Source organism: Leptodactylus fuscus, chromosome 3 (assembly GCF_031893055.1).
Source record: "Leptodactylus fuscus isolate aLepFus1 chromosome 3, aLepFus1.hap2, whole genome shotgun sequence".
In the NCBI taxonomy this organism is placed as follows: domain Eukaryota; kingdom Metazoa; phylum Chordata; class Amphibia; order Anura; family Leptodactylidae; genus Leptodactylus; species Leptodactylus fuscus.
In genome coordinates, this window is record NC_134267.1 from 31,577,517 (window position 1) to 31,649,605 (window position 72,089).

Consider the following 72,089-nt stretch of genomic DNA (forward strand, 5'->3'; position numbering starts at 1 on the left):
TTCCCTGCAGTGTATCTCTGCAAGTCAGTACTAGAAAAAAAAAATAAATTGTGTGCTTTTTGCTGTGGCTCACCTAAAGATTTCTCTGTAGCCTTTTACAATGCATTGCATTGTTTAACTCATTCTTTCCCCATTCACTTAGCACTAGCCTGTGAAATAGCCCCATGCAAACAAGCACCCATCGACCAGTTTAATGGAGGCTCCGTCAATGTCTACATCGGAAGGCGTAAGAGCTTTATTCTTTTCTAAAGTTCCTAAATCAAGACCATCTCTATTGCCAAGTAAATCCCTCAACTCAAGTTTGGCTCCTGGTGACATCTTAAAATATTTGTGAAGTGTGTAAACATGTATGTCGTCATACTAAGCATCAGTCTGCACGTAAATGGTCAACGGCTCACCGTACAGCTTTTTGACAACAGGTATTAGACTGATAAATCTATTCCTCTGGATCATTGGTAACCCCCGGGATCTAACACTCTATATAAACCTACTAGTCTATCTACATTTAAAGGGGTTGTCCACTTTCTAATATGGATGCCCCATCCTTAGCAGGGTCGGAATGGCACAAAAATGACTTCGATTGTTTAAGCACTTAAAGAAGTAGTCAACCTAAAAGTCTTCACTTAGATGGAAATAAAATGCCCTGCTCAGTCTGTAAAGCAGAAAGAGTTGCCTTTTGGCACTGAGAATTAGGCTCACGGCACATTGGCCATATATAGTAGAAAAATGTTAGCCAAAGGAAAAATTTTGGACATTTCCAGTCCTTTTGCTCTCAGAGATGAGAAGTGTCTGGCATTGACATATTTCCCTCTTCCTAAAACAAATGCTTGTTGGGCTTGGCTGAGCCAAGTGTGCATGTGTCTGATAGATCGGGAGGAATAGTTGAAAGCCAAACAACTACTCAGCTGCCAGCTATGAAAGAACCATGGGAAGAATATGCAAATCTGTCTTCCATGATGTGATTAGGAAGTCAGCTGCTGCCTCAGTGTAGCAAACCAATAGAGGGCGCTCACTGGAAAGTGCAAGCCTGTCTTCCCTGATGTAGTTAGGAAGACAGAATTCCTGTGAAATAACCCAATAAAGGTTTGCTCCCTTTTGCATCATGCTCGATTTTCCAAGAGGCCTTTGTTTTGCAATGACGCTGGGATTATTACCAGGTATAGTCTCTCAATCAAGGACAGCCGTTTCGATGTACTTGCATCTCATCAGCTCGATGTAGATTCATGGTCACTCTAAGACTTTATTCACACAAGACGGAAAATCAGCCATTGGGGGGAATTCATCATTCTCTCTATGCCAAAAAACTGGAATGGGGGATGATATTGAGGTGCACATTTGGCCCTTTCTTCCCCCAAATGTGCTCCTCACACCTTGATACGTGCCTCACCCACAACATTCTACAGATGTAAGTAGTTGAGGGCGGGAATTGGGGCAGGCCAAGTCGAAGAGGCCATGGTCCTAGTAAGTTACCAAAACTCATGTCGGTTTCCTGGCCAGTAGATTTCCATTCTAGCACCAAAATCTCCAACCACTGTTTTTTCACAAAGCTCTCGGTCCCTGCACCAGTTGGCCTGTTTATTATTTAAGACTGGTGCATGATACGTCAGTCTTAATAAATTTGCTCCATTTATTTTAAAGGGGCTATATACCCATTCGATTTCTCTATGATCAATTTAACAGACCATGAAAAATAGAGAGTCCTATTTTTGCCATTTTGACGGCCATGTGCCCCAGATAGAAGTAAATGGGCCAGTTGTTAATGGCTGTCAATATGGATTTGCATCCAAGTGACGGCAGTTAAAAATGGATCAGAGAGTTGGGTTGGGAAAAACAAGATCAGTGACGTTCCTCCATTTTTTCATGGTCCCTTTAAAGCTCATGGCAGACAGATGTTAAAAACGGTCATGCACGCAAAATGTGTGATACACAGGTACAAAATGGCTGTGCAAAATGAACCGTTTCAACCATTATACATAGCTGTTTTTCACCATAGCCTCAGACTCACACATATTATGGCGGCTGATGAGTTACATAGTAGATGAAGATATACTAGATGACTCCATCAAGTCCAACTTATAACCTTACAGTACCCTACAGAGACCCTAAAGTTCCCTGTCTCAGCACATAGCCGTATTTCTAATGTCTTGCAATGAATGTGTATCCCATAGACAGATTTATGTACTTAATTCTATTGCTCAATAACCAGGGGACAATTTTGCCTGAACAGGTAAACGTTGCTGTTTAACGATGACAAATTATGAATAAATATTGTCTATGACTCACAATGCAGCTTTGATATGTTGGCTAACCCCGTCCTCACATCTACAAATATTCTTGTATCCACTTTCTAGAATTTCATACTATCAAAAGGAATGACCTGGATTACACTACAGTGAATGTATAGAACCGTTAACATTCTTGCAAGACTTCAATGGGACATGCCAAGTGTAATATAACTGTTGTATATACCGGGATAAGTTTATTTTATTGTAGTAATTCCAGCAATTCATGTTCTCCGAGTAAAGCTGATTTACACAAAAGGTTTTACGTTCCCAGGTAATCCATTGTTGGTGTTAATCTATTGCCTTGGTGCAATTATATTACTTTATTGGATTAAAAGCAGTGACAGATTGACCAGTTCACCGTCTTAAAGAGCCAAAATAACTGCTAGAAGGGAGTTGCATTGCTTAGCCATTGGGCTGAGGACCTATGTTGCAGAATCGCTGACATGACATGCATGAAGTTTAGGAGGGGCAAGGTTTATCACAGAGGGATTAGGTTTAGCTCCCATTCAGGCTAAGGGCCAGTTCACATGGAGTTAACGGCCGCGCATTCTGGCACGTATACACGTGTCAGTTTGTGAGCGCTCAAAATAGAATCACATTCATTTCAATGGGTCGTTATGGGCGTATAACGTGTTTAATTTTGCGCGCATAATTTTGCGGCCGCAAAAATTGAAATGAATGTGATTCTGTTTTGAGCGCTCACATTCTGACACGTGTATACATGCCAGAATGTGCTCCCGTTAACTCCGTGTGAACTGGCCCTAATGCAGTAATGGAGAGGCATTGAGTGTATAATAGGGGAGCTCCAGAGCATGAATTACACCAGGGAGATGAAAGGACTGCATGTGTGTGTTTTTCTGCTAGCGGAAAAAAATGAACCGTTGAAGTCAATGGGAAGCTTTTTGTCAGAGCTGAAATTCCACACCAAATTCCTCACCATTTTCCTCCATGTGAATTTACCTTAACATAGCATGTGGAGCTGTAATAGGAATATTGGATACTGCATTTATCTAAATAAATTGCACTCCTTGCCATATAACTGTGCCATATCATGTCAGATGTACTTTTTAGGGCCCTGGGAAAGATGAGTAGCATTCCAGACAATCTATTAGGGACTGCTGAGTACTAAATATGCCTAAGTAAACCCTGCTCCTTGCTCAGTAATTGTTCAACATGACAGACGTACAGGTCCTGAGAAAGCAGGGTACCATAGCAGTCAGTGCTATAATAAAGTTAACTGGTAAAGCAAAACCTACCGCTAAGTTATGAAACAGCTAGCAGAAAAAAGGAACCCATTGAATTCAATGGGAGGTTTTTTTTTCAGTGCTGAATCTGATGCGTATTACACACCAAATTCAGCGCCATTTTCCTCCGCGTGAATGCACCCTTATCAAGATTTCCCAGAACCCTGAGGCCATTGAGGCCAATCAGCGGCCTCGTGTGACTACTCAAAGAAACACTGGAGCAGCAGGACCGGACTGCACTGGAGGACACTGGCACAACGGGGACAGGTGAGTATGATCTTTTTTTATTTAAAAAAATGTATTTTTTGCCCGGACAACCTATTTAAGAAACCAGTTGTTATTCAGGTTAGCATTATTAAAACATGAACCCCAGACATTGAGCATGGTGTCATTGTTAATTCCAGGTGTGCTGTTTCAAATGTCTCAAAAACATCTGCTTTTTTGGGCTTTTAGCATACAATAGACACAAGGGTCTAACAAGAATGGCATCACAAACAAAAAAACATCAACTCAAACATTCCTGTGGCTGAAAGCAACATCTTCAAACAAAAAGAATTGACATGAACTGTGTAAGCAAGCTTGTGCACCACAACTAGACAAATTGCAAATCATTCCGAACAATAGGGTGCAGACAACCATGTCCAAAACCCATGACTCATTGTCCCTGTCACCGATTTAAGAGCAATTAAATAACTGCAAAAACAAAACGTTGCAGACCAAATGAAGATGCCAAAAAGTGAGAAGTATCACATACAACATGCTAATAGCATATATAGCCGAGCTTTTCAGCACAGGTTTTGTGCTGAAAAAGTGCTCCTCGGCTTATATTTGGGTCATTACGGTAATTTTCTCGTAGCATGCCAGGATAGCAGACCCCGCCCCCTCCCCCCGATGCTGTGGGCCCCGGCACCCGCCCCGGTGTCTGGACGCCAGGTCCGGTTGCCGGGTCTGTAAATGTAATGGCGCCACTCTGCAGAGCGGTCGCCATATAAACCGGCACCTCCGCTGTAATGCTTACAGCAGAGATGCTGAAGCTTATGCCTGCGATCTCTGATTGTAGGCATAAGCTTCGGCATCTCCGCTGTAAGCGTTACAGCGGAGGTGCCCTCCGGAGATGTCCTCTCCCCCTATATTAATAGGGAAAGTATTCCACCAACAGTGGGCCCCTGCAAGTGCTGGGGCCCTGGGCAATAGCCAAGTTTGCCCCCCCCCCCAACACTGGTCCTGCTTACCTCTCCCGGGCCGCCGATCATTATACTTGGGGGTCCAAAAAGACCCCCCCGAGTATAATGATAGCAGCGCTAGCAGCTGTCACCGGGCCCCTAATGTCTCGGGCCCTGTGGCAGCTGCTACCACTGCTACCACGGTAGTTACGCCACTGGATGTGGGTCTGACATAACAACATAAAGCCGTAACTCGGGCACAGTATAGTACGGACTCATGGAAGAGGTAAGTGGTGTACAGAATATTTTTCAACCAGGTTCACCTGTTTAGACTACTTCATTCTCTGCAGTAGGAGAATATTTTGAGAAGATCTTTGATAGGTTCCTGATTGGTCCAAAAAAATTGCTAGTGGCCATCTTACACTTATTTAGCCCACAAACTCCTTTACATATTGGGGCAGATTTATCAATACTGCCTAACTGTGCACTGTCTTAAACTACAAATCCTGTTAGTAGATTTAGACATATTTATGAATCTGTCGTACGGACTCTCATAAGTATGGAATGTTCCTAGAAGCTCCAACATTCTGACTCAACTACAATCTGAGAAAAAGTTTTGAGCTTCACCATAAGACAAATATTTTGCGCAAAACATATAGACAAAAATATTAGTTACATGTAGACAAATATTTGGTACAAGACATGTAGACAAAATCTGTAGGCAAAAAACTTTACTTGTAGGAGCAAATATTTGGCACATGCATCAAAGATCCTACAATTCTTGGCATAAAATAAGCAGTCACAAATCATCTCTCTACTATTGAGGAGACAAATATGTGGTGCACAAAGTAAATTGTCATAAATACATTACACCATTTTAAACTTGGTCTATTTTGCACAGAAAATCTGCGCCATATTTGTTCTTTTATGTTTCATAAATGTGTATTTCTCTGTTCTTTATGGTGCCAATATGTCATAAATGCTTGTGTTGTGGAACTGGTGATGGAGCAACAGAGAGAGTTCCCTCAAGCCGGGTTCACACGGGGTTCACACTGCACCGGCATCCAGTTGCGGCTAGTCTTCTTTTGGACCGGATTCAAGATCTGGTCCAACGGCCTATTATAAAACAAAAAAAAAAAGTTATTTTACTTACCAACCTCACAGCTGCTCCCGCTTCCGCCGCGTCTTCACCCGGCAGTAAGACATCTGCGTCTCAGCGTAGGCGGCGTACTGACGCAGAGGTCTAAACCAGCGCAGGAGAAGGCCGCTCGGGTTGTTTTAAGAGTGGACGCTCTCCTGCGTTAGTTTAATGAAAAAAAAAAGTTAAAAAAAAAAATGCCATGTGTAACATCTCTGCCTGTTCAGGTCACTGCACCACCCTCTGCTCGCATGCGGCGGTGCAGGAGGCGTGTGCAGTTTGGTTCTTGGCTTAAAGTTCTTGGTCACACTGTGTGAACACGGCTCTAGTTCTGTGATTGAATTTGCACCACACCCGTCTTCTGCCCTTGTTTGCCTTGTTCATTAAGTGTTAATTGGTGTGATTGACAGCCTGCCTTCTTGTCAACTCCAGGGGCGGGTTCTTCTTCCCCTATTTAATCTTGGCTCTTATTCACACCAGTGCTTGCTATTGCCTTGTGCATACTTGCTTCTTACTGTCCCTATTTCTGCTTGCATTCTTATCCTTGACCTTTGGCTTTCCTCTCTGACTATTCTTTGGACTCCGATTTGGCACTGCATCGCTCGACTGTTACTGACCCTTGGCTAGCTGATCTCTCTTTGTTGTTGTCCGTCTTGTCTGCGTTTTGTGTCTTACCTATACAGGAAGGGACTGTCTTCGTGGTTGCCGCCTTTTACGTAGGATAGGGCCTGGCAATAGGAAGGGAAAGTTGGGGGCTTCAGCTTAGGGCTCACTGTTTCTTGTGTCCCGTCCCAGGGTTCAACAGCTACTGGGGAATTGCTGTCCTAGCAATTCCCTAACACCATGGCTGCCGCCTCCTCTGGAGTGCCGCCTGAGGCTGTTGCCTCACCTCGCCTCATTAGAGGTGCGGCGCTGGGGCTGAGCTGGAATTCCAAACACAGTCACTGCACAGACGTATCACTCTTGTAGTTTTTGAGCCAAAACCAGGAGTGGAAAGGACAAGGACTTTTTATTTTCCATTCCATAAAAAGCTTAAAACTTTGGTTAAAAAAAAAAAGCAGCAAAATCTGCACCGAAAAATGCAGCCTTTCTGCAACATGTGTTATTAGCCTAAATCCATATATGCAAATGAGCCGTACATCCAGGGTGTGGTCACGTCTGCCTGATATACAAATATACTATAAAATACAATATAACTAATAAAATAACAGTTGACTGGAATTTTTGACAGCTCTATAACTTCATTTCAATGGGAAATTCTCTTTGATAATAACTGATATCAAACTCTGTGTTGCCAATACGCTGTGATCATGACTTCAGAGAAAAATGCAGCCAGCTTATACTTTAATCTTTCCATATTTCTTTATATTTCCTGACTGAATTTTTCCAGGCACAGAAATCAATAGGTTAGAACATTATTCATATGCTGGGTATAACTTCCACAGTCTGCAGTTTTATAGGTATGTAGGAAATGTATGTTAAAAACAGAAATCTTGATTTGTATTCCCTAGATCTCGCTAGATATTATAGACTGGGGTCAGAAGGACATTATGCTGTATGTAACAATACTTAGGCTTTGCGAAGGAACGTACCTATAATAACTTGCTGCACTGCTGGCAAAATAGGTTTCGTCCAGCAGGGGAACATGTTAGTTAAATGGTTTATAGAGGATTGAATAAAGAAGAGATACTCAGCGCACCAATTTCCCGACGTTACTATTCTGACACTTACAAGGTCCCATTTGGTTTCTGCTTTCTTGTCCTGTCATGTAATGACAGTTAGGCTGGATGCACACGGCCGAGGCGCAAAACGGCCATTTTTCATGGTCGTCTGGCACCTGTTTTCACAGATCTCCCATACATCCGTGTATGGAGCAATCCATGATAACGGCCAGAAATAGGCCATGACCTAGATTTTGATGGTCCATCAAAATGACACTCATGCAAATAGTTCCCATTCACTGACAGTGAAATTAGTTTCCACCATGTAATCCGCGCGGCTAGCCGTGATGGGATGCCAATACAGTGCATCGGCATTCCGTTGCGACATCCGCCTTCTAATTAGGCCGTGGGTCCCGTACCCCACTGGGTCCAGTCATGGTCACACTCCATGCAACCACGATCATTACGCTACTGTATCTATCTACTCACCTCTTCATGCGTTATAACTTGCAGTCTGCAGATTAGACAGCAGATTCAACCTGATGTGTTCCCTTTAATAAATAAGAGAGCTTAAAAAAAATGAAAAAATAAAAAAAAATCTTTGTAAGGAACATCCCTTTAAGACCTGGATCTCTGTGTGGCTTTTGACTGAGCACTTTATTTGAACAGCTAAGTAACCTGTCACTTGTTAAGTGCAGTTGTGACTTGTAAATTGTGACCTATATATAGCTGTCATCAGAATTGTAACGGACAAATAGTTTTCTCAAATATTTGTAAGTGTCCAGTTCAGTGTTGTAAGAAGATGGGACCCGGCAATGACAGAAAGGAGCCCACCACTCCAGAACGATATATCCTGCAGACGGTGTGCAGACACGAAGAGCAACCTGTACTTTGTCATAACAGACTTCCCATTAAGCCAGTGTATACAGACACATTGGCTATAATTTACCATCATGTGACCCCTCGCCCTGTCAGCACCATATGTATTGAATGCCGAGCACCATTTCAGGACTTGTTTGTGCTTGTTGTGTCACCAAAGCAACTGTGTGACACTTATATACTTTTGTGCCATTTACTATGCCTCATAAGTGTCCAAAAATATTTATGCAGTACCTGGATGTTACTGTAAGGAAACGGGATACTGCGGGGAAAAATAACACAAAAAGTAAAGATAAGATGTTATTTGTTAGAGTTTATTTGAGTCACACAATGAATGTTGTCTGTTTTAGTGTAGACTGAGAGACCCCCAAAATTGTTTTTACTACCCTATACGGACAAAAGTATTGGACATCTACGCATTATATTGTAGCTACATGAGCCTTTATGACATGTCATTCTAAATCCATGGGTATTAAAGTGGTTTTCCAGGGGTACTCAACTACTTTTCGTAAACGTCCACTGACCGGAGTCCGTCATCAGATGAAGGTCCAAGCTAGACAATAGCTAAACAGTTGAATGTCCATTCCTTACAGGTTGATTAGACGCGTCTGACAATAAGTTGCCCCCCAGGTATAGGAAAATTAGGAGAATGTTTCATATTAATTCAACTTTCCTTGATCAAATGGAGTAGAGGGGTCAATAACACTGGTGAAGGGATACTAATGTGTTATACTGTGTGGGGCACCAATATACTATACTGCACCAATACCACACTATACTGTGAAGGGGTCTAACGTGGCATTATGCTGTGTGGGTGGCATTAAGAAGCATTATAATATCTATATGGGGGCACTAAAGGGACATTAGTGCCCCCTACGCAGTATAATTCCCCATTAGTTGTACATTCATGTTATAATGAACTATTGGTGCCCCCTCACAGTATAACACTCCTTAGTGCCCACCCACGCCGCACACATACAGTATAAATCTCTATCACTGCACCCCGATGACTTTGATGTAAAAATACAAAGGTACACAAGCCTTGGCATTGCTTGAAATTACTGGGCTGCAAAGCAATGTCGGTACCCAGACCATCAAACCATCACATACGGTATCCTTTATTGTACTGCAGTTCTTTTATGTGGCAATGGGGCTTTTGGGACCCCTACAAACACCAGGATGGCTGCAACCTCAGCACCCCCTACACTTATAACACACCCAGCATGCAAGTTATTTAATAAGTGACTGAGTATCTCCTAAGGTCGGGAACATCACGTTTTATTTGGGAACACAAGCAAGGACTTGAGTGTACGTTATAGTATAAACACATATGTTATGTTTTTCTTTCGCTTTCCTGAGGCACCGAAAATTGTCCTCACTGAAAAAGTGATTTTCTTTTAACTATGCCCCAAGCATTCCTTTGTTATGAGTTACCATATTTATGTGAAAGTTACTTGCTATTAGTCAGCATGCTCGGAACGTGAGGATGAACCCACTGCCTCTGTTTATAATGCCATTTGGCCCAGGCACCATCTGCAAATCCTTTTTACAATCCCAAGGAGCAGGGGCCACATTCCCACTTCTTATTCATATTTCCGTTCCTATTAAGAACGCCCAGAGAACACTTACAGCGATGCTACTTAGAAACCATGTGGCAAAAATTACAAAAACCACAATGAGGCTCCTGTACACACGCTGCCCAGCTTGGACCTCAATGACCTTTCACACTGTCGTTTCCTACGGTTTATTTTTTTTGTACACTGATATGAAATGTGTTGCGACCCTGTGTCTGATGTTACGTTTTATGTACTGTAGGTATGCTGGCCTGTCATTTCTCATTTAGGCATTACAAGGAATCTTCCTTTTGGGAAACTTAATTTCAAACTGTCAAAAATCAGTTCCCTAAGACGTGAAAAATGTTCTTCCAATGGACAGAAAATTCTATAAGAAGAATATCATTAATGGACAGTGAAAGCATCAGGGCCACACGGAATATTAGCACATGCATTTACCTATTCTATTAAGAGTCAACTTGGGGAAGCTTTCCAGAAAATATTTGGGGACTACTTAAAAAAGTATCTCAAAATTCCCAACCAATTGTAGAGGAGAAATTCTTTATGGATATATGAGCAGTCTGTGGCTTTTCAATTCTGCCACCTAATTTCTTGAGCAGTACTTAAGAGGATTTCACCCTTACAATGCATATGATGAAATCCATGGTAAAATCCGTGGCGGAAGAATTCTAGTATGTGGTGACCTATCCTTGAAGGAGTTGTCCAGTTGCAGGCAAATATCGAGGGACAAATGTTAATATTTGTATAATGAAAAGTTGTACAATTTTCCAATATACTTTCTGTATCACTTCCTCACGATTTTCTAGATCTCTGCTTGCTGTCATTTACTTTATTTTCAATGGATGAAAATCATTCCATGGTCATGGACTGTACAGTCCCATGGTACCATGGACTGTACATCACATGACCATGGACTGTATATCACATGACCAAGGATTGTATATCACATGACCATGGATTGTACATCAAGTACAGTACAGACTAAAAGTTTGGACACACCTCCTCATTCAAAGAGTTTTCTGTATTTTCATGACTATGAAAACTGTAGATTCACAGTGAAGGCATCAAAACTATGAATTATCACATGTGGAATATGTATATTATAATATAATATATATGTATATATATTTAACAAAAAAGTGTGAAACAACTGAAAATCTGTCTTATATTCTAGGTTCTTTAAAGTAGCCACCTTTTGCTTTGATTCCTGCTTTGCACACTCTTGGCATTCTCTTGATGAGCTTCAAGAGGTAGTCACCGGAAATGGTTTTCACTTCACAGGTGCGCCCTGTTAGGTGTAATAAGTGGGATTTCTTGCCTTATAAATGGGGTTGGGACCATCAGTTGTGTTGTGCAGAAGTCAGGTGGATACACAGCTGATAGTCCTACTGAATAGACTGTTAGAATTTGTATTATGGCAAAAAAAAAAAAAAAGCAGCTAAGTAAAGAAAAACATGTGGCCATCATTACTTCAAGAAATGAAGGCTAGTCAGTCTGAAAAATTGGGAAAACATTGAAAGTGTCCACAAGTGCAGTTGCAAAAACCATCAAGCGCTACAAAGAAACTGGCTCACCTGAGGACTACCCCAGGAATGGAAGACCAAGAGTCACCTCTGCTGCGGAGGATAATTTCATCCGAATCACCAGCCTCAGAAATCGCAGGTTAACAGCAGCTCAGATTAGAGACCAGGTCAATGCCACACATAGTTCTAGCAGCAGACACATCTCTACAACAACAACTGTTAAGAGGAGACTTTGTGCAGCAGCCGGCCTTCATGGTAAAATAGCTGCTAGAAAACCACTGCTAAGGACAGGAGGCAACAAGCAGAAGAGGCTTGTTTGGGCTAAAGAACACAAGGAATGGACATTAGACCAGTGGAAATCTGTGTTTGGTCTGATAAGTCCAAATTTGAGATCTTTGGTTCCAACCACCATGTCTTTGTGTGAAGCAGAAAAGGTGAACGGATGGATCTACATGCCTGGTTCCCACCGTGAAGCATGGAGGAGGAGGTGTGATGGTGTGGGGGTGCCAAGCTGGTGACACTGTTTGGGATTTATACTGAACCAGCATGGCTACCACAGCATCTTGAAGCGGCATGCTATTCCATCTGGTTTGCGTTTAGTTGGACCATCATTTATTTTTCAACAGGACAATGACCTCAAACACCTCCAGGCTGTGTAAGGGCTATTTGACCAAGAAGGAGAGTGATGGGGTGCTACGCCAGATGACCTGGCCTCCACAGTCACCAGACCTGAACCCAATCGAGATGGTTTGGGGTGAGTGAAGGCAAAAGGGCCAACAAGTGTTAAGCATCTCTGGGAACTCCTTCAAGACTGTTGAAAGACCATTTCCAGTGACTACCTCTTGAAGCTCATCAAGAGAATGCCAAGAGTGTGCAAAGCAGGAATCAAAGCAAAAGGTGGCTACTTTGAAGAACCTAGAATATAAAACAGATTTTCAGTTGTTTCACACTTTTTTGTTAAGTATATAATTCCACATGTGATAATTCATAGTTTTGATGCCTTCAGTGTGAATCTACAATTGTCATAGTCATGAAAATACAGAAAACTCTTTTAATGAGAAGGTGTGGCCAAACTTTTGGTCTGTACTCTATATCACATGACAACTAATAGTTATCCACTAAAAGTAATCAGAATGAATCTCAACAAACAGAGATCTAGAAAACAATGAGGGGTTGATACAAAAGGGATAATGGAAAATTGTAGAATGTTTAATTAAAGCAAAAAACATTTGTCTCTCAATATTTTTATGAACCTGGACAACCCTTTTAAGCAATATCTGCAGATTAGGTAGGAGGAAGGTGACTTCTAGCATTCTGTACCAATTAATAACAGTACCCTATATGCACAGTTCAGTACAGAGTTTATTGGTTGGAAGCACAGCACCATACACCGTGCAGTGGTCATTCCTGGTAACTGCAGCTCAATCTCATCCACTTGCATGGGACTGAGCAGCAGTAACCAGGCATAGCCATGTACAGGGTATGATGTTGTGTACCTGGCTCTGGTGTGCAGTGGACTGTATTGGTGGTAGCAGGAGTATATACACAAATCCATTTACAATACATGCAATAAATACAGCGGACAAAAGACTGCCAGAAGAGTAGTGAAAGCAATGTATAAGGAAAAATATATCTTTGTACCGTATTAACCAGCGGATATGAACTATAAAGATTGAGAGTCTTAAGTAGTTGATACCTTTTTAATGGCTAACAAAAATGATGACAGATTGCAAGCTTTCCAGACTACTAGGTCTCTTCATCAGGCATGGTACGACAATTTCTGAAGGCATGCATATTTATACACAAAAAGGGGCACAGGAATAAAGTGTGACAGGTGATGGAAAGCAGTACACACACAAATAAATAAGTTAAAAAACAAATTATCAGTTCATAGGATGGTTCTCTGAGTTTTATGGTCCCTTTGATTGGTGATACGTTGCCTAGTTCTTATAGAAGGACAAAAATCCATGCAACTGTCTGCATGGAAATGTTCCTGTTGTAGTTGGAGGTGACAGAGGTCTCCTAATGATCATGTTCCTGAGGTTTGGTGGCTGTCTATAGCACAGGAGCGGGAGGTCTGGAAATATAGGTCGTCTTTTTGCAGTAGTGGATGTAGTTTGCGTGTGATACCTCAGCATCTCCAGGTGTGGGTTATACGTGATGGCCAGGGGCACCCGATTGTTTTCCTGTTTGGTATTGTATTTCAATAAATCCAATCTTGGTATTCTGGTGGCTCTAGCTATTTGGTCTTCAACTGTTCTTGGATGGTAACCTTGCCTCAAAAATGTATTTTTGAGGACACCAAGGTGTTTGACCATATCTACAGGGTCTGAACATATGCGATGGTATCTGATGGCCTGGCTGTAGACAATGGAGTTCTTTATGTGTTTAGGATGATAGCTATCCCATCTTAGGTAGGTAGGGCGGTCAATTGCCTTCCGATACAGCGATGTCTCAACTTTGTTGCTCTGTATCTTGATGACTGCATCCAGGAAGTTTATTTCACTGAAGGATTAATTGAGCGTCAGGTTGATGGTGGGATGGAACTGCTTGAAATGTTCATGGAAGGTTATCAGCTGTGTTTCAGACCCAGTCCAAAGGATTAGGATATCATCAATGAAGCGATAGTAGGCCAGAGGCCTGATGGTGCAGGTGGATAGGAAGTCACTCTCAAGCTTGGCCATGAAAAGATTAGCGTACTGTGGCGCCATTTTGCTCCCCATTGCTGTGCCCGTCTGCTGTAAATAGATGCAGTCACCAAAGGAAAAGTAAATGTGACAAAAGCAATGTGACATATTTCTATATTCAATGTCCTAACATACTCGGATACGAATAATTTGAGCTATTTTTTTCCTTAAAGGTTCTCTACCACCACCAAAACCTCCCAGGACCCCCAGTATCAACTGTTTGAATAGACTGTGAAACCTGTGTAAGCGCCGTGACCCCTTCTCTTTTTATATAGTATCATACATTTCATAGCTGCCATGTAATGTAACTACAGCCTCGTGCTATACACATTTATGTGAAAAGGCTGCAATTACATCACGTGTTCACTATAAACAGACAGCATATGATATAAACAGGCGCCACAGCCCCCTCATACAGCTGATCAGTGGGGAGTCACTTATCTCTTACTGATGATCTATTCTGAGGAGAGATCATCAATAAAAACGAGATGGAAAACTCCTTAAGGCCAGGCTGCACGTGGCGTGTATGCTGTGGTGTGATCACGCTGTAAACACCTCAGAATAAACGCAGCATTTTACAGTTCCTAAAAAGGATTCTAGAAAATCCCATCCACACATTGCGGAAAAATATGTGCAATGGACATGATGCGATTGCGAAAACCGTTGTGGTTTTGGAAATCGTAGCATGTCAATTATACCTATGGAAAGGCTGGCAGTTTACAAGTCTGTTAACTTGAAGGATAGGTTTTAACTAGGTGTCTGTAGATAGATAGATAGGTAGATAGATAGATAGATAGATAGATAGATAGATAGATAGATAGATAGATAGATAGATAGATAGATAGATACTGTAGATAGATAGATAGATAGATAGATAGATAGATAGATAGATAGATAGATAGATAGATAGATAGATAGGAGATAGATAGATAGATAGATAGATAGATAGATAGATAGATACTGTAGATACTGTAGATAGATAGATAGATAGATAGATAGATAGATAGATAGATAGATAGATAGATAGATAGATACTGTAGGTAGATAGATAGATAGATAGATAGATAGATAGATAGATAGATAGATAGGAGATAGATAATATAGATACTATAAAAATAAGATAGATCGATAGATACTGTAGATAGATAGATAGATAGATAGATAGATAGATAGATAGATAGATAGATAGATAGATAGATAGATAATATCCTCAGTCCATAGCAAGGCTCTTTATCTGTCAAGTTTCAGACACTTTAGTACATATAACAGAGCAGTAACCTGTGCTATTTCGTACTGTGATATTCAATGAAACTGATGTTTGTAACATGGCTGCTCATGAGTGATGGACACCTCTCCGTGGCCTCTGAACCTTCTGTCAAGAAATCTTCCTAACGGAATACTTAACCCATCGCAGTGTGAAATAAGCTTTACCTTTCAGTCAAGAATTAGAATTTACTAAGAGGTACATCGCACATACAAGGGCATATTCATTACAGGAGTCTTCTGGGACTTCCATGTTGCTGGCCTGTCCTCTGGATATGTCATCACTATGTGATTGGTGGGGGTGCAACTTTTTGGTGCCCATCTGGCGTGTGCCAAAGATTGTGTCTTTTCCCATGCTGTGAATGTGCCCTACACACTGTGCCCTGTCATGTCTAAGGAATGGTTTGCATTGTTGGGATTGTGATATTTACTGACATTGTATCGGTGATCAGAAGCTACAAAAATAACAGTAGTGTCAGATTTATTGCAACAAATGTGCCCTAAGGGCATGTTCACATGGCGAAAAATGCATTTCAGAAATATCTGACATGTATTTGTGCTGCGGAGAGACCTGCAGTTTGGAATTGCGGCGAGCTGACATACTGACTAGTCCTATTATACGGGACTACAACTGTGACCAGATAGGAGGGGGAAAACTTTCATCCCTGATTCCCATTTACATGGAGAGTTTCTGACGTGGATTTGGTCTCGAACACGCACCAAAATCCTTGACAAAAAAATCTCAGTGTAAACATATCCTTAAAGGGATCCTACCAAACACATTTTTTTGAATGATAGGATCCCTTTAATATTCCACTGTTGATTTTCCGCAGTGAATTTTGCAGTGGTCACAAACTTAGGCTACGTTCACACACATTGTACAAAACGCCCGTATCATAAATTTTTCACGGCCATTTCAGCGTTTTTAGCATGTGTTAAAAAAAAAAGAATCATCTTTTCCACTAATCCCTTATTATCAGCTGTTATTCAGCTATGTTCACATTTGCACTGGAGACTTCGTTGCAATTGCCGCAGCGGACGAATAAATCCTGCGCACACAGCGTTTTTGTCTACAGTAAAACAACGGACCTCATTATAGTCAATGGGGTCTGCTGGTCTGTAATCGCTAGTTTAGGAGTCCTCCTGTCCGTTGTTCTGGTCCCCCGATGGACAAGGATGGACAACATCATGTCTGCAATCCGTTTTTGCAGACATAGCTAATCTGCATCCCATGTGAACCCAGCCTGATATTGATAAAAGATAAAGAGGTTCTGCAGCAGCTGAGAGCCATTTCTCAGAGGCTCTGCAGCAGCGGAGAGCTATTTCTCAAAGAGGTTCTGCAGCAGCGGAGAGCCATTTCTCAAAGAGGTTCTGCAGCAGCTGAGAGACACTTCTCAAAGAGGTTCTGCAGCAGCTGAGAGCCATTTCTCAGAGGTTCTGCAGCAGCTGAGAGCCATTTCTCAGAGGTTCTGCAGCAACGGAGAGCCATTTCTCAAAGAGGTTCTGCAGCAGCGGAGAGCCATTTCTCAAAGAGGTTCTGCAGCAGAGCCATTTCTCAAAGAGGTTCTGCAGCAGCGGAGAGCCATTTCTCAAAGAGGTTCTGCAGCAGCGGAGAGCCATTTCTCAAAGAGGTTCTGCAGCAGCAGAGAGCCATTTCTCAAAGAGGTTCTGCAGCAGCTGAGAGCTATTTCTCAAAGAGATTCTGCAGCAGCGGAGAGCCATTTCTCCCCTCATCACCATGACACTACTGCAGACATGTGAGGCTTTCCTCTTGCCTTGTATCCGCCATCTAGGCGGCCTCGTCCCCCCGAGGAGAGGAGACGGGAGGTTGTTTGTAAACTATCCCTGACTGGGCTGAGGCAAACTCCACAGGGGAGAGGGAGAGGGGCGAATGGAGGGGGTGGGAGGGCAGGCTAATGACAGGGGGAGGGGGAACACACAACAACCCGACCACTGCACTATAAAGCCCATTTGACACGCTGGGCGCCTGTGTGCTCAGCCTGTAGTGGCCAGGAGTAGTAGCTGACCGGAGGGGGGCGCTGTGTGTGCCGCACAAGGAACTTTTTACGTGCGGCAGGTAGGAGAGCGCATGGAGTATGATGAGGAGTGGGATGGCTACCTAGAGCCCGGCCGGGGCTAGGTGACTGTCACATTGTACTAGTGCACCCAGCTGAACAGCGACCCCCGCACTGGAGACGGAGGATCGCGGTACTGCACACCTGTGCACACTTGGGGATACTGCATGTTGAATCTGGATCTCCGGCGGCTCCAACAAGTCCTGCCCGCTATTGATCCGCCTCCACCCCCGGCTTGGGGAGACCCTGACTCGCCTCCTCCCTCTGCTGTAGCTTTCCCTGGGGCTTTGTTCCTTCCTGTCCCGCAGTGGCTCCCAAGTGCTGCTGCTGCTGCTGCTGCGGTGCTGGCGGCGGCTCCTCCACCCAGCCGGCCCCCCTGGACCCGGAGAACGGGGGCACAGCTGGCCCCAGCGAGCGGGCACTGAAAGCTGGACGCATCAAGAGGATGGTGCGGCTGGCAGCGGAGTTACTCCTGCTGCTGGGACTTGTCCTGCTCACACTGCACATCACTGTGCTGAGAGGGAGTCCTGCCAGCCCTGCCAATGTCAGCAGCCAGGTGAGATGGAGCAGAGCTGGCTTTGTCATGTGCATGCTTGTGCAGGTACAATAATACCAGGGATGGAGCCACATTACTGCAATGGTAGCATTCATGTCATTGACTACTTGCTATTACTGTCCTTCTCTTCTAGTCTCTATAGTCTTATCAGTTACTCCATCACTACAACTCCTATCAGACTTCCAGACTGTCTTCTAATGCCACATACTAACCCTTGCGCCTAGGAGTCTGATCTACCAGGTTTTCCATGTAGATGTGTGATGTGTTCCTATACTGGTATATTGTGTAACCTTCTACTTATTACTTGTGTTCCCGTCACTTGTCCCAGACAGGGCGATGTCAGAAGAGTCGCCTCTGGTGACCGGTGGCATACACTTGGTGCACACTACCATGTACAAATGCCAACCTGAGCTGGGCAGACTTGGTTAGTTAAGTATATCTATCTCTGTTATCTATGCCAGGAATTGTAGAAGACCTAGCGGAGATCTTCTCTAAAGTCCCGTAGCAGAGCTGACTTTGTAGGTCTGGGCAATAGCCTATCTTTTGGAGGTTTTTATCTAGGTGCTGACTTGTGGTGACACTTTGTGATAGGACTAGGGGCATCAGTGCCAGGTATTGTCAAAGATCATTGCTAAAAGTTAACTGTTTGGTGGACCCAAGAACAACAAAGTGACATTTTATCTTATTAGATGATTAATAATTCAGGAACTGCAAGTTTACCAATACTATAAAGAATTGTCTGGGTGGATCTTGGCCAGGTAGCCAATGTACTGTCTCCAGACATTTGCACCTAACTCCTTGGGTCATGTTTTCCAGAAGAGAAGTCTGTGTAGGTTAAGGCTATATGGCTGAGTGCTTTGGCAGTGTGCTGGCTCACTGACCCGGTCTCCTATATCTATGTTATGTACTATCGTGGGTCTGTGTGAGGGCAAAACCCAGGACAGTGCTTATTCCAGTCCATTTAGAGATCCTTGCTTATTAAATGAGTCCATAAAGCGATGGCCGGCACACGAGGGTCATCCATGTACTGTCTGTGCCATTTTCTTATATGCACACGTCCATGTGCTTGTAGTCTTTGGCTGCGTTCACTTCTGTATAAGACATTCTGATTTTCTGTTCCATCATCGGAACATGGATACGAAAAGTAAGCTGGTGATGTCTCCGCTATATGACACACCAATGACATCAAAAACTTCCCATTTAATTATAATGGGATCCATCAGGTTTCTGCCATGCTGCCCGTCATTTTACCAGGTAAACTAGCTCAGTTGGCATTCTGGGATTTTTGATGGTATCTTCTATATATTCCATCAGGAGCCTCCAATGCAGAGGCGATCACAGCCTTATTGTATATATCTTTGTGACCTAAGGCTTGTCCTAATGTTCACAAAATCCATTCATATTTGTCATTGAATTACTAGACTTTATAGACCATGTACCAACAAGATCTTAAATCTTCTCAACAGAAATAGCCCGAGGGTAAGATTCACGCCTTGTATCCTGGTAAAGTCTGACACTTGAAGTTTCCATCAGATTCTTATGGTATTTCTTCCAGAACATGGTCCTGTTTTTCAATGTTCTCAAATATTTGCTAAAAATGGGATGTCATTACTGTAGAGATGTGGTGAGATGAGAATTATAATGCTGGCTCTAAGACCTATTAAAAATGTAGGTACCCAAGCACAGAAAGTTGGTGGTGTTTGGATCACTTTGAGTATTCTATATACTGTAGTCCCATCAGCTAGATATGGTCTGTAGTAAAGTATCTCCGACTGTGAAGTACATAGCTTTGTTACAATGTATCAGGTATGTTTATCTACCCCCTTCCCAGGATGGACACATATTGAAGCAATTGTAACAAGGAAGTTGAAAGGCACAGAGTAAAGTTCTGCTACCACGATGCGCTCATCTCTTACATTGTGCAATGTTAGTATTGGCTAAGAAAGTATATGCAGTATACCCTATACAAACCCTGATCTGTAATACTGTACCAGTGACTATAGATGTGCACCTGTACTCTAGTGCTTCTGGAATATCTCTATGTAGTGTTTGGGGACCCCTCTATTAAAGTAAACCTGCAGTATGCATAATGGATATCCACCTATGAACCTAAAATATTTCCAAACATTTGATCAGTTCAATGACTCCACTGAGCCCGATCTTCTTACTAATAACCACTTCAGAAGGTCTTGTAGAAGGACCTGTCCTTTCCTCTGACCACTTGGGTTTTCTACACCCCTGGACTGGAGGTGCTGCACTAAATTTTACTTAATTTTTATCTGCAGTTTTCCCCGACCTAAAAGTATTGGTGACGTTACTTTTGGCAACACTTGGAAATGTAGTTTCAAGTAAACGTTATGCTGCCCGATGATGATGATGATGATGATGGACAATCCAGGACAACTAACTTGACATTAACCTTCCAGCCGTATCTGAATAATGGTGGCATCTGTATTTTGGGAGGGGGGGTTGGATCCGCTACATAAAATTTGGAGGTGCTGTGAATCCTCCACTATCTGTATATTGAGCTTTGCCTGTGACTCCTGTCCTGTGACCACAGATTGCGATCTCACCCTGCTACTCCTACGCCAGTGTAATAAAAAGGTGGACTCGCTGATCCAGAGGGAGCTGAAACTAACTTGTAGTCGCAGAACAACTTGGTAACTTGAAGTTAGTTGCAGCACCACCTTGTTCGCTGTGTCTCAATTTACTTACATTATTGAAAGAGTCCCAGGGGGACATGGTTTGAACAGTGGAGGAGCCACAGGTTGTAGATCCCTGACTGCAGTTTTGCACCTTATTCTAGTAAAGGATTGGCTTGATCATGTACGTTACCAGTAGTGCACACATAACACATCTGTAGCATCAACATTGTTGCAGTCCTGTACAGGACAGTCCAATGTGACAAACTATCACGGAGCAGGATTAGGTACTACCTTAGCGCCATATATATTTAGGGCATTTGAACCTTACAAAATAAAGATGCAAATATGCAAAGTCCTCAGAACTTTGGGGGGGAATTGCGTTTAAGACTTTTTAAAGTGGTAATCGGGTGCAGAAAGATTATGGTTCAAGAACAGGTTGAGCGCCAAAGATGCTCCATATTTGCACCCACCTATATCAGAAAACTGCCGTATATATTAGTACACTCCCCCATTCTCTACAGAAATATGATAGATTCTTATAACTTTTACAGCCATTAGACTTTTCGTCACACCAAGATGACCTCAGGGTCCTGACCTTATGGAGTATTCCTTTAGTAGAGTAGACCAAATCACCATTAACAATGTCAACCCCCTCCTGAAACCTGATTGCTGCTCCTGGTATATACTGTATCTACCATGAAACACCCTGGAATTCCTAAAAACTTCAGCTTGAAAATCCTCCCCTTAGTCCTGAATGGTTTAGATTATCCTCCTCAAAGTAACAGGAATTGAAAGCTTCGGTGTAGTAATTCTATCTCCTTGAGCCCTTTCAAGTCCACTATTCTGGGTTAAGCAGAAGTAAGACTATAAATTGTAATAACAAATATTAGCGCGGCCATAGTTATCATGACTGTGTATACATAATATATCCCTAAATCAACTTTGAGTATCTTGTATACATATCAGATGCAGAATATACAGACATATCATTCATTGTGGAGTCTAATTCTCTACTGTGAACCATTTTCTGCCAAATATTTGGTATGATGTCTGCGGAGATGCCACCAGTACTGATGGGCAAAGTAGGTGTTTGATTTGGTTTCCTCTTCATTTTATGGATACTGAGAACTTCTGACTCTATCCAAAGACCCTCTATTCCAGAAAATAGGTTGAGATTACAGGTGAAACACGTTGACCTGTAAAATTTAGAAACTTTCCAATAGTTTTGATGTAGTTTTTGGCACAATCCATGCCAAGATGTGAAGAACTGATCCGTGGTACTGCTCTACTGTTGCTGTATCTCCCACAGCTATGGAAATATTGCGTCACATAGCTACCCTGTTTCTGTAACTGAATCTGAGCTACCCTGTTTTTGTACCTTCCATTCACCTCTATAAAAGTTACAGAAAACTGAATAGAACAGCGCGGCTCAGCTGTTACTGTAAGTCCTAGGACTGTAGTGGCGAACCTATGGCACACAAACCAGAGGTGGCACTCAGAGCACCCATCTGTAGAACAGATTGTACTGTGTGGGGGGCCACTGTGGAGCAGATTGTACTTGTGGGGGCCATTGTGGAGCAGATTGTACTGTGTGGGAGCCCTTCACTATTTATATCACACAGTATCTGTTTTATAGCAGACATGTGACATTAGTACAGACTGTAATAACCTTACTTGATCACTATAAACAGATCCTGCGTATATAGTGAACATAGTGTAACTCCGCGATTGTGGATCCACACAGTATTAGGGAGCCTTCACACGATGTAACGAGGCACTCTCTCTGATCGTAAAAACACGTTCAGAATGAGCGCGTAAAAAGCAGCTCCCATTGACTTGAATGGGAGCCGGCGTACGTGTGCTCCCCATTGAAATCAATGGGAGGCTTTTTTCCCTATGCTTTCAATGTATTACGCGCGTAATACTGATCGATAATATAAATCATTGATCTACACTGGTTTGTATCAACTTTTACAATGGCAATGCAAACTGTATGGGAGTCGGAGTGCTTTCTTCTGTGATTGTTCTACAGCCATACAGTTTGTCGATTGGGGGAGCAGTTCGATTGTGTCGATGGGGGGGAGATGAGTTGCTTGTAAACCCGTCCACATACAATTCAGTCAGCCAACAGAGGAGCAAACTTCATCTGTTGGCAGATCGCTGCCTTGTTTCCTAGGAGCAATGATCGATAGCAAGCTTTCTTGCGAACCATGTGAGAAGGGTCTGAGCTTACACAATGTATGAAGGGTCTGATATAACAGGTGATGAGATCGGCCAGAGTTGGTCACCACAGACTAGGCATGCTGCGGATACCATCAGCTTGTGAATTAGGCTTTTCTCACAGGGTGTATGTTGCACCAAAAATTGATAACTGTGTTGCATTTACGTGAAACGATGTGAACATGACCAAAGATCCTTGTTTCCATCAGATCACGAAGGTCTTTGAAATTTGCATTAAGTTCCTGTGTGGAACCTTAAAGGGATATTCCATATAATACATCTGTCCTGTTGATGGTATATGCAATGAATGTCTGTTCAGGGGCATGGAAAGGTGAAGAGGTGACTGATCACCTGTAGACTTCATTGAGGAGTGACACTCCATTGACTTAGTCTATTCCTTATTTTCATAGAACTTGCACAACCACTTCTCCAAAAGGAATGGAATTTTGGTTTCCCTTTTTTATATCTTTCAGCCATAAATTCATATCCTATAGATCTGACAAAAATGGCTTTTGTAGGAGAAACCCTTTTATTTCCCCATGTTGGTCATAGAAGCATGTGGATGGTTTTGTAAGGTCAGCTAATGGTTACGTTGGCAGTATATGCTTCATAGGGATACAATCATCTTCTTGAAGAGTCCAGCTATGAAACACTGGGGTGTATAGATACACATGGATGATACTAGACTATATGACGTGCTTTGTTTGGCAGCCCTTTAACCATGCCGAGATCAGTTGTATGATTGTGATTATCTTGGGCTAGATTCACACTGCCATATTTTTATCAATTGTTCTTATCTGTAATGGATCAGACCAATGAACTCAAACATTGCCTGCATCCATCATCCTTGACTATGTTAAACAAGACTGACGCTTCCTTCTATCTTGTCTAGTCTTCTGGGGAGAAGGTCTTGCACACAACAATGGAAACATTGGAGGTTCTCTATGCTCTCATTATCATGGAATCCTAACCTTCAAGGGAGACTGACACCAAAACAGCTGCTGTTGAACAGTCAGCTAGCCAGGGTTTGCCTGAATAAGATGCTGTTTTGTCCTGTCTGATGGGTTCCTCCATTGCTGAGATATTTTCTAATGGGTTGTTTGGTACCATTAGAGCGACCATGATGCTCTCATTGCACCAGTTATGCTTCAGCATCCAGTCCATCCATCACTCCCTTGTTGGCCAAAAGTATTGGCCCCCCTGCAATTCTGTCAGATAATACTCAGTTTCTTCCAGATAATGATTGCAAGCACAAATTCTTTGGTATTAATATCTTCATTTATTTTGCTTGCAATGAAAAACACAAAAGAGAATGAAAAAAAAAAAAAAAAGTCAAATCATTGATCATTTTACACAAAACTCCAAAAATGGGCTGGACAAAAGTATTGGCCCCCTCAGCCTAATACTTGGTAGCACAACCTTTAGACACAATAACTGCGCACAACCGCTTCCGGTAACCAGCAATGAGTTTCTTACAAGGCTCTGCTGGAATTTTAGACCATTCTTCTTTGGCAAACTGCTCCAGGTCCCCCCTGAGATGTGAAGGGGGCCTTCTCCAAACTGCCATCAAGAGATCTCTCCTCCCCCACAGGTGTTCTATGAGATTCAGGTCTGGACTCATTGCTGCCACTTTAGAAGTCTCCAGTGCTTTCTCTCAAACCATTTTCTAGTGCTGACCTGAAGTGTGTTTTGGGTCATTGTCCTGCTGGAAGACCCATGACCTCTGAGGGAGACCCAGCTTTCTCACACTGGGCCCTACATTATGCTGCACAATGTGTTGGTCGTCTTCAGACTTCATAATGCCATGCACACGGTCAAGCAGTCCAGTGCCAGAGGAAGCAAAGCAACCCCAAAACATCAGGGAACCTCCGCCATGTTTGACTGTAGGGACCGTGTTTTTTTTCTTTGAAGGCCTCTTTTTTTTCCCTGTAAACTCTATGTTGATGCCTTTTCCTACTTTTGTCTCATCTGACCAGAGAACATTCTTCCAAAATGTTTTTGGCTTTTTCAGGTAAGTTTTGGCAAACTCCAGCCTGGCTTTTTTATGTCTCTGGGTAAGAAGTGGGGTCTTCCTGGGTCTCCTACCATACAGTCCCTTCTCATTCAGAAACCGACGGATAGTACGGGGTGACACTGTTGTACCCTCGGACTGCAGGGCAGCTTGAACTTGTTTGGATGTTAGTCGAGGTTCTTTATCCACCATCCGCACAATCTTGCGTTGAAATCTCTTGTCAATTTTTCTTTTCCATTCACATCTAGGGAGGTTAGCCACAGTGCCATGGGCTTTAAACTTCTTGATGACACTGCGCACGGTAGACACAGGAATATTCAGGTCTTTGGAGGTGGACTTGTAGCCTTGAGATTGCTCATGCTTCCTCACAATTTTGCTTCTCAAGTCCTCACAGTTCTTTGGTCTTCTTTTCTCCATGAGTCAACTTTAATCCATTTCAACTGGCTGCAAGTGTGATTTAGTTATTGCTACCACCTGTTAGGTGCCTCAGGTTAATTACACAAATTAGAGGAGCATCACATGATTTTTCAAACAGTGCCAATACTTTTGTCCACCCCCTTTTTATGTTTACTGTGGAATTATATCCAATTTGGCTTTTTGACAATTCTTTTTGTGGTTTTCCATTGAAGACAAATTAAATGAAGATAATACCAAAGAATTTGTGATTGCAATCATTTTCTGGAAGAAAATTAGTATTATCTGACAGAATTGCAGGGGTGCTAATACTTTTGGCCAACACTGTAGGCACTGAGTGGGCAGCAGAGAAGTTTTTTAGGGGAACCCCAACTATGCTTATAGTTCAAAATAGACCATTCTAGTGATGGAATCCCTTGAAGGGGATTGATTGGGTAGGTAAAATAAGCGTTATGGCTTCCTAGATCTCCCTTTGCTTTCTATTATGCATCCTTCTCGAAACCCTTGAAATAACCATTCTGGTAATCACTGGCTATAGTGGTCATGCTCAGCCAGGCATTGACAGAGGTCACTACCATGACCAATGACTGAGTATGTCAAGATGGATCAGAGGTAATTGTATTTTGTGGGAAACCTCTTTGATAAGGATATCCTACAAAAGTATTCCTAGCCTATCCATTTGTTAAAGCTAACCTATCCTAAAGATCTAAAACTACAATGCTAAGTAAACTTGAACAAGGAACTACTGCCATTGAGTTGCATGTGGATTTGGAAACATGTTTGGCGTTCTTTAAGACCAGACATAGTCTGGGGATATACTGGAGGATTTTCCTTAAGTGATTTTGCCAGTAGCTTTGAACTTGACTTTGCTCCTGATAAATTGGAGAAGAGCAGTCACAGCTGGAGAAGTGATAAAGGAATGATGGCACTTCTAAAAAGAAAACCACTGACCATCCCCGAACAAAATCCTTCTGTTGAAAAGATCATTGATTTTCCCCTGACAATTTAAGTGAACATCTGTGCGGTATTGAAGTGGATTTCTTCTGAGGTAGCATGTGCCGTGGTGTGTGATATTTGAGATCACAATGCAGGGCCTTCTTTCTGCACCCTATAATGAATATAGCAGGTCTGTTGATATTTCATTATGCCGCGCTGTTGCGTTTCATCACTATTTAACGTGCATGTTCCAGGAATGACTGCTATGTCTCATCTCGGATGAATTTTATTTATGCTGAAAATTATTTAAAGGGTTTCGTCAACAGCCTCCATTCTTTCCTTTCTCCTTATGTCATAACAGGCAGCTCTGGAATTACAGCGATAAGGCGCTCTGCAAGTCTTTGCAAGACTGAAATATTATTTTTTTTAAAAAGAGGGAGAAAAAAGTCCTGTTGCAGTTAAAATTTTATTCTATGTTAAATTTATTAAAATTAGAATTTAGCAGCCATTCCTCTTAGACATCACGGGGTGGAAAAACAATCCACAATCGGGGGGTTACCAGAATAACACTTTGCATAGCAAGACGCAGGAAAAAGCAGCGGAATCGCATCCCCTTTTTTTTTTTTTTTTTCCCCCCCGCAGTGTTTTTCATTGTATTTTCACATAGTTTTCTTCTGCTGACTGTCTGTATTATGTATGTACAATTGTATCTGTCGTAGAAGAGCTCCATACATACAGTAGCCAGTGGAGCTTCAGTAGAATCCATCTCTTGCATATCCAAGTCAGACCTAGTTCACATCTGCATTTGGGGATACACTTGGGGACCTCCCAAGCAGAATACTGATGGCATTAAAAAGCGGTGAGCAATGAAGGCATACGGACCCCATAGACTATAATGGGGTCTGTGTTTTCCACGTGGTGTTCGCACGAGTCATGTAGACAGAAGCACCACTTTTCTCTCCACTTGATCCGTGCGGTGAAAACACACGGACCCCATTATAGTCTATGGGGTCCGTGTGCTATCATTGCTCACCACTTAATGCGTTCGGTATTCCGTTCGGGGGGTCCCCAGACGAAATACCGAACGCAGATGTGAACCAGGCCTAAGACCTAGTCAGCTTTCCATAGAAACTAAAATGGGGAAATGTTGTAGTATAAGAGTTGTATAAACGACTGGAATTACATTGATTTTTCCAATATAGACCTTGTCCTCAGACTTGCTTTGTCGCTGCATAGTGTTATTGGTCTATACGTTGTAAGAACTTTTTTGACCACAAGTATTTTAAAGTACAGATTTTCCGGTGCAATCGGTTTAACAAGTGTCAGGTGGTATTACTAGTACTGTAAATGCCTTGTGTCTATAAATATGGCATTTCCAGACCCCGACGTTTCCTTGTGCTAATTATAAAAGCAGGCCTTATTTGCGATCCATTATCACGGGCTGTGCAGCAGAATTAGATCATAGACTCATTCATTATACTATTCTATATACCTGTAGAGCAGTTCAAGTGTGGTGCTATTTGGATATTTATAGAGAAATTCCAAAAAATGTAAACCTCCAGTGGTAGCGATCAGTGAAGGCTTTTGGGTGGTTTATGATGGCTTGGCTACATGTTCCTGTCTCCAGGGAATGCCAGCCTTGTATTGTATAAAACTGCTTTTGGAACAAACTGATTTCTCCTTAAGGCTGGGACCCCACGTGGCCTATACTTCTGTGAGCTTTCTGTGCAAAGCACTGAAGGAAAAAACGTGATGCGTTGTTTTTTTTTTTTTGCTGGAGGACACCATGTGGGGCACCATGAGTCTGTCACGAAGGTGTAGCAAACTAAACTAGTAACACAGGTCAGGCTAATTCAACAACCTTTTCCTCATGAAAACTTGTGCATCCATTGCTGAGATATTAGTTTGGAGCACTGCGGGTAGCTCTGTTGCTCCAAACCGCTTTACTTCAGTGCTGTAATATGGCCTTCCTACCCATTTGAGGGACATGGCCAGGGAGCTATGCTGTGATTTCACCTGTCCCTTTGTTCTTGCTTTTACACTAGCAGTTTGGAGCAACATCGCCACACTCGGTGCTCCCGACTGCTCATTTACATACTGTGAAATAAAATAGTATTTTGGAAACTAAGGCACAAAATTTCAAAGGCGTTACATTCCGGTGATCCTGACTTTGTGTTGCCGGTTTAATACGCTGTCTCCTGATGACAGACCCACTGAGTAGTGGTCACCACATGTTAGATCCTGCTAAGGGATCGTTCACATCTGCGCCCGGTCTCCGTTCTGCAGGTTTCCGTTTCCTGCACAAAGCAGAGGCAGGATACAGAAACCTGCAGGACTCTTTCTCACCCATTCATTTGAATGGTTTTGAAAGCTGTCTGGCCATGAGCGGCGGTGAGCGTTTTATGCTCTCCGCTGCAAAACTTTTTTTTTTTTTTTTTTTTTTTTTTTTTTTAAATCAAGACACAGTCGGACATGCAGTACTCTGTGTCCGGTTTTTAAAAAAAAAAAAAAAAAAAAAGTTTCACGACGGAGAGTATAAAACGCTCAGGGCCGGACCCAGTCCATGGTTTCCATCTTCTTGCATGCAGAAGACGGAAACCACAGAACGGAGACCCGAACGCAGGTGTGAACCCAGCGTCAGGGATGTCTTTAACCAACCTGTACCTTGGCTGAGGATTTTATGAGAAAAAAAAGTCAAGACTCCTTAGGACTTGTGCCCATGGAAGTATCTGGTCTGATCATCGGCCAATATTGATAAGTCATCAGAATTGTCCCACCTAGACCTATACTGAGACAAGGTCATAAATGGCCAGTCTTGGACATCCTATGGAGATATCTTAATCTTCATCAATTTGGAGGAAATTTACGAAGACTAGTATTTCAGTCAATCTGTTTGGCACATCTTACTCTTGTGCACTTTAAGAGACATCCTTGCGTTCTCAAAGCAGATGTAGATATGCCACATCGTTGACTACAATTTTTGGTGACTAGATTTGGCCATGGAGGTTCTGCCTCTTCCATCTGCTAAAATACAAAAAGTTGCATGGCAGGGTGATCCTATTTTGATTTCTGTATAGATTCTTCTTGGAATAAGACCACCTACTCCTAATGTCAGAGCAGACTCCCTCGTAGAAGGTTCAGTAGATCTCTCTTAAACATCTCCTCATTCTGAGGTTTGGAGTCCAGTGGGTGGTCCAAAAAAAGATGGCTCTTTATCATGGCTCAGGACCACCCACTGGACTCCAAAGCTTACAGTAAGCAGGTGCACATAAAACCCAAGTAATGGTTTTCTATATAAGTATATCAATCTATAACTTGCGGCCTGACTTTTCAGTGTTGATCTGTGGGACATTTACTGGAGACCATGAGCAATGTCTTAAACTCCAACCTTACATGTTTTAGAAATTCTCATGATGATGCTTTGAATTGTAAAAATGTTCCACTAATCCCATCTTAAACCTGTGAGTATACCATGAAGAACACACTTTTGGGGTTTCTTGGCTTATCCAGGTGGTTTGAATTATTACAATTAATATATATTTTCTAGCTCTGTGCCAATGCATCCCGAAGCAGGTGCTGGCAGACCATAAAAAATATGGAAGATTATAAAATGCTCAAATGAGATTTATTAAAGTGCGATTAATTTTTATTTGTGGTAAAAATGTGCTTTTCAGCAAATGTACCAAAAACTGGCTAACTCCAATATTATATTTTATTTTTTTTTATTCTTTTGGCTAACCTAAATTTTTTATTTTTTTGTAAACTGCTTTTTATATATTTGCCACATATGATTCCCATATTGCTTAAGGATTGATCCATTCTTAAACAGACCCACCTTGATCTTGAGGCATTATTCTAAAGCTGGGCCTGCTTCAAATTTAAAGCTAAAACTTTGTATGTAACCGCGGCCCTTGTAGTGTTTCATTTGTTTGTATCTTGGATACCTTCCTGCCTTTTTTTTTTTTTTTTTTTTTGGGGGGGGGGAGGGTGTTTTATAGTATATACTTGTTATTTAAAGTATAACAAAAATTTCAAATAGGTTGGTGAGATTATGAACTAAATCGAGATTAATCGGGCATTTACCTCAATTATGATTAACCACATTTACTTAGGTCATGCCCCCTTTTACAGTATGCCTACATGTTAGGCAAACCTCACAAAATTTACTTTGTGAGGTTTGCCTGGGGGTTTTGTTCGAACCAAACCAAAACTGCTATTATACTCTGGGGTCTTTTACGACCCCAATGTATAAGAGGAGGCCCAGGAGAGGTGATCAAACCTAAAAAGAGTGTGCCTCACCTCTCCAGGGCTATGGCGTGCCTCCCTGCTTATTTCAGCGTTTCGGACTGACATCAGAGACCGTAGAGGCCTGTGATTGGGCTTAAGGGTCATGTGGTATCCTTACACATCTGACTCAAACACCGCAGTGTGATTGGGCATCAGTGGTCCCTGACAATGGGCAGAAGTGATGAGGAGAACAGGGAGTTGAGTAACATGTTTTGGGGCCTCTGATCACTAGACTAATAGTATACTAAAATTGTTCGGTCCAGCCCGAACTGCTCTACAAATATTATAAGCAAACCGAAATAATGACGTGAACAAAATCACATTGGTTATTCCAGGTGATGTTCGGTTTTGGTAATTTTTCGATTATCCAGTCCTACTTTCAAACAACTTTATTTTCTGGCAGTACTTTTGTATATAATTAACACATTTAACTCCTTTCTGTGAAATGCTGCACCGTTTTATTTCCCTTCTCTTTTTCTATTGAAAACTGGAATTTGTACTTTGCTTTCATTAGGTGTTTGTGTGTGTGCAGTCTCTTCTATAATGCAGGGAATCTGAGGCTGATGTCCCAGGCCTTTATAAAGTAGAAAAGTCATTTTGGTGTTGTGCGAAAGATGAGATTCAGCTTTCATACGACACAAAAATCACAATTCTGTCTGTGAAGTTTCCAGAGATCTCACAAGTTGTAAACCATATTGGGAACATCTGCTTATATCTATGCCAATTCTGACTATTTTTAACTGGACATTTCTCCAAAAAGTTTATAGGTAGAGCTGCGATCTCAGTGAAAATTTCATCTTTCATATGATGCCACTGTTCAAATTTTTATAAGCCTGAGATATCATAGTTTGACATGACCTCAGCCTCAGCTTCCCAGCATGATACAAAGTCGTATACCCACTGAAAGTAGTTCAGGTTATCTCTGCTACACCTGTATATAAACATCTGCCTAGTTGAAGCTTTCCTTCAGATTTGCTGTTTAGCTATTGGGAAATCTGTCTTTACATACTATAAAAAGAAGTTAGAAATGGAGGTCCTGTAAAGCTCTACTGGGGGTGATTCTGAAACCGGGTCACCCCTTTTAGAATGTGTTCTGCTTCTAGGGTCATCACCATAGACAGATTATCCCAAACTCTGCCATAAATGTATGTAAGTATGGTTAGCTCTTAAGCTGTGTGTGTGTGTGTGTATGTATGTGTGTGTGTGTGTGTGTGTGTGTGTATATATATATATATATATATATATATATAATGGAAATCGGCAGAGATTACCGATATCTGTGGACCATCATTCAAAAAATTAGTGATGGTTGATGAGACTTCTGTCTACCGACAACCTGATTGGCTCGACTGGAAAATGTTAGTTGTGGTCAGATAAAACCACATGTGTATGCTTGATTTGGCTAACCATTTGTTAATTTTCTCCAGCCTAACCCCTCGTTCACATCTGCGTTTTGTAATCCATTTCGGGGAGTCCCCAGGGGGCCCCCCCCAAATGGAAAACCAAACGCAATTGCAAGTGCTTTGCAGTAAAAGCACACGGATCCCCATAGACTATAATGGCGTCCCTGTGTTTGCCGCTAGATCTCCGCACAGAACAAGCAGACAGGAAAGTACTTCACAATCTACTTTCCTATCCGCATGATTCGTGCGGACAGCGTGCAGCAAGCGCATGGACCGCATTATAGTCTATGGGATCCTTATGCTGTCACTGCACAGTGCTTGCAAATGCATTCGCCATTCTGTTCGGGGGGGGGGGGGGGTGCTCATGCAGTGTTTTGTTTTTTTTTGGGGGGGGGGGGGAGAGATTTTATTTTTATTTTTTGTAACTTGCATTTCAATTCATCCAAAAGTTGATGCCTAATATTTTTATCTGAATAGTACAATGTTCTTACTTTTCTTTAGTTCTTTAGTTCAACTTCACTATTTGTGTGTTAAGATTAAGTGTATATTTACTATGTTGACATAGTTTCAAGAAGGTGAATTTCTCTTTTGCCACAATGGGGGGGGGGTGTATTTACTTTTTTTTTTTTTTTTTTTTACACCTTCCTCTTCTGTGAATATTCAAATTTATGGACCTCCCCATTAAGGACCTAAACACAGCATGCCTCTACCTTAGAAACCTCACCAGAAACAAGAGATGTGCGAAACCAGAAGGCTAAGACAGTAGTTATCTGATCTGAAGCTGAATCCACTTTATAAAATAAAAAAAAAAAATCTCCTCTCCAACACTTTGTGTAGGAGTTTGTTGGATCAAAGGTTTCTCAACAATATTCCCAATGCTCCCAGCATGATAGCAGATCTTGTATACAGAACCTGCTGTGTTAAGAATTGTATATACTTGCTATAACTCTTCTCCTTCACTTTCCACACCAGTGTTGTACTGCAGATCTTCTTCTTTCAACTATATTGAAAACCCACCACGTGTTAAATATCCAATGTACAGCCTCGTAGATTCTGGCTTCTACATAGGTTACATTATTATACTGATAATATTCTATTTTGGCTTCTAAAGGGTGATTTATGGAGAACCTCTTGAAAAGCCTATTCAGTGGTCCTGCGGGCTCTGCCCACGTACATGTTGGACGCTCCTTTTGAAAGCCAAGTTTTTATGCAGGATCTTACCGGGAGGTTACACCGGACAGACCTTTCTTTAGGATTTGATGAGTGTGACTGTCCTATTTAAAGGGAATGAAGTCAAGCAGTAAATTCACTGTTCACCCTTTTCACATTGACCGTCTCTCCCAGCATGGAGTCTTTGATCTTGTAACAATAGAACACTGACATGGTGTAAGATTAGGACCCTTGAGGAATAAAAAGTGAGCGCTTGCAGCAGCCCTTTTGTTAGGCTATAGCCATAGCTTCCATTCAGCACAATATCGCTCCACAATTACTTTTAATGTGTGTTACCCGTCAGAATCTTCTATGGACTTCGACGTAAAGTTCAGTATTTTGGAATCTACTGTAGATTGCATTGCTTAAAGGATTGTGCAATTTATTTTGCTTATAGAGCACCATCCTATTCTGTGTCAATTTTAGAGATTTTGTCAACCCTGTCCCATCTAGGGCTCACAATCTACATTCCTTATCTGTATGTGGAGTGTGGGAGGAAACCAGAGAACCCGGACGTCACCCACACAAACCTGGGGAGCAGATGTTGTCTTTGGCTAGATTCGGACCCAGGACTCCAACGCTACAGTGCTAACTCCTGAGCCACCATGCGGCCCTGACCAAGTTGTAAAATATTGGATGGAAGGAAACTTGATGAAACGACCAAATTGTGGGATAAATCCCCTGCCGCACCAGTCGTCCCTGCTGGTCTATGTTGATTTTTTTTTTTTTTAAGCAACTGAGACCTGGCGTAAAACCAAGTAACCTTTGCAGACAGTCATGTGGGTGTATGTCAGTGCTGGGGAAAAATGCAACCAAGACAGATGGGGAGCATCAAAGTGCTGGCAGGGAATTATCAGGTCAGACATAACACAAAATAACCCATACTCATTGCCCGCCATCAGATGATCACCATCTGCCCAAACACCTCTCCTTCTCACCCACCCAATTCCCTACTGTGCCACAATGGGACATTTTTGTGTTCCATATGGTCACTTAAATACATGAATATCTGACACTTACGGCAACCTGTATTGACCATTGTCCATTCTACTGAAAATCTGTTTCTACTTTGCAGTCTTTTTTCCACATTCTGGAAATATTAACGTTATCAATTTTACTCATGTGGAATAAATGTTTATGCTCGAAGAAACGCGCTTTGTACAAAATCTCGTATAGACATTTGGAACTACTTGAAACGCTTTCTAGAAAGACTCTTTGACTGCTGAAGTGCAGCCCCCTTTGACTTTTCCCACTAAAGGCCTATCCATTACTTCTCTTGGGACCGGTGTCTGAGATTCGCACTGTTCATATCTAGTGATCCTATAATACTTCCCCGTGATAATTGGGAGGAGGGTGTGGATGGAAAGCTGCTGGAATGTATAGGTCAAAATACGGGAACATGTTCAATAACAAAATCTTGAACTGCTAACCGAAATCTTTAGGAAATCCGATCGGGAACACTTGCATCACTCGATACCCCCAAAGATAGTTTGGTTGTTAACGGCTTAACCAGTGTTCCGTATATTAGCTAATCGAAGCTAAAACCCCTTCTAATAGAGGAAGACTTTAATATCCGTGGAGATTCAAAGAAATTCAGGCTTTATGTTTAATATAATGTGAAGATTTTCCTATATTTCTTTTGTTCTTTCAGCAAATTCTCTTGTCTATTCTTGGTCGAGTCCGTTTTCATAAATTCGGCAAAAATTTATCTTAAATTGGGCAAATGATTTTGCAAATATATCCCCAAAACAGGTGGTTCATGAAATTTTAGGGGAAAAATCCACATAAAAAAAAACAGAGTAATTCTATGTACATGGTAATAGTTATCTTGTACTGATACTATGTCTAGTAGTTCAAAGCTCCTTGCACAATTTTGTTGGAAACTGTCAACAAGCTTGTAGACAGACCCCTCTTTCATGTCGTTTCCTGGAACTCTTATCATTGATAACCTATCAGTGTTTGATCAGTGGAACTCTGACCTTGGGGACCCCAGACCATCGGCACCATGGAAGGATGTTCATCTAAGAAGCTGCATCTTTGGTGGCACATGGCGGTATTTCTTGGACTTAGTCAGAAAAAGCAACAAAAAAGTTCCTTAATTCCTAAAGGTTTTCTTTCCAGCCTGCAAAAAACTCCATGTGAACATACCCTTAGTGGGAAAACAAATATGCATATGCAAAGCAAGCCAAAAGGTTTCAGCGGCAGAGACTTGCTACTCACCTTCTCTAATGAAAGGTTCCGGTGGAATCCGTCCAAAGATCCAGAACTTTTTCGGATGGCTGTACTATAGCACAATTGTATTGGGTTTCTTTTTTGCAGTCGTGTTATCGGACAATAGGGGATTACAATAGAGGAGAATGCCAGCCATGGCTATGCTTATATCACTATCTGTAATGGTTACTTACCATAAGCCATGCTGCTCACTCAACTTACAAACTGTAGCAATGAGTCTAGGTGCTGTCCCATTGAATTCTATAGGGCAGCACAGCAGTCCCCACACTTGCCAGTACTGCAAATGAGCAGCATGGTGTCTTCGTACTGATCTGCACAGGTGCCTGATGCCAGCATATGTAATATTGATAGCTTATCCTAGGGATAGGCTATCAATTCTAAATAAACAGAACCCCTTTACTACTAGTGGGGGAAAGACTGTTCTGTACATGAGGACTGTTTGACTTATGATCTAGAGCAGGGCTACTCAAACTATGGCCCACGGGACATATGTGGCCCGTCGAGGACATTTATCCGGCCCGCCGCATGTGGCCCGCACGCCATTGCTTGGATTGCTCACTAACTGGGAATCCGATTCCCCGATAGTGAGCGGATCGCTGCTTTCAGTTATATGTGCAAATGCACATACAACTGAAAGCTGTCAGTGTAGGACTGCCGAGAATGACCTCTAGCCAGATGCAGGCGCAATGACGTCATTGCGCCAAGGAGGAGGACGCACAGCAGCTCTTCATGGGTAAGTATAATAGAGTTTGTGTGTGTGTGTGTGTGTGTGTTGTACTGAGGAGCATATAATACAGTAGGGTGGGTGTTCTGAGGATCGTATAATACTGTGGGGGGTGAGTGTACTGAGGAGCAGATAATACTGTGGGGGGTGAGTGTACTAAGGCACAGATAATACTGTGTGGGGCGGCGTACTGAGGAGCAGATAATACTGTGTGTGGGGGTGTACTGTGGAGCATATAATACTGTGGGAGGGCTGCTGTGGAGTGTATAATGCTGTAGGGGTCGCTACTGTGGAGCATATAATCGGAACGTTTTTTAAAACTATATTTCGGCCTTCCAGTGGTTTGAGGGACAGTGAACTGGCCCCGCATTCGAAAAGTTTGAGAACCCCTGATCTAGAGGAAAAGGGAATAAAGCAAAGCTCTATAGTAGCTGCCGAAGTATTTCATTTACATCTTGCCTCCTTAGGGGTTGTTGTGTAAAGTGATTGTTGGTTGTTTGGCTGCTGTAATGTGGCCATCACTTTCATCCGCTCGGCAGGGTGCACTGTACACTGCTGGCTCGGACATTCCTCTCATTCCTCGGTGTTGGTGCAAGGTTATTTAAACCCCTCATTTAAAGTGCAGGAATTGCCATCTGACAGGTCTGTGCTGTGATGTGTTTATTTGTCAGCACAGAGATGTATTTGTCCTGCGCCCTCACTACTTCTGCCCCCTCCATCCTAATGTCAAGGGATGTGAAAAAGAAGGGTATAGTGGTATAATAGGGAGTAATAAACCCGCTTCATATCATGTCTGCGATCTTACAGATTGCCCTGTTCACACGCAGGTTTCTGCTTTCCACATTCTGGCCTCCTTGTTATATCTGACTGCAGCAGGCAGATGTTCTGGACAGGAATTGTACAAATCCCATTGCCCGCATTGCTTGTATTTGATGGGTTTTCCTCTTTGACTTCCATAATAAACTGCCAGAATTCTGTAAGGTCCCTTTCACATCGTCTATGGAAGATTGTGTTGCAAAGGAAAGTAGAAACTCTTCCTAAGGAATTGGGGAGGGCTTCCCCTCTTCTTGTGCCTTACACAGAAGATATCAGATTCAAGGGAGTCATAGATTGTAAGCTCTTGCGAGCAGGGCCCTCAGTCCCATTGTGTGAAATGACTTTCTTTGTAATGTATCTTTCTGTCTGTATTTGAACCCTACAAATTGTACAGCGCTGCGGAATATGTTAGCGCTATATAAATAAAATTTATTATTATATAAGGGAGGGAATAATATCAACTTCATGATTCTGGTGCGCAGGATATCACATTGAGCATACATTGCCTTTTATTATGCCCTTTAATAACCTTGATTTTCACTTTGTGACTTCTCCTGCAGAATGGCGAGTCTTCTGAATCCAACTTTCCATTTTCCCATGGTGAAAGACAAGAATATCTAGAGGATCAGGCTACGCACAGGTCTCTTCCTAAACATCATCTTCTAACCAATGGACACTCCTCTTTACAAAGAGATGGACCAGGCTCATTCCTTTTGGATCTTCCAAACTTTCCGGACCTGTCCAAGGCTGACGTTGATGGCCAAAATCCAAACATTCAGGTAATGAGCAACTCTGATTTGGAAGTGGTAGAAGTTTAGTCCAAATATCCATCAGCTTTGTTATGATAAAGACGTCGACTTCATTGGACTCCCCGAACATCTGAAGCTATAGATAACCATTTTATAAAGGGTTTGGTCCTTGTAGACATATGCGGAAAAAAAAATGGTTGTACCCCTATATGGACGGAAACCTATTTTCTTGAGCTTTGTAGACCATAGGTAGGTAGTTGGATATTATTTGTATAATGTGACAAATATGTAATGCTGGGGTGGGGGATTCCTTGGATATGGCTAATACAATTGATGATTGTAAGGTATGTGTTGGCAGGATGATACACTGCTCGGCATGAGCTATATTCATTCGTGTTGTTAGGTCTCCGTCTTTCTGCTGACCTGGCGTTGTCATTTCACGAATACTAGACAGACTGCATGTTTACATGTGCTGACGTTCGTAGCAGATCATTTTGTGATCTGTATGGGATACTAGTTACAACAGCTGTCTTGAGTCTGTTGATGATGCAGAACATGCTGCAAAACGGTTAATACAAGGAGAAGCGTTGACGTAAGATTATTTCACTAAATATGGATCTGTCTCCTTTCTTATCTTTGCAATTGTATAAATGAGCAGCTGGAGATCCTGAATTTGGAACAGCTGTTGTGGGGTCAGAGAATAAAGAGCTAATGGATACGGCGCTAGCAAATCTATTCCATCCATTGGCAAGTCTTGGGTGTCTGTACAGTGGAACACTTTCGCCTTTCCTCGTTACAGCCAAATCATGACGTGGCTATACAATTAGAATTGATATGCCAAGCGTAATCCTTCTGCACGCCCCATTGTATCCATGGCTTATACCTAGTTAGGATTAATAGGCTTGTTGGCCATTTGTTTTCGCATCCAGATAAAAACGTTAGAACTCCACATGTAACGGTCAGGTAGATATGTGAATGTATAAAAGTGCATTCTGATTAGACACTGGGTCTTGCCACAGGAGGCCAGTGCTTCTCTCCCCCTTCCCATCCTGTCTACTATAAGGCTCTCCGAAGCTACTTTTGGGTAGTGTACGTCTTGGTGAGAGGTCACAGACTTCTAGACACGCCTCTACAATGCACTGGAAGGCATGTATGGTTGTTTCAGCTGTATGGGCCTATGTGTTAGTTGCCGGGAGTGGAGCAGTGGTTACATGAGGGCATGCCCACATGCGAACAGGCTACTGACAGCCCAGACTGCTCAGCAGTAGAGTATCATTTGCACCACCGATGAGCACAAACTGCTCCCGCAGTTTCCTTGTCCACCATTTGGACATGGGTGGCACTGTTACATACCACTGTCTCAGTTGCAACCATTTCCAGGCACTAACAAAAGGAAACTTTGGTGTCGCAGTGCCCATTATGTGTCCTCAGTCACAGTGCCATTCCTTTGCAGTGGTGTCCTAAACAAGAAACTTGGACTGCTAGTGAGTGGAACTGTACCAACTTTAACTGTGAATTCAGGTTCTGTTTTGGGTCCAACAATTGTTGTTAAAGTATGGAGGCCTAATAGTGAGCTCTTCAATCCTGCCTTTGCTATGGGACCAATATACTACTGGTGTGACAATCTGGTAAGCCATCACTGGCAACACGACCACCTGTAATAGTGATATGAAGGACATTAAAAGCTCAGTGACATGTTTCCTTTCATGGAAGGGCTTCCACCTAGCATTATAATGGCTGTCCACACACAAGTGGTTCCCAGAAATGTCCTACATATGACAACACTGCCTTGGCTTGCCCGCTCTCCATATTTATTGCGAATATATAGGATCATCTGCAACACGAGCTTAGGTAACCGATGTATGGATAGTAGGCCCAGCTGCAACATCTGTGGGCAAACGTGCCGGAGGATACCCTAAGGAACCTGTATACCTCCATGTAGAACAGCAATAGTGTTAGAGGGTGTACATAGTAAAAAAATCTATTTAATAATATAGACTGCAAAAAAGGTCATGAAGATACTTTTCAGATGCATGTAAAAAAAAAATATATATATATATATTTTTTTTAAGGTTCTCTAGACCACCCTGTAAATTAAACATACTGTATATACTAGAGTATAAGCCGACCCGGCTTATACTCGAGTATATACGGTAACTGGTATTATTGAGATATTCATGATAAATAGAAAATTAATGACTTGAAGAAACGTGACTGCTAGTTTATAAAATAGTGGCACCCGTTCAAGTTAAATAGTACGTGCATGCAATAGCAGACCCAGTCCACGGACAAGTGTGGTGTAATTTCTGAAAGAAAGTAATGATCTCATATAACCCCTTTGGAGTAGCATAGCGTTGTAGCTGCATTTATTAGTGTGCCCTTTCCAGTGGCTTTCTCCTCCCCTCTCTGTAGACAAATACAGTAGGGATGAGCGAATTTTTCAAAAATTTTGATTCTGCATCTTCACTGAGTTTTCTGATACAATTCGATCCGAATTAATTTGCAGCAAATCACATTAACCCCTTCCCAACATCTGTCCTAATAGTGTGGCGCTGCCTGGAAGGACTTCCCGCAAACCATGCAAAAGCATGTTGCGTACACAAACTGTATGTACAGTATGTAACTGCTGATACTGTCCTCTAATGCCCCTGGTTGGATCTGAGCTACGATCATGGGTGTTAACAGCTGATATGCCACGGTCAAGAAACTTTTTCGGGGTGGGGGGGGGGGTGTCACTGCTCCTATTCGGCAGCCTGGGGTCTGACTAGTGACCCCAGGTCTGCCCCACGCTGACCCTCGGCATACCTGGTTAATCCTGCCTTGAATGGAGACTATTAGCCAATCTCCTCAGACCCCAGAGTATAATAATGGGAGACTCTGGGGAAGTGATTAAAAAAAAAAAACACATACACTTGCCTCTTCTGGGTATCCGGCAGTCTGCAGTGTCCTACTCGTGGCTCTTCTTTCTTGTGACTAAGGTCCTGTACCCCAGATGTCACTGCTTGGTCTTCAGCTCCAGAATGGATGCTGAGCCCAGGACAGGAGAGTATCAGGTTTTGGGTTTTTTTTTTTTGTTTTTTTCTTTAATTACAACAGCACCCCCTGATCTCACTGTAGGGGATGCCGAGGGGGAAACATGTAGCATTGCGGAACCCCTTGGATGCCGTGGTCATGTTTGACTGCAGCATTCAAGAGGTTAAAAACCCCAATCAGAGCTGTGCAATTCGTTAACACGAAGTGTGAGGAAATCCCGGATACAATGTCAATCAAATATTTCCTGAAATTCGGATTGAATTCCACTTCGTGAACTTTGATTCCGTCATCTCTAATAAGCAACTCAGCTTGATATGTGGATAAGAAAGCATTTCCTGAAGATGTATTAAATCTTTCTTAAATTCAGAAATACTGTTTTATGAAAAAAAATAAATTATAAAACAATTTATTAAATACCACTATACATTGAGGCTCTATTGCATAAAGATCAGTGAACTCCAGTTTGACTACTGTAACCCAAGTAATGGGTCATGTTTTTGAAAAAAAAAATTAGGTTAAGTTTTGTTCAAATTTTTGAATCTTAATCTACATTAAACATTTGTATAGAACCTTAGAATTTCCAATTTTTACAACAAAAAAAAATGTTCCGGGCTAATCTTTTTGTAAACGTATAACCATTTACCACCCTCCTCCTTGCTAGTATTTTCTGGGGACTACTTAGAACTGGGTTGAAGACCAGACATGGTAAAAATTTTCAAGCCAGCTCTAAATACAGATGTTAACAATTTGACTGTCGTGTTTTGAGTGCAATTTCCTACCTTTAATAATGTAAACAGTTATTTCAGTAATGCCTGTAATTTCTTTAATCGGATCAGTTTATCTTGAATGGGAATGAAGTGGGTCATGTCTAAATGTCCTTTGAGCCGGTACAGAACGTGTTTGGAATTCAGAACTGTGACAACGTCTTTAGAGTATTGTACTGCAGGCTGGAAATCCCTCCAAATCCTTACATTGGACCATAAAGTCCTAGGTTGCAACATAGTAGTAGAGTTGTGTGGGTTAAAATATAAACTATAACATGACTAGCTAATAGAGATAGTGAGTAGTACTCGATCGAGTAGGTATTCGATCAAATACTATGGTATTCGAAATACTGGTACTCAATCGAGTACCACTCGCTGTTAGAATGTAAAAGTTCGATACAAAACCAGCATTGATTGGCCAAATGCTATACAGTCGGCCAATCAACGCTGGTTCTTCTCCTACCTTTAGAAGTCTTCTCCATGTAGCTTCCCCGTGGCGTCTTCCGGCTCTTCATTCACTCTGCCAGGCATCGGGCCTGGGCAGAGCCGACTGCGCATGTCCGCTTGTAGTGTGGGCATGCGCAGTCCGCTCTGCCCAGGCCCGATGCCTGGCAAAGTGAATGAACAGCCGGAAGACGCCGCGGGGACGCTGCAAGGAGAAGACTGCACGGAGGATCCAGCCTTACCCTCACTCGTGGACTTGGTAAGTATAATTTGATCGAATGTTGCCTACCCCTGAAACGAGCATTTTTCCCCCATAGAGTATAATAGGGTTCGATATTTGATTCGAGTAGTTGAATATTGCGGGGCTACTCGAAATGAATATCAAACCTCGAACATTTTACTGTTCGCTCATCTCTACTAGCTAACACGGTCGGGATATACTGTACTTTTGCTTTAGATCTTGCTTTAAAGCCACAATTGCTTGTCCATCCTTCGCTATGAGAAAAAACTTCAACATTATACGTCTTAAAGGATGAACAAAAAAGGGTATTTACACAGAACCCAAATGAAACCTTTCAAATTGGGATTCATGGATCAAGCCTAATTTTTTGGAAGTAAAGCAAAAAGAAAACAACGCTTTAAAGAGAATCTTTCACCACCACTGCCTAGTCCAGCTCTTTGCATCATTTAATACTCTACTGATTCCAGCACAGTTGAGAAAAAAAAAATTGTAGCCCCCTCCATTCCTGAGTAATAAGTGCTGTTAGTTTTGGTGCCTGATATTCCATTTTGGCTCTGTCAGGTGTCAGACAGGAGCAGACAAGGGATGTAATGCTGAGCTCTGACACTGTTTACTATTGAGTGAAGCCCACATACATTTTCCTGACTGTACAGATATTCTCACGTCGCATACTCTCCAGTCTTTACTGCTGTAAAATCTTCTTTCTTCCTGGTTTCTTGCATCATTTGGTGGGCGAGGTTTCACATGCAACCTGTCGTTTAACTCTGCCCCCAAATTAGTGTGTAGCTCCGCCCACCGCATAGTGTGATCCTGTGGGGTGGCTGAAGGGCCTGTGATGTCCTTAAACACTATATGCACAATATTGGACTATGAAGTACAGGCAGGAGCAATTCCATTCTGTGTTACATACAGAGACTGCCTGTCTCTTCCATAATGAACACAATTGAATTAGCTAGCCTGATAACTGGGAGAACAGAAGACGAGTTCAGAAATGAAAGCAGCTCCTCTCCCCTATCTGAGAGCAGGAAGTTGGGTCACGTGGTGCAGACACAGGAATAGTTAGAAACACAGGCTCGCTCCCTGCACTTAGCCCCTCCTCCCTCCCCCCTGAGAGCAGCAGATACATCACTTGACTTTTGAGCAGATAAGTCAACAATGAATTGAATAAAGTAAGATGGTGGACAAACAAAGCAGTTTTGCTGAAGCAGTGTATTTAGGAAAAGTCTTACATCCACATTAACAAGCAGTATAGATAGGATCCTTGTGATGGGACAACCCTTTTAAGGAGCACCAAGAGTAACAGCACTGCTTCCTCAGGAACGGTAGGGTCTAGAGAAAACCATTCCAACCGTGCTGGAATCCGTACAGTGACTCCTATTAACAAATGCTTGGAATTGGAGTCTTCAACCCTTGAATGAGATGAATTCTAATGAGTAACTATTCAAATACATCCTTGAAGAAAAAGAAAAAAAGTGGACTATCCACTACCAGACCTTTACATGGAATGAATTTTTGGATGAATTGTGAGGAATCAAAATTGCTCAAAACTATGCAGAAACAATTCTCCCATAAAGGCATAAAGAGCCTTCACTGTGCAATTTTTAAAAAGCAAAGGTATATATTACATGTTCGAAGGTAGCAATCCTAGAAGTTTCCATGTAATCCTTTAGACGGACCTTGTAACATGACCAGAGAGTAAGCCAAACCAAACATGACCATTTCAGGATGAGTGCCCTGCATTACTGCGAAGCGGAGTACTGCTTTGGTTGGGGGAGCGATGGGGTACGGCTTCTGTTTGGGGGAGACAGTGCAATGTAAGCTAAAGGTGATTTCTATTGGTCCAGAGAGATTAATAGAAATCTTCTGTTCATATGGGACAGTGGGTGTGTGGGCGCCCTGTTTTCATAATCTTTAGGAGACTATCAGATCGATCTCCTATCATGTGAATAAAGGAGAAGTTTTAATAATAGTAAAAACATTTAATGGCCTGTTAGAAATTACATAACAATGGATGATCTTCATATAAATGTGAAATAAAATTCTTGCAATTTGTCACTCTGGCCATTAAAATTAATAATTCAAAAAGGACTATGACTAAGGGACTCAACATCATGCCCTGAAACGCGTAAGCTGTGCGTCCTTTTTTCTTGTTCCTGGAGCATGTATATGTTTCTTTTTTATATTTAATGAAGTAAAAGTTACGTTTTAAATAATCTAATTGCCGGACGAAATCCTTTTTGAATTATTGCTGTTGACCCCCACAGTCGGGGGTCGTCCGTTGCAATTGTTGGACATGCATAGTCAGATGTAGCGGTTAGTTTTTGGAATTAAAATTAATAGACTGACATTTGCCAATTCTCTGTGTTTTCTTTTTTATCAGCAGTCACCTCACAGGATATCAATAGAAGATAACACCTCTATAGATAACCTCACACAATACCCAGTATTATATCCACTACTTATCTGATCCCCCTTTTGCTGAGCATGTCCAGAACACTTTCCTGTAGACCTCAGTGAGTCGTCTCCAGACTATTACTGCCTATGGTCATGCCTATGCTTCAAAGCAAATCACTAAATACTGTTAACATAGCAAATGAGAAACTCCCAAAAGATGGCCGCCCTCATTATCTTTGATAAAGAAATCTACAACCCAAAAAGATGGGAAAGTAATGTAATAGTGTGTTACAACATTACACATATAGTGGCCTTCTCTTGACCGTCCAATATTAATCCTAATGTACACTATATACCTATAGGGCCAACATATTCCCCAGTGCTCACAGCTGGCAAAATAACACACAAAATTCTTATGTATCGAGTAAACAATGTCTTAATAAGATTTATAGTGTGTGTGTGTGTGTGTGTGTGTGTGTGTGTTTTGTGTTTTTTTTTCCAAATATATACTTTTTATATTCTTAAAATACACTCCCTACCCTCTCTGACATTCTTTTCGGTCTCTTTTGTCGAATATTCATATTTTTATCCAATTGCCCTCCCCAAACCCCACTAACAGAGCGGCTAGCAACACAAAAAAGGTGGAGGTAGGAAATGACATGGGCGATCTGCACATACTGGACTCCTAATCTTGTGGCAATAATCTGAGGAGTTTTAGGTGCTGGAGTTACATCAGGTGACTGATCATGAGAACCTAGATAGATTTTAGAAACTGCATCCATGAACCTATTCGCCAGTTACATTAATGGTGCGGTCGTGACCAATCTTTTTACAGGTCTATAGGATGTGCTTCGAATTTACAAATTGACTACAGCGGTTTCTAGCCACTGGTATTGATTAGAGATGAGCGAACAGTGTTCTATCGAACACATGTTCGATCGGATATCAGGGTGTTCGCCATAATCGAATCGAACACCGCGTGGTAAAGTGCGCCAAAATTCGATTCCCCTCCCACCTTCCCTGGCGCCTTTTTTGCACCAATAACAGCGCAGGGGAGGTGGGACAGGAACTACGACACTGGGGGCATTGAAAAAAATTGGAAAAAGTCATTGGCTGCCGAAATCAGGTGACCTCCATTTTAGACGAATAGTGGATTTCAAATCCGGGTCATATGAGAATGTGAACTTTGTGACTATGAGACAGGGATAGCTGTACAGGCAGGGATAGCTAGGGATAACCTTTATTTAGGGGGGAATGTTATTAAAAATAACTTTTTGGGGCTCTATCGGGTGTGTAATTGTGATTTTTGTGAGATAAACTTTTTCCCATAGGGATGCATTGGCCAGCGCTGATTGGCCGAATTCCGTACTCTGGCCAATCAGTGCTGGCCAATGCATTCTATTAGCTTGATGAAGCAGAGTGTGCACAAGGGTTCAAGCGCACCCTCGGCTCTGATGTAGCAGAGCCGAGGCTGCACAAGGGTTCAAGCGCACCCTCGGCTCTGATGTAGGAGAGCCGAGGGTGCACTTGAACCCTTGTGCACCCTCAGCTCTGCTACATCAGAGCCGAGGGTGCGCTTGAACCCTTGTGCACACTCTGCTTCATCAAGCTAATAGAATGCATTGGCCAGCGCTGATTGGCCAGAGTACGGAATTCGGCCAATCAGCGCTGGCTCTGCTGGAGGAGGCGGAGTCTAAGATCGCTCCACACCAGTCTCCATTCAGGTCCGACCTTAGACTCCGCCTCCTACAGCAGAGCCAGCGCTGATTGGCCGAATTCCGTACTCTGGCCAATCAGCACTGGCTAATGCATTGTATTGGCGTGATGAAGCAGTGCTGAATGTGTGTGCTTAACACACACAATTCAGCTCTACTTCATCGGGCTAATAGAATGCATTGGCCAATCAGCGCTGGCCAATGCATTCTATTAGCGTGAACTGAGTTTGCACAGGGGTTCTAGTGCACCCTCGGCTCTGCTACATCAGATTGCTACATCTGATGTAGCAGTGCCGAGTGTGCATCAGATGTGTAGTTGAGCAAAACTGACTCAGCACTGCTAAGTCTGCATTCGCATAGGAATGCATAGGCCAGCCTTCGGCCAATCAGCGCTGGCTCTGCGGGAGGAGGCGGAGTCTAAGGTCGGACCTGAATGGAGACTGGTGTGGAGCGATCTTAGACTCCGCCTCCTCCAGCAGAGCCAGCGCTGATTGGTCGAGTTCCGTACTCTGGCCAATCAGCACTGGCCAATGCATTTCTATGGGGAAAAGTTAGCTTGCGAAAATCGCAAACTGACAGGGATTTCCATGAAATAAAGTGACTTTTATGCCCCCAGACATGCTTCCCCTGCTGTCCCAGTGTCATTCCAGGGTGTTGGTATCATTTCCTGGGGTGTCATAGTGGACTTGGTGACCCTCCAGACACGAATTTGGGTTTCCCCCTTAACGAGTTTGTTCCCCATAGACTATAATGGGGTTCGAAACCCATTCGAACACTCGAACAGTGAGCGGCTGTTCGAATCGAATTTCGAACCTCGAACATTTTAGTGTTCGCTCATCTCTAGTATTGATCCCATGTAAGATTTATTTTTAACACCAGAAGCTCTTTTAGGGCGAGTAAATATGGATCCTGTTGTCTTTTAATTGCACGTAAAGAAGGTGTCTTGGTCTCCCATTAAAGGATGAAGAAACGGTCTTTCAGATTTTGGCAGCCAGTCCAGCAAAACTTTAACTTTCAGCCATATAGATCCCAAATCATATTTTTATGATACCTTCTAGGATATAAAGGAATATTAACTTGTCTGCCTTTTTCTTTTTTTGGTGATATCCAAAACCTTGTTTTATTAGTGAGAGCACTGTCTGACCCCTAGGTGTATAGGCACATGTATTAAAAATCCTAGGCTTAAAGCAGATGTTACTGTCCTTGAAATTGCTGGTATTCAGAAACATCTGTGACGCATATGTATTTTCTCACTAGTCAGTCAGTCCATGGTATATAACCTATAGATGTAATGTGTGACCATCTAACTTATTGTGACCTGGTGTCAACCGACGATGTAGCAAGTTGGTCAGTTCCTGTAAATAGTACTTACATGACAAAACATACAAAACATATTTTATATTACAAATTCTTATTTTCACCTGAACTGTTCATTTAGGCAAAGTGTTTTTTGTTTTTTTTTTATAACTGGAGGTACACTTTAACAGTGGGGGGGTTGAGCAGCTTACAACTTGACTTTTCAACAGAAAGCTAAAGCTCGATTCACATCTGCTTTGGAGTCTCTGATGTAGATTCCTTCTAGAATCTGCAGAAGTCGTGTGTGTGTGTGTGTGTGTGTGTGTGTGTGTGTTACCAGATTTTGACGCGGAAATCAGCTCCCATTGACGTCAATGGGAGCCACTTGCTGCTTTTTTCCACTAGCTAATAGCGGGGGGAAAAAAAGGAGAGCGCTACCCTATCTTGCCGCGGATTTTGCAGCTGACTCGTCTGCAGCAGGAGGCCCCCTCCCATTCTTCTGGCCTAATCCAGAGTGGAATGCTGCGAATGGATGCCAGTGCACTGCATCAGCATCCCGTCACGGCTAGCCGCATGGAAGGGTTCACACGCAGAATGCAACCTGGTGAATCCCATTATAAGTCTGTGGGGTCTGCAGGGAACTACTTTTTAAGTGATGTGAACCTAGCGTTAGTGAGGAACACTGTAGGAAAGGTCATTACTTGATCCTTCACATGCTAGGACCAGTTTAGGGTGGTTAAACACCTGAGGTTTCTTTTTAAATTAAAGGGGTGTTCCCAACTTGCCCATTCACCAATGTGCAGGCTGTTTGCTCTATTCACTTCCTGGTTTTCTCTGTACATCAGTGGGTGGGGTTTCACTTGCTGGTTCCCAGACAAAGCCAGCTCTGCTATCTCTCTTCATAGCAGTACGTATTTGCAGTCAGTAATGAAGGATGGTTGTAAGTAAATTAGCACAGTATCACTGGAAGATGCACAATATGAAGCTGATGTTGCAGAGCTGGATTTGATAGGTGATGAGAATCCCAAACTTACATGCTACAGGAACAAGAGTCAGCTTGCAATAAACTCAGTTTTAGGTCTGTGTTTACATACAGGGGTAACAGACTCCCTGTCTCAGCCCTTATCAGCAAAATTCAATTAGCCAACGTGATAACTGTAAGAGCTGGAGATAAACAGCTTAGAAATACAAAGTGCTCTGAGCACTCAGCTCCCCCTCCCTCCTGAGAGCAGGGAGCTACATCACTTGTCCTGGACGGAGAGATAAGATCATCCTCAGGTTGGTGGTTATGGAGACGCAGTGTAAACAATGAAGTGAATAATCTCAAATAACAGCCAAACAAAGCAGTTTTGCTGAAGTAATGTATTCAGGAAAAGTCTTAACTCCATATAAGCTAGCAGTATAGATAGGATCCTTGAGATGGGACAACACCTTCAAGTTTCTTATGCATTTAATCCAAGTAACTGTTCCTTTAAATCTATAGGTTTGACTATCATACATGTCATGTTTTTTTCTTGGGGGGGGGGGAGGGGGGTTGTTAGGTTTTATGTTTTTGATTGGCACAGGATTGGGAGTACTTTGTGTTTTGGTGTGTAAGTCTTTCTAGAATGCCAATGACTAAAGCAATAGGCCTCACTTTTTACCCTATAACTTGTACTTTCTCAGGTTACAATTGAAGTAGTTGACGGAGCAGACATGGAGCCGGAAAATGAAATGCCAAAGGACAACAAGCCCAGCTGGCCAGTTCCATCACCTGACTGGAGAAGTTGGTGGCAGAGGTCATCAACACTACCCAGGATAAATTATGGAGGCCAGGATTACAAATATGACAGCACCACTGAGGATAGCAACTTCTTAAACCCTCTGAGTGGGTGGAACAGACAAGTTCCCAGTCATCGTACATTTGATCTAAAGGAACAGCCAGAGTATGGTAAGTTCACGTTACAGATCTTATCCTGTGCACACACGAGGCCAATAAACTACTGGCCTGAACGCCACTAGATGGGTGTCTTTACACTTGTATCCCCATTATCCATGTTGTTCATCGTGCCCCTGGTGTAAAGGAACTAAAAAGTTACTAGTTTTAACTTCCCAGAGCTGTGAAGTCAAAGTCTGGAAGTCGGGAACAATTTTTTGTGGCGTTGTTGGGAATTAACATTCTCTGGCTTCAAAATAATTTTTTTTTTTTTTTTTTTTTTTTGTTATACAATTATTAATGTTGCATAGTTTTACATATTTATTTCATAGGAATTCCATAACAAACCTTTCAATGAATTAGAGGAGCTTTATTTCTTTTGACTCCTTCAGAAATGGCTGACAGCCATAGTTGGTTAGCGGTTTGTCGAAAAGTGGCAACAAAACTTTTAGTAATTCAATTACAGGACCTTTCATATCCCCTGACATCAGCGGTATTATATACCGCTAGAAAGCTGACTATGCACAGAATTCAGCACACTGTCAGCTTTGTGGGTGTGCGTCACTGTGCCAGAGATATCAATGATGTTAGTTTCTAAACCAATATCCTTCCACTGTCAGAAGGACAAGCCTTACAGAAGGGTGAGCCTGGGTTGTGGGGAACATTCTCCCTTCCGTTTGTCCAACAGTAGAAGGCTATGGAAGAGTACTGTCAGTTTTAGGACTGTGAGGACCACCACCACCAAACAGGGCAGTGGTCTATAATACCTCAATTGTCATAGAACATGAAAGTTACTCTTTGCCATGGTCTTGTCAATCAGTCACTGGATGACGTGATGGGCATGTAACATGGCGTGCAGTGATTGGCCAGCACAGTAGGGTGACATCACTCCATTTAATTACAGCATTAGTCTGTCCCATTATCACAGTTGGGTTTACAGAACTGTCTACTATTTGGTCAGTAATTAATCTGAACGTAGCATGATCCGGACTATTTTGTTCGTTCATTCATTTTTTTTTTTCTTCCCATAGATTATGCAGATGGAGAAGGAGATTGGAGCACATGGTCTGTGTGCAGTGTTACATGCGGCAGTGGAAACCAAAAACGTACCAGGTCCTGTGGATATGCCTGCACAGCTACAGAGTCCAGAACGTGCGACATGCCAAATTGTCCAGGTATGTGAAATTACCGTAATTTGTGGTATTGAAAGGAATTTATTGGCAATATTATTGTAGTGTGTGTAAATTTTTTTTCTTTAATTCATTATATTTTCTGTACACCATTATTGCGCCTGCTCAGCATTTAGTGATCTGCTTTAGATGCCATGTCTTTTGGATAATATATTCTATAGCTTAAAGAGGTTTTCCAGGAAAATTGTTTACATAGGCCAGGGTGAGGTGAAGAAAAAAATCATATTCTCTTGTCCCTGGTGCTCTGGTGTCTCAGTGCGTTCCAGTTCTGCTGCTTCTGTCCTGCTTCTCAAAGTGGAACTACTTGCCATCCGTGACGTCCTGGATCCCTTCCTCTGAACCCACTGATTGGCTTATCGGCCAATCAGTGGCCTCAAGAAGAGACCCGGGATCTGACAGGTAGTGACATTGTCAGTCCTTTGCCGAGGCAGCTGATTGGTCTAAGCAGTCACGTGTGGCAGGGATTTCCGCAATAGGATAACAAACCAAAAGGACCGATGCAAAGGTGCACAGTGGAAAGGTGAGGGAACTTGTGTTTTTTGTTTTTGTTTTTTTAATTACCCCTGGCTGACTTAAAATAAAATTTTTGTCCATTTTTGCCTGCACAACACCCTGAAGGCCTCACGTGCATGTATGTACGGTCAGTGTGCTACCTATGTTTCCCCAGGTATCTCACTGTCCTATTCATTGCTATGGCTTCATACACACGAACCATTTATATCCACGGTCCCTTGTTTGGGGCTGTGTGCTAAAGTCTTATTCCTGTCCATTTTGCAACTCTGCTCTGACGTCAAAGAATGGGGCCATGGAGACCCGAGCAGTGCACAGATGTCGTGTTCATGTCTCCTTATATTTTGCTTCTCTATTGCCAGTCACAATAGTATATGTAATAAGTGACTGTATCCACCTTCTGCCCTCCCAAAGCAGAGACCATCAGGAAAATCTTTCCAAAGATTCCTGACTCCTTTTTTCTTTATTTTTAGGGTTCCCTGCTTTTTTTTATCACCATTTTTGTGCTCCTTCTATTGCGAGCACAGGTGGCTTGTGGCGACCAGATTTTACACAGCAGCAGGGCAGGCGTAATGGAGGATTTGGTATAAAACTTTTATTTCTTCACGTAAGGTCCAGTACCACTTAATTCCTTTGAAATAAGTCATTTTTTGGCAGTTCAGGGCGTTTCCTAAAGTTGGTAAGAAAAGTGTCGCGTTTCATAACCAATGAGGTGTTTGTAGTTAAAGTTGTGTGTGGTCTCTGAGCCTCTGAGCTCTTTACAAAGCTGCCATTTCCAGCACAATGCATTTACAGTAAGTAGGATTTTATGGTTCACAGGATGCGGGGTTAAGATAGATTTTTATACTAATACACACATTGCTGTCTTTGGCCAATGACTGAACATGTCTGGGTACAGTTAAGCAGCGCTGCACTTTATAACACCAATTACAAGGGCAAAATTGTGTTGGTGTCTCTTTGTGACTGGCTTCATCACAAAAATAACATGAACACGACAGGAAATCTGAGGATTTGGTTCACTGCCCTGGTCACTGATCTGCCGCCCTTGTGCTCACTTACAACATAGTGGACGGCAAGGCGTCAACCCCTTGAGGTGCCTAAAATTAGTTAAGGGTGTTATATTTGTAATGAAACCCTAGAGCTTTCATAAAACTCAATACTTGAGATGTCCGCACTTCATTTCTTGATGATGTCTTGACTTTTTGGGGACAAATCAAATCAAATCAAATAGGCTTTATTGGCACATCCGAATAGATATTTGGCATTGCCAAAGCTAGTAAAGGGAGAGGGGGGGGGGGGGGGGTTGGAGTCGAAGGGGATGGGGGGGGGGGGCTGATTTGGGGTATAACAGTCCGTGGAGTCTCGTCTTCCTCTTAGTTGGTGACCGCTATATGGGGAGGTGGGGTGGGGTGAGGCGAGGCGGGTGGTTTGGGGTATAACAGTACATGGAGTCTCATCTTCCTCTTAGTTGGTGACCGCTATATTTCGAGGTGGGAAAGGTGGTTTGGGGTATAACAGTTCGTGGAGTCTCATCTTCCTCTTGTTTGGTGACAGCTGGACACGTATTGGGCAGCGATCTCCACAGTGGCCTCTTCTTCTCCCAGTAGGATGTAGAGTTTCCTCTTCTCGTCTGCAGATATGAAGTCTGGGATGTGGGCAGAGAGTCTTTGGTAGTAGACGGCCCTCACAGCTGAGTATTTAGTGCAGTGTGGCAGGAAGTGGGCCTCGTCTTCTAGGGCCCCCTGGTCACAGTGCTGGCACAGTCTGTTCTCCCGTGGCTTGTACGTCTGCCTGTGTCGCCCAGTCTCCATCTCCAGGTTGTGGGCGCTCAGTCTGTACCGGCTCAGGGTCTGTCTGTGTTTGGGGTGGCGTATAGATATGGTCACCATGGAGGTTCAGGTTTTTGGGGGCCTGAAATGGAAACTGAGCATAGCTATACATCTTATTTTCTGTATTCAGAATTCTTGGAAAGCTGGGTGGTGATGAATATAGATATGGACCAACTACATGGGATGTAAAAAAGTGTGTGTGTGTGTGGGGGGGGTTATGACTGGGGAAAAAGGTTGGTTTTTAGTATGGCTGCCCAGTGATCCAGGTGTACTGGACTGAAAATCCATATGTAGTGGTAGGCCCGAACTTTTGGCATGTGCTGTATATTATGTTGACTGGGAGGAGATTTTTATTGCTTCTGTCGTTTGTGAAGTTTTTTAACCCTTTTCTTGTGGGTCTTTGGAACACAAGTCTAGATTTTGGGGTGTTTTAGCAAATGGTCATTTCTCTGGTGACCGAATAGAAGGTGCTTCATAAATTAGACGTATCCTGAGGCCATGTTGTGTGCCTGTACTTAAATCTAAGGCCAGGTTCACGCTCGCGCCTTGCTCTCTGCCGTTAGACCTGAACTAGGGAGAGCCCGCCTGCTAAAATAGTGGTTAGCCATGGACCCCATAAACTATAATGTGGTCTGGCGGGTTTCCACCAGTTTTATACTGAAACTGGAGGAGATAGAAGTCCTCCAATTTTCGGTGGAATCTACGTTGGAGACTCCGATGCAGATGTGACCAAAGCCTATGCTAACTCATAGTTGGAGTAATATTTGACTCCATTTAAGCCAGTAAACCGGCATAAACAATGATATATCTGATGCTGTGCTAATGCCCCCTCCCTTTTGCCACTTTTGTGAAAGCAGCAATGCAGAACATTGAATTCTTGAGATTTTTGATTCCTCAGACTGTACCAATAAGTTAATCTTGGTGCTGTACTATGTAATGGTTGCCACTGACCAGTGCATAGCCCATATATCTGACTAGCTCCAGCTATAGAATGACTATTTTTTGCCACTTTTGGCTTTTTATTTCCTCTTTACTAGAATTACAAGGTTCATCGCTTAACTTGCTGATAGAGCGAACCGTATGGACATGCCAGGGATGGCTTACCATTGAATGATATCTTGTACAATGGGGGGAGTTATAAAACCAGTGGAGCTTTCTAGTGTTTGTTCTGAATAACCTTGTGCCCCTTACTCTATGAAAGCCATACTGTGCCACCTGCTTTGATCTGCCTAAAGCACCTGCAAATACTTGTGCACAAATCACATATGTATGTTCACAATCTACAAGAAAGGCTGTAGCTGCCATTTATTAACCGGCTTCTCTTCTCTAGGAATTGAAGACACATTTAGAACAGCAGCCACCGAAGTCAGTCTCCTCGCCGGGAATGAAGAATTTAATGCTACAAAGTTGTTTGGAGTTGGTAAGTGCCAGCCTAATGTTCAAGGGGTTACCTGCTCTTGTATTAGAGAAATATAGAAGGCTCATTTGCATATTGTGAAATAAATTGATATCCTCCTGTGTTGCTGGTTTAATATGCTTCACCCCAGTGACACTCCTTAAGGATGCTGTAGTCGTGTTTTGTTTTTTTTTTGTTATTTTATTTTACATTGTCACATTTGGCTTAATTGACTTTTCCATCTCACAAAGAATCAGTTTTGTTAGTTTTTTTTAACATTCTAAATTTAGCTTGGCGCATCCAATGTCAATTTTCTATAGGATTTTTATGTCTCACTTCTACACAATAACATTTATTTTGGTGCCCCCATAGTGTGGGAGCCTATTCTTTTTTTCCATCATGAGAGTTGTGTTAGGGCCTGTTCTTTAAGCTGTAGTTTTTGTTGCCACAATTTAGGGTTATATGTGACTTTTTGAATAAACTTTTTTTTTTTTTTAATATAATTTTTATTTATTTATTTTTTTTCCCAATGTGACAAACAGCAATTTTATAGTATGGATTGTTGCATGTGTAAGGACAAAACATGGCAAATAATTTTTAAATACTGTATAAACAGAGTTTTTCAGCACTGTTTTTGTGCTGAAAAAGCCCCCCTCGGCTTATGCTCGAGTCAAGCAAAAAAAAAAAAAAAAAAAAAAAAAAATATATATATATATATATATATATATATATATATATATATATATATATATATATATATATATTAAAATAAATAAGTTCTAAATCACTCCTTTCTTTCCCTAGAATACATATAAAAGTAGAAAATTACTGTGAAACACACACATTAGGCTCCTATTCCATCGGGAAGGGGTTAATAGGAGCACTGCAGATACCCTATACTATAAAGTGGAGGGAAAAAAAAAAAAAACAGTCCTCAAGCTCAGAGAAGGGGCAGACAGACAACCAAAACACCCCCTCCCCTTCCCCAGCAACTACTGCACCCAAAAACTCCGATCATTTTAATTTTTGAAATTTTCCAGTAGCTGCTGAATCTCCCCCCCCCCCCTCGGCTTATACTCGAGCCAATAAGTTTTCCCAGTTTTTTTTTTTTTTGTTTTTTTTTTTTGTGCTAAAATTAGGGGCCTCGGCTTATATTCGGGTCGGCTTATACTGGAGTATATACAGTACCTTACAGCATTTTACACAATTTTTTTTATTTTATTTTTTCCGAAATTGGTCCCAGTATGGGATTTAAACACTAGGAGATGCAATGGCTACTATATACTAGAATTTTTACCAATTGTGGCCATTAGAACATGATGCTAGTCGTTTGTCAAATCAGGAAAGAATGTCGGCTCCCTCTGTGATGTTCTATTATGTCATAGGGAGTTGAGCAATTACTGTATTATCCATGCTGCTGTAACACATGGTGGGACTATTAAAGGATTATCTTATTTTATCTTAGCACCGTTCCTTTACCTAGCAGTGAGACCACAGGAGAAACCTAGTATTACATAATACCCATTAAATTCAATGGGCTTTATAGGTGATCTGAACATATTGGTCGGTCTACACTATTTGTAGGGCTCTTTGATTAGTAATAGGACTCTGGTTGTTCCAACACCAGTATCCCCATGGTGGGACTATTAAAGGATTATCTTATATTATCAAACTTTATAGGTGCAAATACATTTGTTGTAATTGTAGAACTCTCAGAAATCATGGTGGGCTCATGAGTATTGGCTAAAAGTCACGTATGTGTCGAGCTAGCAGCTGTAACGTTTCGTCTTTGTTCCTAGATACTGACAGTTGTGAGCGTTGGATGAACTGCAAAAGCGAATTCCTTAAGAAGTATATGCATAAAGTAGCCAACGATCTTCCAAGCTGTCCTTGCTCTTACCCTACAGAAGTAGCCTACAGCACCGCTGATATATACGACCGTATTAAACGGAAAGAATTTCGTTGGAAGGACGCAAGTGGTCCGAAAGAGAAACTTGAGATTTACAAGCCAACTGCGAGATATTGCATACGGTCAATGCTGTCTTTGGAGAGCACCACTCTGGCTGCCCAGCACTGTTGCTTCGATGACAGCATGCAGTTAATCACCCGGGGTAAAGGTGCCGGCACTCCAAATCTCATCAGCGTAGAGTTTTCGGCAGAACTACATTATAAAGTAGACATATTACCATGGATCATGTGCAAAGGTGACTGGAGCAGGTATAATGAGGTGCGACCGCCAAACAATGGACAGAAATGTACGGAGAACCCTTCAGAAGAAGACTATTTAAAACAGTTCCAAGAAGCTCAAGAATTCTAGACATTTGCAATGATGGAAAGATATTTATAGCAGGACGGAGTCACCCTTTTAGTGCTAATCTTGTGGAGTGTACAAGGCTAGTGCAAATACCTACCTTGTTTGTAACCAATGCGGACAGATGTCTGTATCTAGATTACCCTAGGCATCACTATAAATATTTGGCAGATAGCAATTTTTAATCTGGATCCTGTGAATTATTTACATAATGAAATACTTGTACCTACCAGGTTAAAGCGGGAGCTCTATGTAGAAGATATTAGCGGCTTTTGGTTGTGGTAACCTGATGACCTGCCATTGCTTTCTGCTGCATAGACGGCTTGTGATGCTGCTGTAATGACCAGATAGTCCTCCAATTGCTGCATGAGAGTTGTTGTTCAAGGGCTACATGAAAAGTTTAACTAAATGGCCCAAAAATGCCCCTTTGGCCCATGTACTTTTCTGTATAAACAGGCTTATATCGGCACTCCCACCGCCCTTCTGTTCTTACAGCAATGTTGCTTTTTTTCCCCCCATATGAGCAGTATTGGGGATCTGGCAACCACCACTCACCCTCTTGCCAAATAAACAAAATGGGAAGAATCCAATACCAGTCTTATTAAAGGTTTCCAACTGGTGTAAGGCACGGCTGAATTATCAAGGGGTTCTGCCCTCTTAATAAATCAAGTGCACGACCATGAAACAAAATGGAAATCTACACAAGTCAGGAACTGGTATCTGTTTCCTATATCAATAGAACAAAAATGCTGGCACTTATATGTAGCTTCCAAATAATACAAACTGTTATTTCATCCCAGTAAATAAAACATTTTGGTCCACACTCGGACCTTCATCAGTTATCGAATGAATGGTGTCCGTACTGGCCCGTGTTCCTGGGCGTAGCGGCCCGTGTTCCTGGGCGTAGCGGCCCGTGTTCCTGGGCGTAGCGGCCCGTGTTCCTGGGCGTACCGGCCGGTATTCTTCTGCTTCTTGACTCTTTGCACACCACTCATCCGATAACTGATGAAGGTCTGAGTATGGACCGAAAAGTTTTATTTATTGGAATGAAATAAAAGTTTGAATTATTTGGAAGCTACACAAGTGCCATATTTTTTTGTTCCATTGATGTACGGTTGTGAGAAGCCTTTCTGAGCACCATTACAGTAAACAGAGTAACGTATCATTAATATTTTAAGTTGTTTCCTATATCATGCCGATTTTCTGACGCACAGAATGGAAGCGCAGGAAATGGCCATGTGCAAAAGATGCACCAGATGAAAATCCATCTACACCAGAAATCTAGCCTGGGTGGGTTGACTGATCCACCATGTGTCAGATTTTCTAATCTTGCCAAAGACTTAAAATTTAAACATGGCAGCCTAGAAGTGCCAGATCTATAACAATGGATGATACATTTGTTGCGTCTACAGCACCAATTGGTTGGCTTACTTTGATTGCTATTGCTTTGGCATGTGTTGGGGCATCTTAAACCATCAGGCCCCTTTCCTGCAAAGATAAACCTCCTTTTAACTAAGCACAAAAGGTTTCTAAAATAAATGCCATTCATGGAGTATACAGAAGTTTTTGGTGTAAGTTAAGAAAATATTCTGGCCCATTGAGCTATTTTTAATCTCCTGTGTTGTGTAGAATTGACTGACCTAAATTGATTCACACAGTTAACCTAGAATCTGTATGGCCGTGTGAATAGAGCTTTAGGTTAAGGCTCCACGTGGCATCCCGCAGAAAAAAGCGCTGCTGAAAAAACGTGGCACCAACCCATCTTGGTTTTTCCCACAGCGCTTTTCACAGAAGGTCCGCAGAGGTTTCCTCTGCAAACTTTCTGCTTCCATTATACCTATAGGGAAACTGCTAACATTCCCATAGGTATAATTCACATGCTGCGTATATCGAAACCGCAATGGTTTTGGACATCGTAGCGTTTCCACTGCTCGTCTTTTTCTGCAATGTGTGGATGGGATTCACGGTTTATACCACATGGGGACCCTGGCCTTAAAAGGGCATTCCCATCTGGGCCAAACTTGGCTGAGCTGAGAATACAGCACTCCTTGCCATCCCTTGAACAGGAATTTCAGAAATCGCTGAAGCAACTCCTGTTGAGCACTATAGAAAATACAGAAACTGCACAAAGCTCGCTGCTTAGCTGTTCCCAGAAGTCGCACCCTAGAGGTCATGACTTGGGAGCATTTTTACCATTTTGGCACTGGCTTAAGGCTGGAGACACACATGGAGTTTTGGGTGGGGTATTTTTTTTTTTATTTTATTTTTTTTTTTTTTTAGGTTTTTTAACGCCAAACCCAGAGTGGATTCAAATGGAATGGGAAATGTAAAGAAATGTCTTTTGCTTCTTACCACTGAATCCACTCAAGGTTTGGCTCAAAAAAACACAATAAGGGCTAGTTCACACGTGAACTGCCCGCGCGGGTTTTGACACAGAGAGAGACGCGGCGAGCCGCGTCTCTCTCTTGTCAAAACCCGCCCGCCGCGACCATCGCTGTCGCGGCTTAACCCTCTGCTGTCGGCTCAAATGAATGAGCCGACATAGGAGGGAGCTGCCGGGGGCGGAAGCCGCGCGGCTGAGCCTGCGCGGCTTCCGCCTGAAGAAAGGACATGTCCTTTCTTTTCTCCGCTAGCAGCACCTCGCCGCTAGCGGAGAACAGAAGCCCGGCGGTCTCCATAGACTACCATTATAAGGGGAGGTTTTGGACGCGAAATCCGCTGTCAAAAACCTCCCCTTATACTCACGTGTGAACTAGCCCTTAAACATTCACATAGACTGTCTCCAGTCTCAAGCAGTCTTTTAATGGAGCTTCAATTTCTTTGCATCTGATCAGAGTAAAACTCCACATTTTAGATCCTTTTGGTGTTCAAGATTGGGCTTCAAAAACAAAGTGAAGGAAAATCAAAGGGTTGTTTTTTAATTTTTTTTTTTTTTTTTTTTTTTTTTTAATGAAAAACCTTCCTTTTTATAGTGGGTGACCTATAGCATGCTACCTTTGTCAAAATGGACCCCATGGTTACGTCTACACAACTGTGGCATTTTCGGGGTAGCTCATTACATGTGACTTCTATTTCAGGGACTAAAAATATTAAGAAAAGTGGCACTTTCTCAAAGACGGTATATTCAGTGTTTTGTCTTGTTCTACATTATTTTGGTGTTCAGGCCTCACATTTATTTTTTATTTTTGGGTAGGCGTCAACCAAATGGAGTATAAAAGAAGAGATTATTTGAGAGTGTGTGGGGTTCCTCTGTTATTGCTGTTTACAAATACTACAATATTTTTGTAAAGTATTTATTACATTGTAGTTATATCATGCGTTGCGCATGTCTATTGTATTGTGATTTTTATGTTTTTGGTTTTTTTGTTTTTTGTTTTTATTTCCTCTGTTGGAATGTGATCACCAATGTGGGACACAACCACCAAGATAGAAGCTGGTCATCTGTTATTTTTGATGTCCATTAAGAAGGCAATGCTAAATAAATTCACCCAAAGAGTATTTTCCCTTCCTGTCTTTCTTGAGAGATTATATATATATATATATATATATATATATATATATATATATATATATATATATATATTTATATATATATTTATATATATATTTATATGTTTTACATAACTAACCCATTATATTGTAATGGCCCCATGTACCTGCTGAACTGGAGTCCATTATGTGAAAGGGGTATTGTAAGCCATCACATTACTGGCATTACTTGTCCTCAGTTCTGTTTCTTAATTCCTCTTTACATACATTTGATTAGGGAGAAGGGAGTATACCTGCAGGATTGGGCTATATGTGTCTGTAAGGCCTCATTCATATCTGCGTTGGTAATCTGTTCGGGGGAGTCCGCATGGGGACCCCCCGAATGGAATACCAAATGCATTGGCAAGCGGTGTGTGCAGTGAGGCCGTATCCGCCTCAAAATCCTGACCAAAAAGACGGCTGCAATTGAAATCAAGGGGAGCTGCTCAGGTCTTTTTCACCGAGAGCCATTTCTTCCGACTCCCGGAAAAAGAAGCGAGATGCTCATTCTTCAGGCCGTTTCACCTTGCGATCCAGCCTGAAGACACTCTTTTTCCTCCCGACTAGGCCCATTCATTGGGCCTAATCTGCAGCGGAGTGCGTGACTGGATGCCAGTGCAATGCATTGGCATTCCGTCACAGCTACATGTTTTTGGTCCGGAACCTGAGGCGGCCTCCGCCTCAGGTTTCGGAACAAAAAACCCCATGTGAACTTACCCTTTGACAGCCAGGAACCTTATGGAGGCTTCCCGGTCAGTCATGGTATTTGTCTCTATTGAAGTTTGCCTATAGCAAATAATGGATGCCCAGTAATTTTGCAATAGACTGCAATACAAAAACACATTTTGCATTCCCAGGTCTAAAAATGTCTGTCTGAGCTACAAACGTATATGAAGGCTTACCAAAGTGCAATAGGGCTCCTCCTCCTATGTGAGAAGGTATAAATTTCACACATCATTTAGCTTGTATATCCATAACAATAAAAAATGACTGTACTTGTATTTGAAAATTTTTCTATTAATAAATAATAGTTTTTACAAATATACAAAACACAAAGAGGTAACTTAATTTACTGACCAGCCCACATTCATCCATCATCAAATTACAAATCTAAAAATAATCTATTTACAACCCATTATCATGTTGATCCCACCACCATACAAAATTATGAACAAGGCATTTTTACCTGAACGGAAAATCAAAATTACCATTACCTGGGGCTCTAATTACTTACCGATCTTAGCTACTGCTTATGGTTGCCAGCGCTTCTCCTTCTGTGGACAGAAGCTGGGATCAGTAAGTGAGGCTGTGTATCTACAAACGACAAACACCGCCATTAATATACTTTGGGGGGTGGGGACAGGCTTTTCAGACCCCCCGAGTATATTGATCGAAGGGCTAGAAAAGGTGAGGAAACATAACAAAAACACACTGTTACTTACTTCTCTGGACGGCAGAAGGCTTCAGGTCTACTTGGTGACGTCACGTGGGCTGGGGTTGCATCCTTGTGTTACAAGCCTGGCTCAAGTGACATCTCTTCCATCATTGAAGATGGCCGACATCAGCAGGGAGTGCGGTATAATCAAGTCTAAAGGTGGAGGGGATAATCCTGAGAGTGTCCGTTTATTATATTATTATTGTTTGTTTATATAGCACCATTAATTCCATGGTGCTTTACATTTGGGGTTACATACAATACACAGAATATACAGGTAGATATAATACTAACAGTGACTGACTGGCATGCTGGGGTAGAGGGCCCTGCCCCCGAGGGCTTACATTCTAAGGGGGTAGAGACAGAAGGAGAGGGGGGAGACTGTATAGATGGTGGTGCGGTGATAGTGTTATTGGAGGTTCTATTTGACAAAGAGGGGCACAAAATGCTACCTTTAAACACACAAATTCTAACTAGCATAAAATATAACTTTTATTTTGATCAGCTAAAAATAATATAGCCAGGGCTATTAAAACAAACAAATAACAAACACACCAGCAGACGTGATTAGGACAACTCCCAATACACTCTTTCAGTATGTGTCCCCACAGACTGCTGGCGCAATTATATTGATTTAAATGAGCATCCAGGGAATAGTAAACTAACTCTCTGGCACATGCTAGTAAACACCACTTTATAGGTTCAAGAATAAGAGGTTGTTACTCTAGCTGCTGCCGTAGCTGTATAGGATAATCATCCCCCCATTACCCTGCTCTGATATCTTGCATAGAGCCCTGGAGCCTATTGACACTCATGCACACTTACACACATGCCACCCTATGTAAGCTAGGTGCGGCTTTTTTACAGATTAAGTGTGCATACCAAATGCTGGTCTTAGTAATTTACTGACATTTATGCTCTTTCACTATGTCCCTGCCTGTTCAAAATAAATAGACAGTAGGGCTGGATATACTCCACTAATTTTGATATCTTCTCTAACCTATAAAAACCCAGGAAATAGGAACAATGAGGGAAAGGCATGTCTTGAGGCACTTGTCCCTCTTAGTACACCATGGTAAGGATAGGGTTAACTCCATATTAAGTCCTTTCACTATAGCTCTTCTTAGTACACTATGGTAGGGATAGGGTTAACTCCATATTAAGTCCTTTTACCGTAGCAGTAATCTTGTAAATGATTAGATTAAACATTTTTTATTATTTTTTATTCGCATCGATAGTGTACTGAAGTGATGATGGGACTGATTCTCAGAAATGTCCCCCTATCATGGTTCCTTTTGAACTTCCGCTAAATGAATATGTATGCTAGGCGGGTATTTTTACCCGTCAATAAACGCAGGGTATTGCCCACTTTTCAGACCTATCTATATGCTACACGATCTTTTTCACCTGCCAATAAATGCAGGGAGTTGTGTGTTTGCGTATTAATGGCAATAAAGGGTTTTGGTGTGGAGCGATTCATTCCCAATATCTGTCAGATATGATATATACCTACCTTCGGGTTCCTCTTCCATAGACAGTAACAGCGCTGTTTATTTTGGACGCTTCGGAGGCAAACATACGCCCACAGAAGGAGGAGCTATCCTCCGCACGGAGACTCTGCAATCTGATTGGCGGAGACCCGAATGATGTCGAGGGGGCGTATCCTTAGAAGCAGTCTGGGCTCTATTTAAACCCCAGCGCTGCAGCAGTCAGCGTCAGACACTCCGTACCGGCTCCCACCATCAGGGACCGGGAAATGCGGTTTTAACCGCAACTACATCTTTATTATTTTTTTGATTGCTACATCCTCTCCTGATGATAAGTTTAACTTTGAAACGCGTTGAGAGATTTTATTATGCGCATCTTAAACCTGGATACCTGTAGTTTATTTTGAACAGGCAGGGACATAGTGAAAGAGCATAAATGTCAGTAAATTACTAAGACCAGCATTTGGTATGCACACTTAATCTGTAAAAAAGCCGCACCTAGCTTACATAGGGTGGCATGTGTGTAAGTGTGCATGAGTGTCAATAGGCTCCAGGGCTCTATGCAAGATATCAGAGCAGGGTAATGGGGGGATGATTATCCTATACAGCTACGGCAGCAGCTAGAGTAACAACCTCTTATTCTTGAACCTATAAAGTGGTGTTTACTAGCATGTGCCAGAGAGTTAGTTTACTATTCCCTGGATGCTCATTTAAATCAATATAATTGCACCAGCAGTCTGTGGGGACACATACTGAAAGAGTGTATTGGGAGTTGTCCTAATCACGTCTGCTGGTGTGTTTGTTATTTGTTTGTTTTAATAGCCCTGGCTATATTATTTTTAGCTGATCAAAATAAAAGTTATATTTTATGCTAGTTAGAATTCGAGTGTTATTGGAGGTTGTAGGCCTTCCTGAATAGGTGAGTCTTCAGGGCCTTCTTGAAGCCTGTGATTGTGCGGGTCAGTCTTATGTGTCTTGGGAAGGAGTTCCAGAGTATGGGGGATGCATGGGAGAAATCTTAAAGGCGGTTGTGTGAGGAGCGGAGGAGAACAGGGCGGAGTAGGAGGTCATTGGAGGATCTGAGGTTACGTGTAGGCAGGTAGCGGGAGATTAGTTCAGAGATACAGTCCTATGGAAAAGTTTGGGCACCCCTATTAATCTTAATCATTTTTAGTTCTAAATATTTTGGTGTTTGCAACAGCCATTTCAGTTTGATATATCTAATAACTGATGGACACAGTACAATAAACCTCATTTCAATCCTGAAATATTACTAACAGAAAATGTGCAATATGCATTAAACCAAAATTTGACCGGTGCAAAAGTATGGGCACCTCAACAGAAAAGTGACATTAATATTTAGTAGTTCCTCCTTTTGCCTCTAGTCGCTTCCTGTAGCTTTTAATCAGTTTCTGGATCCTGGATGAAGGTGTTTTGGACCATTCCTCTTTACAAAACAATTCAAGTTCAGTTAAGTTTGATGGTCACTGAGCATTCTAGCGCCATCAATGGGCGATGAGGAATGTGCCCATTCCGCCTTCCCCTGCGGCAAACATGTCCCCACATCGGATGCACAGCCGGTCGTGTTCATAGGCTCATAAACTGATGATTAAAACATGATGTGAATGGCCCCTTAATCGAATGGCTTCAAGTACCCCGGAGAGCAGACTTTGGGTAACCCTATAACGTTGTGTGAATCAGGAAAGGGGTCAGCTATAGGATACCAGTTATGAAATCTCATGGAGCTATACCATAATTACATTATATTTGCACATGAACTGCCACTTTGATCCTCTTTATATATTTGGATCGTTCCCTTCTCTTGCATGGTGTGACTTTGTGTATGTTTCTTTGCCGTAGCCTTTAAACAGATAAGTGTATATATTCCTTCATGTGTTACGTTACGACGACAATCACACCCTTATTCTCAGTCAAGGTATTTCTGCTCCCAAAAAAAGTAGATTTCTGTTCCTTAAAAACAACATCCTCTATATTTTTGTTGGCAACGTGACAGCCAACTTTCTGTTTCAAGTGGAAATGACTGATTTTATACTTCATATTTGTTTTTTCTAGCTTTCCGGCTTCAGACGTCCAGCCAGTCCTTCCACCTCGCTCTTATCCATTCATATTTCAGAATCCATTTTTATGCAGCGAAGAAAAAATAAAGTGCACAGGTAGAGCCATAAAACATCTTAGCCGAACATGAGTCCGTGTCACAGAGTGCTCTTGTGTTTCACCCGCTCCTGTACGACTACACTGGGAACACAAGTAAAACTATTTTAATGACCGCCACTCTCTCCGGGGCCGCTGATGGATCTCTGCATTTGTAAAAGAGCAACTCGGGCTATTTGGAAACAAACTCTGGAAACGCTTTGATGATTGACTGGTTTCCTACTCTCTAAGAAATGTAGGCGCAAAGAACATAAACTCGTGGCAAGGACTGAAATGTACATTAGAAGTTAAGAAAAAAAAAATGGTGGATTTTACAAGCAGCTAACATGACTTCATCCATAAATCTATCTTTCTACACCTCTCAACACAAAATTGTGTTCCTATTATGTAAGGCCTTGTTCAGGCTAACCGTTTAGCTTTAGATGTTTTGGGTTTAGGAAAAAAAAAGTGACAGGTCCGGTTTACTTCAGGCTGGGATTGTAACTACTTATAAGTAATAAAACAAAGACACGCCGCTTTGTTATACTGTTTTAATGCACCCACTTCAAAGCATAACTTAGACTTCATCAACTCTTTTTTCATCCTTTAATACTGATTCTGGCACAGTTGGAATTTTTTCTCTAGCCCCCACCATTCCTGAGCAATAACTGTTGTTAGTTTTGGTGCCTGATATACTATGTGTCAGGAGGGCGGTGCTAGGCAGGGGGTGTGATTCTAGGCTCGGATACTGGCTGCCTCTGATTGGATCTCTGAATCACACCCCCTGCCTGACACCGCCCTTCTGACGTTACAGAGCCTAAGTAGTATATCAAGCAACAAAACTAACAGCAACGATTGCTTAGGAATCAGTGGACAGACACCGATTGAAGGATTCAAAGAGAAAGAGGTGGTGGTGAATGGTCCTCTTTATGTGAGCAATAAAGAAAAAATGTTCTTAATGTTAAGGCCCAGTGGCACATCCCGCACGAAAAACCGTGTGGGGGGGAGACACATCGCGGTTCTTCCTGCAGCACTTTAGTCAGAAAGTTTGTGGAGTTTTCCTCTGCGGACGTTCTGTTTCAATTATACCTATGAGGAAACCTCTGGCATTTCCATAGGTATAATTGACGTGCTGCGATTTCCAAAACCATGTCGGTTTTTCAAATTGCGGCGTGTCCACACCACGATTTTCTCCACAAAGTGGGCGTAGGATTCTCTTCCACTTTGCCTCTATTGTAAAACGCCGTGGGTTTTTCCTGCAGAATTTACGTCATGGGCATATCGCGGCTTTTACGTCCTGTGGGGCCCCAGTATTTATCTTTAACCCTTTCCCGACATCCGCCGTAATAGTACGGTGCATGCCGGGTGTGTAACTATGACGGCCGCCCGGGAGCTGGGTGGCCGCCATAGTCGCCGGGTGTCTACTGCTTTACATAGTAGACAACCAGCGTTAATGTCTTTACATTGCTTCTATTGCAGGCTATGCTACATATTGCCGATATTTTGCAATGCATTAGCATTGTAATGCATTGCATTAGTGATCAGACCCCCTGGGGTTCAAGTCCCCTAGGGGATCTAATAAATGCAAAAAAAAAAAAAAAAAAAATAGAAAAATATTAAATTTTTTTAAAAGTATTAAAAATTCAAATCACCCCCCTTTCCCTAGAACACATAGAAAAGTAGTTAAATACTGTGAAACACCTACATGTTAGGTATCCCTGTGTCCGAAATCGCCCGCTCTACAAATCTATAAAAATATTTTTCCTGTACGGTAAACGCCATAGCGGGAAAAATAATCAAAAGTGCCAAACCGCTGTATTTTCACTGTTTTGATTCTGATAAAAATTTGAATAAAAAGTGATCAAAGCAATAGCATTTCCCAAAAATGGTAGAACTAAAAAGTACACCCAGCCCCACAAAAAAAAAAAAAGACGCCCTATGCATCCCCATACACGGACGTATAAAAAAGTTACAGCTGTCAGAATATGGTCACTTTTAGAAAAAACATTTTTTAACACAGTTTTGGATTTTTTTTAAGGGGTTAAAATTTAAATAAAACCATATAAATTTGGTATTTGGAGGGGAGTCAAAAACGAAAAACGAAAATCAAAAAATGCCATCGGCGGGAAGGAGTTAAAGCAGAGCCATTTGGGATGCAGACTCCTTATCCAAATGGAAATTCTCATTGTTCCGCATGTCATTAAAGGGGTATTCCCACGTCGCATACTCACCAGTCTTCACTGCTGTAAAATCTTCTTTCTTCCTGGTTTCTCGTGTCATTTGGTGGGCGGTGTTTCACATGCAACCTGACTTTTTAGCTTCGCCCCAAATTAGCGTGTAGCTCCGCCCACCGCATAGCGTGATCCTATGGGGCGGCTGAAGGGCCTGTGAGGTCATCAAAGGTCCTCAAATAACACTATATGCACAATATTGGACTATGAAGTACAGGCAGGAGCAACTCCATTCTGTGTTACATACAGAGACTGCCTGTCTCTGCCATAATGAACACAATTGTATTAGCTAGCCTGATAACTGGGAGAACAGAAGAAATGAAAGCAGCTCCTCTCCTCTATCTGAGAGCAGGGAGATAGGTCACATGGTGCAGACACAGGAATAGCTAGAAACACAGGCTCGCTCCCTGCACTTAGCTCCTCCTCCCTCCCCCCTGAGAGCAGCAGATACATCACTTGACTTTTGAGCAGATAAGTCAAGGGCTGTGTCAACAATGAATTGAATAAAGTAGATAGTGGACAAACAAAGCAGTAACAAGCAGTATAGATAGGATCCTTGTGATGGGACAACCCCTTTAAGGTTTCCTTTCCTTCCTACCCCATAATCATAGAACCAATGGTTCTATGTTAAAGTCGAGTCAATAGGAGACTTTTGTTCTTACAGTTCTCATAAATAGCAAGGATTCATGCTGAAGGATTAAAACTCTACAAGACACTTCTAGTCTGTACATCCATTTTATACCAAAAAAAAGCATGCCCTGGTGGGAAAGAGGGGTTAAGGTCATATATCGGTCCGACATTACATTTTTCTTGTTCCCTATCAGTATGTCTTTGGAGTATAGGAGGAAACCTATGCAAACAAGGGGAGAGCATGCAAACGCCTTGCAGATGTTTGTCCTTGGCAGGATTCGAATCCAGGACTCCAGCGCTGCAAGGCTGCAGTGCTAACCACTGAGCCACCATGCTGCAATACATTTTTCATCTTTATTGTAGGAACAGAAAAACAGACTGTAGCCCAGAGATGGATTAGTTGCATAATGGACAACAAGGAAAACCTGACAATCCTGTTGACTCTAAAGAAGCCATACAGTTACCGTTGCTGCTACTGCTTGTTACTTTACTGGCCAAAAAAGTACAGCATGCACAATTTTTTGTCTGGGGTTCTGTATGGCATTTTCAGAAGCGCATAATGACTTCTCTGAACCTCACAAAAATTGAGATCCTGTTACCCCATCCAAACCCATGAATAATGCCTAGTCACTCCCTATGGAACCGTTGGTAGTAGCCAAGGACAGTGTACAGCTGTATCTGGTAATGCGCATGCTCGACTTGCTTCTCCTTTTGGACAGAGGAAGGCGAACCTTCTTTTTGTGATCAGTGGTGGTCTCAGTTAGACAGACCCTCATTCATCAGCACGTTATTCTCTATTCTCTGAATAGATGATGACATTAAAACTTGAGCCAATTCCTTTAAAGAAATACCAGTCAAAATTTGCAAGTATTTCATAGGGCGAATTGACCAGGTCTGAAGTTATAGAAAATAGATCCTTAGAGCGTAAGGTAGATCCAGGGATTTGTAGTAATTGCCAAATTTGGAATCAGGAAGGAATTTTTCCCGTAATGTGTTCTTAATGGCGTCTGCCTCGTAAGGGTTTTCGCCTGCCTTTGGATCAACGCTGTAGGGATATAGGGTGAACTTGATGGACCTGTAACTTTATTCAACCTTGAATAACTATGTAGCTATGAAGTTCCCGTCTATGTTTCTGTCGGCACAGAATTACTGTCATTTTTTTCCATTTTCCAACACCCTGTATAATTCTTTAGAAGTACAAGATGGAGAGCAGTTACACAACTTTTGACAATCTCATCCATCGTATCCTTAGAAAATCACCTGCAGCAAATTTACTAAAGGAATGTGAGTAGGTCGTTCTTGGAGTAGCTACAGAAATACTTTGCTTTGAAGACTCCAAACTGCATTGCTAGTAAAAGCGCTTGGAACTTCACCATCAAACAATTGCCAGCCAAGGAATTTTACAGAATTGTTCAGCTCTTGACAAGGATCCAGGCTTTGTAAAAAGAGAAAGGATGTTATAGAAGAGCTGCAGGTCAGTGGATGGCCAGAGTGTATGGAAGGGGTTCACTAACATATCGCTATTTCACTTGACGTGGTGCGAAAATTATCCTCAGGATCTGGAACACTTATCGTTTGTTTGTCAGTCGTAAGCAAATGTGTTCTGCATTTTTATGTTCTCTTGACTGCAATTTGTGTACGTAAAAGAGAGAAGTCATTGAAACGCATAGAGCTTAAGGGCTGCCAGTCACTTAATGCAAAAACACTCAGCTCCCTCCCAAGCAGACCATGAAAATGAATGAAGACTATGACTGTTTCTAATATATAGCAGCCAAGAGAAACCTTGGAGGAAGCAAGGAGGGTAAACTTCATACAACTCAGCCTATGTTTTCTCCCTTCGAAAATAAATATTTCCTTTGGCAAAGATCGCATCGAATGCTTCGTAGGTTATTCTGGCATCTCCACGTTAACACTAAAAATAAGACCAATTATCTGATATGTCATTTTCTTTGGTGCTGCCCAAATTAGCATTTACAGTTACAGACGGTATGTTATTTATGTGACAGACTAGTGACAGTGCTGTGTGCAGATACAGACTACGCTGCTGAAGGTAGTCAGTGTGCTGCCATATAGGAAGAGTACCGCCATAATACTGCACTCCATGTAGCATGCCTCATGCAGATGTAGCAGCGCAAAACCGAACTTCTGCAATTCAATTGGTTACAGTTGCAAAATTTGGAATAGAGCTCCACTATATCATGACCACCTTTAGTATCAAGATCAGAACATGAACACCTATGATTACTTAGGCCTCCCTAATGTGCATGGATGCTGCCCATGGGATGTAACCAGAGGGATACTGTAACCAGTGATGTCACAGTACAGGCATAATACACACAGTGATGTCACAGTACAGGCATAATACACACAGTGATATCACTGTACAGGGATAATACACACAGTGATGTCACAGTACAGGGATAATACACACAGTGATGTCACAGTACAGGATAATACACACAGTGATGTCACTGTACAGGGATAATACACACAGTGATGTCACAGTACAGGGATAATACACACAGTGATGTCACAGTACAGGATAATACACACAGTGATATCACTGTACAGGGATAATACACACAGTGATGTCACAGTACAGGGATAATACACACAATGATGTCACAGTACAGAGATAATACACACAGTGATGTCACAGTACAGGGATAATACACACAGTGATGTCACAGTACAGGGATAATACACACAGTGATGTCACAGTACAGGGATAATATACACAGTGATGTCACAGTACAGAGATAATACACACAGTGATGTCACAGTACAGGGATAATATACACAGTGATGTCACAGTACATAGTTAATGAATTTATGGATGTTACAGTGCAGGACCAATAAATACCGTGTTGTCACTGTGCAGGGATAATGCACTTAGTGATGTCACAGCACAATAATACTAGACACATTGATTTCACAGTACAGGGGTAATACACACACTGATGACACAATACACAGATAGCAAACATAGTGATGTCACTGCAAAGAGATAATAAATACTATGATGTCACAGTACAGGGGTAATACACACAGTGATGTTACAGCACTCGGATAGTAAACAGCAATTTCACAGCAAAGAGATAATAAATACTCTGATGTCACAGGAGAGAGATTATACACATGATTATATCATAACACAACATAACAGGAAAAAAAATTAATGAGTATACTCAAAAATATAAAAGTAACAGTACAAACCAGGGGTTAGCATTGGGCTCTATAGTAACACATAAACTGGAGCGATGTTGAGTTCCATAGTTCCTTTAAGTGCACCTCATTGTAGACATGTGTCCCCTTAGTTATCGGGCCCCATGGCAGCTGCTGTGCCTGCAACCCTGGTAGTCACATCCATGTCATGGAGATTTAATTTAAACATTACTCTAAAGGGTTACAATACAAGAAAAGTGAGTATGATTTTAGGTAACTGGGCCCAGTGTAAGATCCATCATATCCACTGACAGTAATCTGTTTCTCCGATCATTATTGTATGCGAGCTTGCCTACTATGCAGAAATTAAGAACGTCTGAAGACTGTATGTCTATTCTACTTAAAGCTCCGTCTTCTCCCATTACACAGAAGCTCTTGTTTGCACGTAAGCAAGCAATATTTCACCCCTTCTCATATCTCGCATCCCTGTAGTTTATACATTCATGAGACGATTACCATCTGTATAATATAACCCACATCAATAGAAGCAAAAATAGGCACACGACCTTCCAAAACACCAGGAATATGCCCGGGGACGAAAAGATGTGTCCACTGACTGAGGAAAAGCAAGCATAAGATATTGTATCAACAGAAGAAAATAGCTGATATCCATAAATGTAAGCGAATAGTCAACATAACGGTACATGAAAGGTTGGAATGACGGCTGCTG

The 72,089-nt window shown here is 42.1% G+C and overlaps 1 protein-coding gene across 1 annotated transcript; it reads left to right on the forward strand.

The window, feature by feature from the left end:
- Window positions 1-17,424: 17,424 nt before the first annotated feature.
- On the forward strand, window positions 17,425-57,484 carry ISM1 (isthmin 1). Its single transcript, XM_075267372.1, has 6 exons — window positions 17,425-18,048; window positions 37,506-37,724; window positions 49,247-49,511; window positions 50,528-50,671; window positions 54,356-54,445; window positions 56,221-57,484. Exons 1-6 carry the CDS (start codon window positions 17,938-17,940, stop codon window positions 56,736-56,738), a joined length of 1,347 nt encoding a protein of 448 aa, XP_075123473.1. The 5' UTR covers window positions 17,425-17,937; the 3' UTR covers window positions 56,739-57,484.
- The last annotated feature ends 14,605 nt before the right edge of the window (window positions 57,485-72,089 follow it).

Coding starts and splice junctions, on each gene's coding strand:
- ISM1 (XM_075267372.1), top strand. CDS start 17,938: ATGGTGCGGCTGGCAGCGGAGTTACTCCTGCTGCTGGGACTTGTCCTG. Junction 37,725..49,246: donor GCCAAAATCCAAACATTCAG/GTAATGAGCAAC, acceptor GTACTTTCTCAG/GTTACAATTGAAGTAGTTGA. Junction 50,672..54,355: donor CGACATGCCAAATTGTCCAG/GTATGTGAAATT, acceptor TCTCTTCTCTAG/GAATTGAAGACACATTTAGA.